The 72,089-nt window shown below is 45.6% G+C and overlaps 1 long non-coding RNA gene across 1 annotated transcript; it reads left to right on the plus strand.

Moving 5' to 3' along the window:
- The first annotated feature begins 9,593 nt into the window (after nt 1–9,593).
- Nucleotides 9,594–26,628, plus strand: LOC139274708 (uncharacterized). The gene is made up of 3 exons (XR_011595573.1): nt 9,594–9,844; nt 12,914–13,095; nt 26,544–26,628. It is a non-coding gene; the product is annotated as an uncharacterized lncRNA (long non-coding RNA).
- Nucleotides 26,629–72,089: the final 45,461 nt, after the last annotated feature.

The following is a 72,089-nucleotide window of genomic DNA, read 5'->3' on the forward strand; positions in this document are numbered from 1 at the left end:
CCATTTACACCTCTTCTAGATTCATATTTTGTTTCTTTACTTGATCTTACCATCTCCTTTTGCCTCGCACCATCATACCTTTTGTCTTTTAATCTCTCCTGCCTTCCAACCTATCACAAAACTTCCCTTTTGTTCTTTCCAACTCTCCTCTTTCCCTGGCCCTGCACTTGTTTAAAATCTGTTACATCTCTAACTTTTTCCAGTTTGGATGAAAGGCCATCGACCTGAAACGTTAACTCTATTATTCTCTCCACAGATGCTGCCTGACCTGCTGAGTATTTCCAGCATTTTCTGTTTTTATCTCTGGATTACTAATCCAATAACATAACCACTATGCTACCGTCCCAAATATGCCACAGGGTTAACTGTGGCAGCTTGAATGGTTAAATATGCACATTCAGTGATGCAGATGTATACGAACATGGTGATGACTTATCTCATTCTCATTTCTATAATGCTCTTTCCCGTGAAGTAGCTGACCTCTCAATCATTCTGTCAATTTTAGTCACTACTGTATCTTCACTCTCAGCCACTGTGGCACTCTGCCTCTCTGATTCCAAAGACTACTCATTAATAACCTTTCAGTTCCTCTCTCTCTGAAAATGAAAGTAAAGGTGAGTAAAAATGGGTGTATTGCTGGTAGAACTAGTTGTGTCCAAGGACGGGTTTACAAACCTGCATGAAAATCAAGTTTCTCAAAGCGTTTTACAGTCAATGAAGTACATTTGGGATGTAGTCACTGTTGTAATGTGGGAAACGCTCCAGTGCAGTGCTAAGGGAGCGTTGCACTGTCGAAGGTGCCATCTTTCAGATGAGTCGTTAAACCGAGGCCCCGTCTGCTCTTGCAGGTGGACATAAAAGATCCCATGGCACTATTTTGAAGAAGAGCAGGCGAGTTATCCCCAGTGTCCTGGGCAATATGTATTCCTCAATCATCATCATAATCATCCTCATCATAGACAGTTCCTCGAAATCGAGAAAGACTTGCTTCCACTCTAAAAGTGAGTTCTTAGGTGACTGAACAGTCCAATATGGGAATTACTGTCTCTGTCACAGGTGGGACAGACAATCGTTGAAGGAAAGGGTGAGTGAGGAGTCTGGTTTGCCACACGCTCCTTCCGCTGCCTGCGCTCGCTTTCTGCATGCTCTTGGCGATGAGACTCAAGGTGCTTAGCGCCCTCCCAGATGTTCTTCCTCCACGTAGGGCGGTCTTTGGCCAGAGACTCCCAGTTGTTGGTGGGGATGTTGAATTTTTTCAAGGAGGCTTTGAGGGTGCCCTCAATAAACATAACAAAAACAGATTATCAGGTCATTATCACATTGCTGTTTGTGGGAGTTTGCTGTGCACGAGTTGGCTGCTGTGTTTCCCACATTATAACAGTGATTACATTCTAAAAGTAGTTCATTGGCTGTAAAGTGCTTTTGAGACATCCGGTGATCATGATAGGTGCTATATAAATGAAAGTCTTTCTTTCTTACTTTATAAATCTTTCCAGGTATCCACAACACATCTCAAGATGCCCTCCAGAAGTGGCATATGTGGAGTAGCACAGGAACACAATTTAAAAGCACAGTATCACCACACAAGCTAAATAATTGTTTTAGTATTGTTCTGTAGCTTGTTGCAGCTTGTTGCAGAAATAGCTAAAAACCTTACCACATTTCTGGCTTCCCCAGGTTTCAGAGCACCTTGACTAGGCACATGTAACCATTCACAAGCTTCCTATCAATGCTATGCCAAGTGATATAGGATCCACGCAAACAAACACCACTTATAGTATATGGATTAAATATGGTTACTAGCATGTGTTTGTCTTCTGTGTGTGAACCTTTCTACTTTGGTTGTTCACATGCTTCCCGAGTTGAAGCAAAACCGCTGAAAAATGACTGTATGGCTAGGAGCCCAGCTCAAGGATGGAGAAGTCCCCAAACCTACATTTACAACTACCCTTTGTTGTGTATCTGTAAAGCATGCACTCCCATGTTCCGCCACCAGGAAGCTCATCCCCTGAAGTCCCAAGGGTTCGCAGCAACCCTTGGGAGCACTGTATATAAGCCGGCCCCTAAGGCTTGTTCCTCACTCTGGAGTGTCTTATTAAAGACTGAGGTCACTGTTACTTTAACCTTCCTGTGTGCAGTCTCAACTGTGTTAGGAACACAATGCCCTTGATGTACATGTGCCAGTCTTGGTGGCTCCTTTTTCTGGAGACAGAGGTGATAGCTCATGTTATGTGTGTCGGTCCATGTGATGGCATAGAACTGCTGTAAACATGTGTGTCAACCACTAGCTCACAACATATGCCAGTGCTGGAGGGCATCGCCACACAATGCTCTATTTGTGCTTGGAACAGTGGGCCTTTCCCTTATGTAGGGTTTGATTAGGGCAGGGAAAATAGAATAGGAGAGGAAGCTTGCAGGGGACATTAAAATGGACTGCAAAAGCTTCTATAAATATGTAAATAGAAAAAGGTTAGTAAAGACCAACGTAGGACCCCTGCAGTCAGAATCAGGGGAAGTCATAACTGGGAACAAAGAAATGGCAGAACAAGTACTTTGGTTCGGTATTCACTAAGGAGGACAAAAACAACCTTCCGATTATAAAAGGGGTCAGAGGGTCTAGTAAGAAGGAGGAACTGAGGGAAATCCTTATTAGTCGGGAAATTATGTTGGGGAAATTGATGGGATTGAAGGCCAATAAATCCCCAGGACCTGATGGTCTGCATCCCAGAGTACTTAAGAAGGTGGCCTTGGAAATAGCGGATGCATTGAGTCATTTTCCAACATTCCATACACTCTGGATCAGTTCCTATGGAGTGGAGGGTAGCCAATGTAACCCCACTTTCTAAAAAAGGAGGGAGAGAGAAAACAGGGAATTATAGACTGGTCAGCCTGACATCGGTAGTGGGTAAAATGATGGAATCAATTATTAAGGATGTCATAGCAGCACATTTGGAAAGAGGTGACATGATAGGTCCAAGTCAGCCTGGATTTGTGAAAGGGAAATCACGCTTGACAAATCTTCTGGAATTTTTTGAGGATGTAACTAGTAGGATGGACAAGGGGGAACCAGTTGATGCGGTGTATTTGGACTTTCAGAAGGCTTTCGACAAGGTCCCACACAAGAGATTAATGTGCAAAGTTAAAGCACATGGGATTGGGGGTAGTGTGCTGACGTGGAGTGAGAACCGGTTGGCAGACAGGAAGCAAAGAGTAGGAGTAAATGGGTACTTTTCAGAATGGCAGGCAGTGACTAGTGGGGTACCGCAAGGTTCTGTGCTGGGGCCCCAGCTGTTTACATTGTACATTAATGATTTAGACAATGGGATTAAATGTAGTATCTCCAAATTTGCAGATGACACCAAGTTGGGTGGCAGTGTGAGCTGCGAGGAGGATGCTATGAGGCTGCAGAGTGACTTGGATAGGTTAGGTGAGTGGGCAAATGCATGGCAGATAAAGTATAATGTGGATAAATGTGAGGTTATCCACTTTGCTGGTAAAAACAGAGAGGCAGACTATTATCTGAATGGTGATAGATTAGGTAAAGGGGAGGTGCAACGAGACCTGGGTGTCATGGTACATCAGTCATTGAAGATTGGCATGCAGGTATAGCAGGCAGTTAAGTAAGCAAATGGCATGTTGGCCTTCATAGCGAGGGGATTTGAGTACAGGGGCAGGGAGGTGTTACTACTGTTGTACAGGGCCTTGGTGAGGTCACACCTGGGGAGTATTGTGTACAGCTTTGGTCTCCTAACTTGAGGAAGGACATTCTTGCTATTGAGGGAGTGCAGCGAAGGTTCACCAGATTGATTCCAGGCATGGCGGGACTGACATATCCAGAAAGACTGGATCAACTGGGCTTGTATTCACTGGAGTTCAGAAGAATGAGAGGGGATCTCATAGAAACGTTTATAATTCTGGCTGGTTTCGACAGGTTCGATGCAGGAAGAATGTTCCCAATGTTGGGGAAGTCCAGAACCAGGGGTCACAGTGTAAGGATAATGGGTAAGCCATTTAGGACCGAGATGAGGAGAAACGTCTTCACCCAGAGAGTGGTGAACCTGTGGAATTCTTTACCACAGAAAGTTGTTGAGGCTAATTCACTAAATATATTCAAAAAAGGAGTTAGATATAGTCCTTACTACTAGGGGGATCAAGGGGTATGGCGAGAAAGCAGGAATAGGGTACTGAAGTTGTATGTTTAGCCATGAACTCATTAAATGGCGGTGCAGGCTCGAAGGGTCAAATGGCCTACTCCTGCACCTATTTTCTATGTTTCTATATTTCTATGTAACCATTCTCTGAGGTGATGCTAGCAATAATTGCTTCCTGGCCTTTGGATCTTAAAGTCATATCAGCAAGATATGAAGATCCTACTGAGTTGCTCCTAGTGAGCCTATGGTTCATCTTCGAGACTCCCACTGCAGATTCAGTATTTCCCCCGTGCACAATGGCGTAATAGAGTGCAATATATTCCCCCTATCTATTGCTGCGTATAGATTCATAGAATCATAGAATGGTTACTGAAATATATATAGCTCCTCCCAGTGGACTATTGTGGTAATGCAGCCATTGCTGTCTATCAGAAATAAAAAGGGAACAGGTCACCTGACAGGTTCCTGAAGTTATCAGCCATCTTAGAGCCTGTTTATTTGTGAGATCATACCGAATTTCGAACATTGGCGATGAAGGATAGGATCTCTGGATAAAGTAGCTAAAATTTTTGTTAGTGAATGATTCAGCCAACTGACAGAGAGACTTTGATAGCTTCTTGTTTTGAAAAATCCAAGGTAAATTATAAACACACTTGGCTGAGCTGCCAGAGTCCAGATGGCCATGCCTAAGGGAATAATAAGGCACTTGGGGGAGTTTCAATGTGACCGTGAGACTTTCGGAGTGTATGTGGAGCATCTAGAAATGTTTTTCACTGCAATTTGTATAATTGAAGTCACGGATGATGAAAACCGTAACCGGGTGGTTTTGGAAAGAAAATGGTCCATTTTCTGAACTGAAGCAGGCCCCGAGGTGTATGAAACCCTGAAAAATTTGCTTGTGCCTGTCAAACCAAAGGACACATCACTTAATCAGCTAAGTTAGCACAGCACTATAGTCCTGAGCCCCTGGAAATTGCTGAAAGTTATTGTTTCGGAATACGAGATCAGTTAACCGATGAAAGTATCAGTGAGTACATTGTAGTATTAAAAAAGCTATCTATTCACTGTCATTTTGGAAACTTTCAGGACAGAGCATTGCATGACCGCTTTGTTTATGGAATGGAAAATGAAGTGATCAGAAAAAAGTTGTTGGACAGTTCCTAACTTGAATTTTGATTCAGCTTGGCAAACAGCTATATCAATGGAATTGGCCGACAAATATTCCCGAGAATTTTGTACCATTTCGAGTCATCAGACAACCGAGGTGAATTGCCTACAGGTTAAAAGTAAAAGGCAATTGGACCCCAAGGCTTTAGAAACTAGTCAAGGTAACAATACATTGAAGTCATGCTATCATGCAACACATTGCTCAAAGTTGTCCTTTATGAAGGCAGAGTGTTTCTTCTGCAGGAAAACTAGGCATCTTGTGAAGGCATGCCGACTGAAGAGTAAACCAACTTTCAAGGCTATAAGTAAAAGTCCCCAGAGTCTATAGCATGAAAGAAAAGCAACAGGATGAAGAGATAGACATCATCAGGAGCACGAGGGTATCTAACAGCGATTCGAAAAGTATCATCATCCAAGTTGTAGGAAACAAGATACCTATGGAAATCAACACTGGTGCATCTGTGAGCGTAGTACCAGAATCACCATATCTCGACAAATTGCGTGATTTCCCATTGGAGAAATCCAAGATAGAGCTGCGAGGCTACTCAGGAGAGAACATTCCTGTGGTAGGTTGTATCACCATACCGGTGAAATACAAGGATCTCTTAGTGGTGGCAGGAGACAAGCCTGAATTACTGGGTAGAAATTGGTTGGGATCACTGAAGCTGGATTGGAGTGAGATTTTTCGTGTTGAAACAAGATTTGCATTGAAGGATGATGTCATCGCGAAATATCCGAAGGTGTTCTGCAAAACAGGCAGTCCGATCCAAGGCAAGAAGAACGCTCGACCAGTTTACTGCAAGCCACGTCCCGTACCATATGTACTCAAGGAGAAGGTTGAGCAAGAACTCAAAAGACTAGAAATGTTATGTTTTGGTCTCCATATTTAAGGAAGGATATACTTACATTAGAGACTGTTCAGAGAAGGTTCACTAGGTTGATTCCGGAGATGAGGGGGTTGACTTATGAGGATAGGTTGAGCAGGTTGGGCCTATACACATTGGAGTTCAGAAGAATGAGAGGTGATCTTATTGAAACATATAAGAAAATGAGGAGGCTTGACAAGGTGGATACAGACTCATAGGGGAAACTAAAACTAGGGGACATGGTCTCAGAATAAGGGGCCGCCCATTTTAAACTGAGATGATGAGGAATTTCTTCTCTCAGAAGGTTGTAAATCTATGGAATTCTCTACCCCAGAGAGCTGTGGAGGCTGCGTCAATGAATATATTTAAGGCGGAGATGGATAGATTTTTGAGCGATAAGGGAATAAAGGGTTATGGGGAGAGGGTAGGGAAGTGGAGCTGAGTTCATGATCAGATCAGCCATGATATTAAATGGCGGAGCAGGCTCGAGGGGCCAAATGGCCCACTCCTGCTCCTATTTCTTATGTTATATATTTGGTATGACCTCACAAACACACAGGTTCTAAGATGGCTGATAACTTCAGGATCCTGTTAGGTGACCTGTTCTCTCTTTATTTCTGGTAAAGAGCAATGGCAGCATTACCACAGTAGTCCACTGGGTGGAGCTATATATATATATTACAGTTATGGCACGGAAGAAAGCTATTCAGCCCATCGAGCCCCTGCCGGCAACTCAGCTAGTCTCACTCCCCTGCCGTTTCCCTGTAGCCCTGCAATTTTTTTCCTTCAGATATTTATCCAACTCCCTTTTGAAAGATAAGATTAGGTCTGCCTCCACCACCCTTTCAGGCAGTGCATTCCAGATTTTAACTGTGAACAAGTTTTTTCTTATGTCGCCTTTGGTTCTTTTTCCAATCACCTGAAATCTGTGTCTTCTGGTTCTCAACCCTTCTGCCAATGGGAACAGTTTCTCTCTATCTACTCTGTCCAGTCCATCTGATATTTCCAGCACACAGAAACTAAGATCATGATATCTCTGAAATGCATGCACGCAGCTTGCTCCACTTCTGAAGGTAATTAACAGGATAAATGAGAAGAATAGGTAGAACAGCAACAATAACATGAATTTGTACAGTACCTTTAGCAGAGCAAAATATCCCACGTTGCTTCAAAAATGCTCGACCTAAACTTCAACCAGTGAGATGATGTATAAGAAAGCTCTTAATGGATGGGAGGAAGGTGGAGAAGTAGAGGGTTGAGGGAAGCAATTGCAGGCAATGTGAGCCCTAGAAAGCTGAAGACGTAGGCACAAGGGTGGGCTGGAAGGAGGCCAGTGCCAAAAAAAAGGAGAGTTCTGCTGAAGGGAATATTGTAGGGGTGGAGAAGGTTAAACAGATAAGGAGGGGCGAGGACAATGTTAACAACAAATACAGATATTGTCCTGTGTTCACTGAATGCAATCACTTTTAAGAAAAATTTTAAAATATTAAATGAATGAAGGTGTGGTGTATGTAGCACACAAATCACTGACTCCACACGGTCTGGTGTAAGTCTAACTGCTGTGACCTTCGTCCTTTATTGTTCAGCTCCAGAGTGCCTCCCAGGTGTGGTGGTCACCCTTATATAGTCCTTGTTACAGGTACTACCAGGGTTTCCCACCGCAGCGCCCTCTGTGTTGTGGCATAGTACTTACATTACATTTAAGGTACTGGGACGATACACACATCATTACATAACATCACACTTGTCCAACGGAAGGCAGGTGGGCATAGACAGTGCGTTAGTATGGTACATATTATCTGGTACATTAACTGGTTATTGACTGGTAGCGGAACCTTGATTTCCTTGTTAACCGTTATCATTAATTGTACTTCATCCATTATTTTACACAAATACAGTGGCCATTCAGCATAAAAAAAGTAATTCTTATTATAAATTCACTATCTCACATTAACATAGCTCATTTTAGACTCGCTCTGCCAAACAGAAGTCATTTGTGGGGACCACCTCTTTGTAAGGCCCTTTCAAGACTCCCGGGTGCATTTCCTTTTTAAGGCGCCATCTTTGATGCAGGAGGATTCCACGAGGCTTCTCCTTGGGCGCTGCCATCTTTGATGCTCTGCAGCTCCGACACGATGCCGCCGCCATCTTCTTCTCCACCGCTCCGAATGCCCTCCGCCGCCGCAGCCTCTGCTCCCCTCCGCTGCCACCTGACTTGCCGCCTCTCCTGCGGCCGTCGTGGCCTCTCCAGCGGCCGCACTTGCCACGTCCCCCGTGGCCTCTGTAGCGGCCTCCCCTGCGGCTGCCATGGCAATCCGACGCTAACAGCTACACTGCGGGGCCCGCCCAACGGCCTCGTCCTCTGCGGGGCTCTTCCGAACCGCCGGCCCCTGGATCCCTCAGCGCCCCGCCGGCTCACCCCCCCCAGCCCCCCCACTAGGCCCCTCTGTGCAGGGCTGCTTGCCTGTGGAGGCTGGGGCTGCAGGGTCTCTGTGTGAGATCCGGGTCTGAGACTTGCCTGTGGGGATTAAGGCTGCAGGGTCTCTGTGTGAGGTCCGGGCCTGGGACTTGCCTGTGGGGGCTGGGGCTGCAGGGTCTCTGTGTGAGGTCCGGGCCTGGGGCTTGCCTGTGGGTGGATTGAGACTGCAGCTCCAGCTCGGTCGGCACTGCTCTCTGGGGACCCGGGGCACGGCAGCGGATTGAATCTGTTTGGTGCAGTGGTACAATGCAGGGTGCAGACATCCTGTATTGTACCACTGCACCAAACAGATTCAATCCCGAATACAAAAGCAAAATACTGTGGATGCTGGAAATCTGAAATAGAAGCAGAAAATGCTGGAAACACTCAGCAGGTCAGGCAGCATCTGTGGAGAGAGAAACAGAGTTAACGTTTCAGGTCGATGGCCTTTCATCAGAGCTGGAAAACATTGGAGATGTAACAGGTTTTAAGCAAGTGCAGGGGCAGGGAAAGGGGGACAGGGAAGAAAGAACAAAAGGGAAGGTCTGTGATAGGATGGAAGGCAGGAGGGATTGAATAACGTAAGGTATGATTGCACAAAGCAAAAAGAGATGGTAGTGGGACATAAATAAACAAAGGTTGCGTCTAGAAGAGGTGTAAATGAGAATGGTAGATTCATCAACAGCTCGTATCTGAAAAAATAGGGGAGAGGACAATTAAAGTGACAGGCAACCGGAATCTCGGGGTCACGTTTACAGACTGAAAGGAGGTGTTCTGCAAAGCGGTCACCCAATCTGCGATGGTCTCCCCGATGTAGAGAGAGCAAATGTAGCATACTAAATTGCAAGAAGTACAAGTAAGTCGCTAGTTTCAATCCCTAATCGATGCTAAGTTGGCGGATAAAGGGGGCACTTCATTTAGCCTCAGCATCCATAGGTTTTTGGAAGGGTATCACGAGCCATGTTTCTGCTCCTAATCTCCAACTGTGATTTGTATTAGAAATGTACGTGGCTGGATTCCAGGTGAGGTAAGGATTCAATTCAACGGCGAAGGTCTCTGCATAAAGCTGAATAATGTATTTCCACCCGGGAGATATGAGATCACTCCCACCCAGCGTGAACAAGTGCCTTCAGGGAAGAAGGAGTAAGGCAAGAAAATCAGAGGAAAAACTATAGCAAGCACGAGACCGTGAATGCAATAAGGTAAGAAATGGGACATACCATGTAAATGTCCAACCAGCCCAATACTGAAGCATACTGCTCCTTGTGTGGTTTCCCTGACATTGGGATAATAGTTAATAAAAGCACTCAGGCATGAACTAGATCAATATCCTTCAGCCACTTGAGTAACATGGTTAATATAAAATGCCAATATAAAATACAAAACTTTAACAGCATTTTCAGTTCCTTAAATTGTACCATTTGCCTTTTTTATTACATAACTGTTTTAATTTAGAACGGTGGTTTCTTGTGTGATATTATTCATTCATTTTCTTGCAGTTCTTGTAGAACCCAGGACTGCTGAGAAATATTAAAATTAAAAATGTTCTTTCATGAATGAGGGACTAAGGCAGTAAAGATATAATTAGATTACATGGTTCTATAAAGAAAGCATTGAGTATCATTCACAGTAAACATAGATTTTTTTACTGTTCTGTCTCAGATACAGTACAAACAACAGCGCAGTGTGCCCATCAAACAAGCTGAATCATATATTCAGATAAGCATCGATGAAGACATTGTTTTAGCAGCAAAGGATAAATTTTGCATCGGACAAGACAGCACTCCTGGTGCATAATCTTGCTCAGCAAGCATGCAGGTTGCAAAACTCGGTACAGAAATTAGAGTACCCAATTTGTGGTGTTGATAATTTCCCAGTCATTTAAAATCACCAGAAAATCGTGAGCTCGTGGGAACAGTTGGGTACGGTAGCATAGTGGTTATGTTACTGGGCTAGCAACCCATAGGCCTGGACTAATAATCCAGAGACGTGAGTTCAAATCCCACCGCAGCAGCTGGAGGAATTTAAATTCAGTTACTTAAATAAATCTGGAATTAAAAAGCTATTTTAACAGTAATGATGACAACGAAACTACCAGATTGTCGGAAAAAAAACCAACTGGTTCACTAATGCCCTTTAGGGAAGGAAATCTGCCGTCCTTACCTGGTCTGGCCTATATGTAACTCCAGCCCCACAGCAATGTGGTTGACTCTTAACTGCTCTCTGAGATGGGCTAGCAAGCCACTCAGTTGTACCAAACCGCTGTGACAAAGTCAGCACTGTGGGAGTACCTTCACCACACAGACACAAGAAGGCGACTCACCACCACCTTCTCAAGGGCAGTTAGGGATGGGCAATGCTGGACTTGCCAGGGAGGTGGGTGGGGTGGCTTGACCCATCCACCTCCACGGAGGTGTGTGGGGGACCTGACCCATCCACCTCCATGGCACGAACCTGGTATTGCAGTACTTCCAGGAACGGTGCAGTGGCTCTAGGCCTTTTGGCTAAGAGCATTGGCGCAGAGTGATCCTTGATGTGTGCAAGGTGACCTCTGGCGTTTGTGATTTGACAAAGAATTGGAACGATAGGCTACGAATTTCAAAAAAAAAAAAAAAAAATGCTGGACTTGCCAGCGACGCCCACATCCCGTGAACAAATAAATAAAAACAGTGACCTCCCTGAGGATTTATCTCGTTGTAAATAAGCAGTAGCTCTGCCAAGCTGATACTGTACAACTCATTTCACATTCATTTGTGATCCACTGATTGGTTCCACTGATAAATTCGTGGGGCCCTTTTTTTTAGGCATCACGGCGGATGCCAGAAACAGGTGGTCCCTTTAAACCTAAATATTAGGGGCCGAAAGGCTGCTGAAGGACCCCATTGAGAAATTTGTTGTGGATGAGCGGGAAAGGCAGCGGACCTGCCCCGCATAGGATTCCTCAGTGGCCCTCATCGGGGCTGCCAACTTCAAGTTTAAATATTTTTGGGTTTAAAAAAAAACATTCTGTGGAGTCAGGAGGAGGTGACGTGCTCTTCTGGCTCCGCAGCAGTTGTGATCACTCCCTCCTTGGACTGTTCCAATCGCCCTACTGGCGACTTACCCGAAGCCCCCTGCTGATGAGATAGGCCGCCCAACATTATGGGGGAGAAATTCGGTCGTGCCTCATTTGGTGCGGTAACCTAGGCGGAGCGGTAATTTTAGCGCCTTGAAAAAGTTTGCGGCCTCCGCCCAGAAATTCATCAGAATCAGTCGAAGGGAGCTGACAGGGGCGTTAAATCAGCCATTTTTGTATACTACAGCTGGGGAGGGGGGGGGCGGGCCATAACGAAAGTTTGATCGGTTAATTTGGCGGCCCATTGCGCATGCGCCGACCTCTGATTCAGATCCCGGCAAAAGCCGAGTCTTAAAGGCTCAGCATCGTAATGCACATATTAAAGTTTTCAAAATCACTTGTTTTCAAGCTGTACTGTTATGTCTGCCACTGCAAACACGGAGGCTCATGCACCGTGCTCTGTGTAAACTTTGCAGTGACTGTGACCTCCGAGGGAAGCCCTCCCTCATCCCTTTAAGTAGCCACTAGTTAAGGACTCTGCAAGCCTGTAGCAGCTGTTTTTCCAGATGTTGTTCTTGGTGTCCGCTAAATGAGGCGGCCGTATTTAATTTACCGACCGGGGTGCAAGCATGGGCATTGCACCAGGACTGACGTCAGGATCGCACTGATCGTCAGTAGCCAGGCGCTACTGGTTTGCACCCCTCTAATAAATTTTCTGTCAAATCGCCAAAAGCTGCTCTCCCGGTCGGTAATCTCTTACACTCCCATTAACGCCTCTCTAGCCGCTAACTGAGGCATTAGACAACCGAAAACCCAGCCCATAGTCTTCGCTCATGCGAGACACCGGCAGCATGCGGCGAGTATGTGAATGAGGCCCAAGGGACAAATTTCTGTCGATCTACGGGCCGACTGGTTTCCATCTGCACGGGAATATGCATGGTAAGGAACTCAAACTGGTAAAAAGAAAGAAAGACTTGGATTTATATCGCACCTTTCACAACCACCAGACATCTCAAAGCACTTTACAGACAATGAAGTACATTTGGAGTGCAGTCACTGTTTCAATTTAGGAAATGTGGCAGAAAATTTGCACACAGCAATTCCCACAAGCATCAATGTGATTATCATCAGATAATCTGTTTTTTTGTTATGTTGATTGAGGGATAAATATTGGTCAGGACACCAGGGATAACTGCCTTGCTCTTCTTCGAAATAGTGCCATGGGATCTTTTATGTCCACTTGAGAGAGCAGACAGGGCCTCGGTTTAACATCTCATCTGAGAGACAGCACCTCTGACAGTGCAACACTCCCTCAGTACCACACTGGAGTGGGATTTGAACCCACAACCCTCGGCCTCAGAGGAGAGAGTGCTACCCACTGAGCCACAGCTGACACAGGTAACAGAGAATTTGCACCACCTTTTAAATTTCTCCACTGGTATTAGAGGTCAAGATGTACGAATTGATTCATTTTTCGGATGCTGAAGCAACTCAGACAGTAGAACATGAACTAATTTCAGATGTTCATGTTGTGAGCTGAGAAATGTTTTGAAATTAAATCGTAGACAATATTTCTCATGTTATAAATATACATAGATTAAAGTCGCCTGCTAACTACACTAGTAGATTTCTCTGAAACACTGAAATAAAATACTTTGAGTAAATTAGTTTTCTCAGAATGTTTCAGATTGTGGATTGATGCTTCGATAGATTTGAACTAAAGTGATCCATAGATTCTCAGCCAATGAATTGACTGAGGATCTGTGGATCATTTCATTCCAGCTGAGATCTGTAGATCACTTGAGAATCTGTGGATCAGCTTACACTGAACCAATTAATTCCATTGGCCCACAAATGAGTAATTGACAATATACATGAATGACTGAGAAATTTGAGCAAAACTCGACAAATGTATCTTTGAGTAGCTCTGGGACATGCAATTTCTTTCGCCACTATTTCCATTAGCAATGCCTTTACTTCTGATGACAAAGCCAAATTCTTAATCTAGTTGTCTATTCTACATACTGATCTAGTTTGTCATTGTTCATTACATTTTCATTGTTGCAAATATATATATGTGTAGAATACTTCACAAAAACAGAATATGACTGCAATGCTTACTGGAGCATGGAACTAGTGGATATCAATAATTTGTTCGTATAATATGCTACAAATTGGATTTCCATGGTCATATGAAGATTTTAGAGTTCCTCACAAGGGAAAAGAAATAGGGGCGAAATTGCCCTGCGCCCTGATTGGAGGCGATAACCTGCTGGGGCCGGGACTTCCTACACTCGGCACGGATGTCCCGCCCCAGCCGCTGAATTGGGCTTACTGCTTTAAAAAGGAAGCGGAGCGCAATCTCGTGTGCTCCACTTCCTTTAGGGGCAGGTCCCAGGGCAATTCTGGGATGAGTAATGCTGCACTGCACGGATGCTCCACATAGCGTTAATGCGCTTCAACGCCCTTCCCCTTCGCTTAAGGAGAGGGCCGCTGCAAACTCTGCAAGGCCTCTGATGGTTTCCACTACACCACCAGGCCTGCAGCTGGGCACCCAAACAGATCACGCAAAAAAATCAAGTAGAGAAGCCGACCCGAGAGTCAGCAAAACAGTAAGATGGCGGTGCGGGGCGCGGGGCGCTGGCGGTGTCTCCTGTAACTTCTACCCCGTGAGCGGATGTCGGCCAGCTCTGCGACCCACAAAGCTGGCATTGACAACCGTTTGCGCCAGGCTGGTGGGCAGCAGGGCAATTCCCCCCGCAGGGCGGTAAAGGTTCAGCGTGCGATGATGAGGGGTTACGGTGCACAGCGATGACGTCATCGCCAGTTGCCTCCGCAATTTCTCGGGATCCGTTAGCGCCCACAGCTCCCGAGCGAAAAGTGTCTTGCGCCCTGTTAGCGCTCCTCAGAGGTGCTAATGGGCCTCTCAAAATGGGGCAATTTCACCCCCATAATACTGGCACTCTGACAAGTGAACAACAAAAATGACAATGCCTCTAGGGTTACACATGAGCTCAGAGCTGTCATATCTTTGAAACACTAAATATGAACTAAATGCATACTTGCCATTTTTTATGCAGTATTTGTTTCCTTTCCTTCACCTGACCCGATGCACATTTCCTCTAAATTATGGATAGGCTTGAAAAAATAACTGCACTCTTGTCTCCCAAGTATTTCCTTGGAAAGTGTGGATTTTAATGAAATGAGAATCGATTAATTAAAAATATGCGTCACATTAGATTGAGTTTGGATTTCTCGGTTTCAATCTGCACCTTCTATTCTGTTCATTCCGCTTGTTTGGCGAAATGAGATTCAACATATTGTCTTGCTAATTATGAAAATTGTACATGTGAAATGGGATCTACAATGCAAAACTGATCAGTTGTGTAATATTTATCGGGATTAGATTTCTACCCATTCATGCAGTAGGTCTCACCCCTTCAGCTCATACTTTGAACGTTAAACCCAGTTTCAGCTTTTCTTGACAAAATTTAACATAAGATCCAAAGTAACTTGGTTTTATACATTCTTCAGGGATTATTGCTGAATTATCGTAATCATATTTTATATTGAGTAATTGAAAGAAGATTGTAAAGTGAGTTAATCAATAATTCAACAAATCGTACATACAAGCCCATTCTTGCCATTCAATCAGTTATTAAATATTATGGACCATCATTTCCCGGTTCACACTTGTGCCGAGATTCCGCCAACAGTAACTCGCCTCTATGGCAATCAGAAACTTACGCCCTCATTTGGTGTGGTGTTCATTTGCCCATGGTGGAACGTCTAAACCGGCGGAAAACAAGTGCAAATGCAGCGCCACCAATAGGGGTAATAGTGGGAGAGGTGTTATGTTCTGCCAGCTACGTCGGGAGGGCGGGGATCTGACAAATATCAGCTGCAGTTGTTTAAGTATAGTGCAGGTATCAGTAAGAAAAATAAAAAATAAAATCGCTAAGAAAATCGCAATCGAATTCCAGGAATTTCAGTTACGCCGATATCAGGTGACTTTAGGTCAAGGTGTTCCTAAATGTTTGGGCATCAATCGATCCCAGCACACCATGGCATAAATACAACAAACCCACACGAGCTGGTCTTTTGCAAGGTGAGGGGCAAGGGGGGTTTGTAAGTGAGCAGTGGAGGCTTTTGCCGAACGCATCTCCCATTCACAAGAGGGTGAGGCAACTTTGTTAACCAAGACGCTCAAATGCACGTTCTACAGCTTTCCCACTGGCTACAAACTATAACCCATAATCTAAAGCTGACCGTCATAACAACCTGACTTTATTACACAGGGTTTCAGGCTGTGACCTTGCAGTCATCAGCTAAAGGTTAAAGAGGATGGAAGGATAGCTTCTGGGACACCAAAGCTACCTCCTCCATTTACTGCTCTTGCAGCTTGGTAATTGGTAGAAGAGAATTAATAAGAACAACCTAACACCAGTGGTGGGGAAGTTATTGGAAATAATTATCAGAGACAAAATAAACTTTCATTTGGAAAGGCATAGATTAATCAGAGATCCAGCATGGACATTAAAGTTAAATCATGTCTGACTAATGATTGAATTTTGTGATGAAGTAATAGAAAAAGTTGATCAAGGTAGTGCAGTAGATGTGGTGTACATGGACTCTCAGGAGGCATTCGACAAAGTGCCACACAGGAGGCTTATTAAGGGGATGGAAGCCGATGGAATTAAGGGAAAAGTGGATACAAAATTGGCTCAGTGACAGGAAGCAAAGGATGGTGGTGGATGGATGTTTTTCAGACTGGGAGGTGGTTTGCAGTGGTGTTCCCCAAGGGTCAGTTTTGGGTATAGTACTCCTTGCAATATTTATAAATGAACTAGACTTCAGTGTAAGGAGCAGCATTATAAAGTTTGCAGGTGATACGAAACTTCGCAAAGTAGCAGATCATAATGAGGATAGTTATAGGCTTCAGGATGCCATAGCCAGGATGGTAAAATGGGCAGAAGCATGTCAGATGGAATTCATTGCGGAGGACTATGAAGTAATGCACTTTGTGAGGACTAATATGGAAAGACTGTATACTATAAATGGCATGATTTTGAAAAGTGTAGATGAGCAGAGAGACCTTGGTGTCAATATACACAAATCCTAAAGGTGGCAAGTTGATAAGCAAGTTTAAAAAGTACATGGTTTACTTGGATTTATAAATAGAGGAATAGAAGAAAAAAGCAAAGTGACCATGCTAGAATTTTATTAATCACTGGTTAGGTCTCAGCTGGAGTATTGTTGATAATTCTGGGCACCACATCAGGAAAGATGTAAAGGTCTTAGAAAGGGCACAGAGGAGGCTTATTGGGATGTTTCCAGCAATGAGAGACTTCAGTTATGAAGAGTGGTTGGAAAAGTTAGGATTGTTCTCCTTGGAACAGAGAAGGTTAAGAGGTGACCATTAGAGGTTTTCAAGATGACGAGACATTTTGATAGAGCAAATAGAGAAAATCTATTCCCTCTGGCATGTGGGTCAATAACCAGAGGTCATAGATTGAAAATCATTGGAAAAAGGTCTAGAGGGGAGATGAGGCGAAATGTTTTCACTCAGACAGTTGTCAGGACCTGGAATGCTCTACCTGAAAAGGTGATGGAAGCTGATTCCATCAATCATTTTAAAAGGGAGTCACAGGTACTGGAGGATGAGCAACTTACAGGGTTATGGACCAAAAGCGGTGGGACTAAGCACGACTGCTCTTTCAAAGAGCCAGCACAGGCACGATGGGCTGAATGACCTCCTTCTGAGCTGTAAGTTTCAATGATTGTGTGAAGAATCAAGATGGTGTACAGTTAGTCCCACTGAAAAATGTGAAAATGCATTGCTCACTGTGATCCCATCCCATAGGGTCTGCACTTGAACTGGAGATTTCACACTTACACCTCTGTCCATGACTATGTTACATTGCCAATCAATAAATAAAAATGGCTCACTTTTTATATTCTTAAGTTGCTAATCAGATTGGTAAATAGAACTGTGGAATACTGTCCCCCACAAACGCTGTTGAGGCTAGGAGCAGAAACATCACATGTATAGCAAGATAAGAATTAGGAGCAGGAGTAGGCCATACGACCCCTTGAGCCTGCACTGCCATTCAACCTCAATTCCAGCTTCCCACCCGATCTCCATCTCCCTTGACTCCCCTAGACTCCAAAAATCTTTCTATCTCAGCCTTGAATATACTCAACGATTCAGCATCCATAGTCCTTTGGGGTAAGAATTCCAAATATTGGCAACACTCTCAGTGAAGAAATTCCTCCTCATCTCTTATCCTGAGACTATGACCCTGAGTTCCAGACTCTTCAGACAGTGGAAACAACCTCTCAGCAACTACCCTGTCAGAACCTTATATGTTTCAAAAAGATAATCTCTCATTCTTCTAAACTCCAGAGAGTATAGCCCCAATCTACTCAATCTCTCTTCATAGGACAACCCTCTAATCAGAGGAATCCATCTACTGAACCTTCGTTGCACCGCCTCTAAGGGCAAGTATATCCTTTCTCAGATAAGGATACCCAAACTATGTACAGTACTCCAGGTGTGGTCTCATCAATCCCTGTACAATTGTAGCAAGACTTTCTTAGTCTTGCACTCCAACCCCATTTGCAATAAAGGCCAACATGCAATTTGCCTTCCTAATTGCTTGCTGTACCTGGATGCTAACTCTCTATGTTTTCTGTACGAGGACACCTACATCATCATCATCGGCAGTCCCTCGAAATTGAAGAAGACTTGCTTTCACTCTAAAAGTGAGTTCTCAGGTGGCTGAACAGTCCAATACAGGAATTACAGTCTCTGTCACAGGTGGGACAGACAGTCGTCGAAGGAAAGGGTGGATGGGAAGACTAGTTTCCCGCACGTTCCTTCCACTGACTGCGCTTGCTTTCTGTATGCTCTCGGCAACGAGACTCGAGGTGCTCAGCGCCCTCCCGGATGCTCTTCCTCCACTTAGGGCGGTCTTTGGCCAGGGATTCCCAGGTGTCGGTGGGGATATTGCATTTTATCAAGGAGGCTTTGAGGGTGTCCTTGAAACGTTTCCTCTGCCCACCTGGGACTCACTTGCCATGTAGGAGTTCCGAGTAGAGCGCTTGCTTTGGGAGTCTTGTGTCAGGCATGTGAACAAAGTGGCCCACCCAGCGGAGCTGGTCGAGTGTGGTCAGTGCTTCGATGCTGGGGATGCCGGCCTGATCGAGGATGTTAACGTTGGTGCGTCTGTCCTCCCAAGGGATTTGCAGGATCTTGCGGAGACATCGCTGGTGGTATTTCTCCAGCGATTTGAGGTGTCTACTGTATATGGACATCTACATCTCTCTGAACACTTCATAGTTTCATAGTTTCATAGTTTCTCACTATTTAAAAAATATTCTGTTTTTTTATTCTTCCTACCAAAATGAATAACCTCACATTTTCCCATATTATAATCCATCTGCCACCTTATTTCCCTCTCACTGAACTAGCAGGCTTTTCATGCCCTCCTCACAGCTTACTTTCCCACCAAGCTTTGTATCATCAGCAAACTTGGATACATTGCACTCGGTCCCGTCATCTATGTCATTAATATAAACAGCTGAGGCCCAAGCACTGCTCCTTGCGGTACCCCATTAGTTACAATCTGCCAACCGGAAAATGACCTGTTTATCCCTACTCTCTGTTTTCTGTCCGTTAACCAATCCTCAATGCATGCTAATATATTACCCCATGAGCACTTACCTTGCGTTACAAGATTTAAGGTGATTGGCAAAAAAACAAAAGCGACATAAGAAAATACATTTTCACAGAGCGAGAGGTTAGGATCTCGAATGCGCTGCCTAAAAGGGTGCTGGAGGCAGACTCAATCAGGGCTTTTAAAAGGGAATTGGATAAGGAGCTGAAAGGAAAAAAAAATTACAGGACCACGGAGAAAGGGCAGGGGAGTGGGACTAGCTGAGGTGCTCTTACAGAGAACCAGCACAGGCTCGAAGGGCAGAATGGCTTTCTTCCATTCTGTAACCATTCTATTCTATTCTATAACCCTTTGCGTGAAAACATTTCTTCTCAATTCCCCTCCAGTTCTTTTGGCAAATATTTTAAAGTTATGTGGGCCGAAATTCAGCTCCTGAATAAGGCCCGTTACTGCCGGATTGCGACCGTCATGCGGCGGGGTCGAGTGGACGCCAATTTCTGGTCAAATGGCCACCACAAGCAAAATTCAGCAGGGGTCTTTTTCTGGCCGTCCCTATTTCCACCTCACTGCTGCCAAGTGGCCGTGAGTGTGTCATCAGTGCGCACACCATTAGCACCCCCCACCTCCCTCAAAATTCAGCCCCAAAAAATTTATATCCGCCAAGCGGTGCCCCAACAGCGTTTTCTGTCGATGCACCTTTCATTTCTTCTGTCAGGCTGCTCGGCAGACATTAAAGACAAGGGCCCAATACCGAGGCCACCGTTTTATTTTTTTTGCCAGCCGACTTCCATGTCAGCCGGATTATTGTGCCCCCTGGTTCGGCTGGGCCGCCAACAGGCAGCCTGGCACCCCTTCCGGCCAAAATCTTCCCTGGTGGCCCAGTGGCCAATCCTAAATAATCGCCGATTCTCTCCCCTTTAAAGGACGGGAGTTACGTGGTGACGCAGACGTGCAATGACATCACCACGTATCTCCACTCCCCTCATCCGTCCCGCCCCCACTTCCTCCCCTCACCAGCACTTACCGCCGCACTTCCACCCTCATTATGACCGACTTCCTGGCCGCTTAAACTAAAAGATAAAGAGCTGAATATCGAGCAAGAGTCGACCTCATCCTGCCCGACGGTGAAAACACTTAAAAAACGGTAAGTGCGCCAGTTTTCTGGTGGGCCTGAATTTCGGCCCCATGATCTCTGGTTATTGACCAAATTTCCAGAGGAAACAGTTGCTCCCTAGTATCAAACACCTCTTTATTAAAATTTCAAAACTGAGATTGATAGATTTTTGTTAGGCAAGGGTATTAAGGGTTACAGAACCAAGACTGCTAGATGGAGTTAAGATACAGATCAGCCATGATCTCATTGAATGTGGAACATGCTCAAGGGCATGAATGGTCTCCTCCTGTTCAGCACAGGCAGCGGAAAGAGTGTGTGGCAAACCTGTCCCCTCCCTCCCCTTTCCCTCAAGGACTATCTGACCCACCTGTGACAGGGACTTGGTTCCCATATTGGACTATTCAGCCACCTAAGGACTCATTTTAAGAGTGGAAGCAAGTTTTCCTCGATTCGAGGGACTGCCTATGATGATGAAACATCACATGTACAGACCTCGTGACAGACAACATCCAAGAGTAAAAAACTGTTTAGTATAATGAACATCCACTAATTTATTGTCAAACTTAAATATCTGAATCTCCATAGCACTATATCTTCCTCAGACTCACCTCTCATTTCACCTTCTTGTGTCAGCGGTGGCTCAGTTGGTAGCACTCTTGCCTCTGAGTTGGATGGTTGTGGCAGCAACTTTAGCACAAAAAAATAACCTAGGCTGTCATTCCAGTGCCATACTGAGGAAGTGCTGCTATGTCGGAGATGTCTTCTTACAGATGAGATAAAAAGAGAAAGACTTGCATTTATATAGCGCCTTTCACGACCACCGGATGTCTCAATGCACTTTACAGCCAATGAAGTACTGTTGGAGTGTAGTCACTGTTGCAATGTGGGAAACACGGCAGCCAACTCACAAACAGCAAACTCCCACAAACAGCAATGTGATTTTGTTATGTTGATTGAGGGATAAATATTGGCCAGGACACCGGGGATAACGCCCCTCTCTTCTTCAAAATAGTGCCATGCGATCTTTTACGTTCACCTGAGAGGGCAGACGAGACCTCGGTTTAATGTCTCATCCAAAATACAGCACCTCCGATAGTGCAGCGCTCCTTCAGCACTGCACTGATGTGTCAGCCAAGATTCATGTGCTCAAGTTCCTGGAGTGGGACTTGAATCCACAACCTTCTGACTCAGGGGTGAGTGTGCTACCCACTGAGCCACAGCTTGCATGCTGAGCTGAGATGTTAAAACCGAGGACTCGTCTACTCTCTCAGGTGGACGTAGACAATCCCATGACAATATTTCGAAGTAGAGCAGGGGAGTTATCCCTGGTGACCAAGCCAATATTTATCCCTCAATCAACATCAGTAAAATAGATTTTCTGGTCATTACCACATTGCTGTTTATGGGAGCTTGCTGTGCGCAAAATGGCCACCACATTTCCTACATCACAAAGTGACAACACTTCAAAAGTACTTCTTTGGCTGTGAAACACTTTGAGATGTCTGTTGGCGTGAAAGGCATTATATAAATGCAAGTCTTTCTTTCACTTCCTCGTCTTTTTTATTCCCAGGGCACTAATCCTAGTAAAGCTGTAAAACATTCTACAAGAATCTAAAGCTACAGGGTTGGAGTTCAGAATGTGTAGTGCTCGCTGACTTGTAGCATTGGCCGACCTCATGGGATTTTACTGAGGTCGGCCTCATCTTGTATTCATAACGTGCTCCAGGCCTGAATTTAGGCCACCAGTGAGATCTTGCTTTCAACACAGGGGATTGGAAATAGCTTCTGTAGTTGTGGCTCTTAAAGATTGCAGCTGCTGTTTAAAGGCCACTTGTTTGTTGTTGGGCAAAAGAAAAACAAATAATAGCTGGTCAATGTTGCAGAGCACAACCATTTTCTGACATTGCTTTAGAGGTGCTCTGCTAGAAGGGTTGCCCAGTTTGAAATCTCAAAACACCTACCCAACATGAAAACTACACAAGTTTCTTGGCAGAATGTAGCAGACACAGTAAAAGCAGTGTCAAAATTCCAAAAGACATGGGAGAAGCTGAACAAAAATGATTAAAAGCCTCAGGAAATTTGCCACAGGAAGGTTGGTTATCTTTTCACTTATATTAATTCATGGGCAAATACTTTTATCAAATCTTGGTTGGACCACACTTGGAGTACTTGGTACAATTCTGCTTTCCATATTATGCAAAGGATATAGAGGCACTGGAGAGGGTGCAAAAAATATTGACAAGCATGTTATCAGAAATGTGAAGGTATTCCTATCAGGTGTAAGACTTATCTTAATAAAACAGGTTTTTATCCTGTAGGATCTTGACTCTACACTTTACTGGGTTCGGACTCGTGCGACAGAACAATACTGACACAGGATATCTCGCTTTCCCTCATAGCACAACCTTTACTTAAAATTCAACATAAGAGTACAAGTAACAATTCATAGTATCAATACAGAACAGTTACTGTATAGACATACCCCATGAGACTTACTTTACTTACAGTTCATTTACTTTATACTTAAGCAATTTTAAGCAAAACTCACATGTAACTAATAGTACTGGTGGTCAAGTGTCTGGTAATTAGTCAGTGGCTCTTTGGTTGGCAACTGAGTAAGTTGCCCTCTCACCAACTATAGCTCCCGATGAGAGACTTTGCATTGTAATTATACTTAGAAAATTGGTTATCGGCTGACTGTGTGCGTGTTCCAAACTATCCAGACTACCAAAAAGTTTATGTTCCAGTCCAATGTGAGCTTGGTTGGTTTTCTTATCAAACTGTGGGACAGTTACTTCGGCAGAGATTGTTCCCTTACTGTCTTATCAACCCATGGGACAGTTAATTCACGTCTGCATTTCTTAAAGATCAACGAAAAGATGTCTTGACCTGTAAGGTATACTGGGTTATAAGAATTTAGCCAATTTGTCGGTTCAGCCATCCAAATGCTGTAGTTGTACACAGGAAAGGATGAACAGGCTGGGTCTCCTTTCTCTTGAAAAGAGAAGACTGAGGGGTGACATAATAGAGGTATTTAAAATTATGAAAGGTTTATGTTAGAGTAGACACAGAGAGAATGTTTCCACATGTAGGGAAGAGCAAAACTAGAAGCCATCAATATAAGATAGATACCAAGAAATCAAATAGGGAATTCAGAAGGAACTTCTTTACCCAGAGAGTGGTGAGAATGTGGAACAGGGAGTGGTTGAGGCAAATAGTATTGACGTATTGAAGGGGAGGCTAGGGAAAGCATATGAGGGAGAAGAGAACAGAGGGTTGTGCTGCTAGAGTTAGATAAGGAAAGACAGGGGGAGACTCGAGTGGAGCATAAATGCCTGCATGTACTGGTTGAGCCGAATGGCCTGTATCTGTGCTGTATATCCTATGTAATTAGATATGTTAGAAATAGTTTTCTTTCACAATGTTAACATAGAAACATAGAAATATAGAAAATAGGTGTAGGAGTAGGACATTCGGCCCTTCGAGCCTGCACCACCATTCAATAAGATCATGGCTGATCATTCACCTCTACCGCTTTCCTGCTTTCTCTCCATACCCCTTAATCCCTTTAGCCATCACGGTCATATCAAACTCCCTCTTGAATATATCTAATGAACTGGCATCAACAACTCTCTGCGATAGAGAATTCCACAGGTTGACAACTCTCTGAGTGAAGGAGTTTCTCCTCATCTCGGCCCTAAATGGCTTCCTTAGATTGTGACCCTGGTTCTGGACTTCCCCAACCTCAGAAACATTCTTCCTGCATCTAACCTGTCCAGTTTCATCAGAATTTTATATGTTTGTATGAGGTCCCCTCTCATCCTTCTAAACTCCAGTGAACACAGGCCCAGCCGATCCAGTCTCACCCCAAATGTCAGTCCCGCCAGCCCGGAAATCAGTCTAGTGAACCTTCGCTGCAGTCCCTCAATAGCAAGAACGTCCTTCCTCAGATTAGGAGACCAAAACTGAACACAGTATTCCAGGTGAGTCCTCACCAAGGCCCTGTACAACTGCATTAAGATCTCCTTGCTCTTATACTCAAATCCCCTAGCTATGAAGGCCAACATGCCATTTGTCTTCTTCACCGCCTGCTGTACCTGCATGCCAACTTTCAATGACTGATGTACCATAACACCTAGGTCCTTTTGCACCTCCCCTTTTCCTAATCAATGCCATTGATAATATTCTGCCTTTATGTTTTTGCCACCAAATTGGATAACCTCACATTTATCCACATTATTTTGAATCTGCCAGGCATTTGCCCGCTCACCTAATCTGTTCAAGTCACCCTGCAGCCTCTTAGCATCTTCCTCACAGTTCACACCGCCACCCAGCTTAGTGTCATCTTCAAACTTGGAGATATTACACTCAATTCCTTCATCCAAATCATTAATGTATATTGTAAAGAGCTGGGGTCCCAGCACTGAGCCGTGCAGCACACCACTAGTCACTGCCTGCCATTCTGAAAAGGACCCGTTTATCCTGACTCTCTGCTTCCTGTCTGCCAACCAGTTCTCTATCCACATCAATACATTACCCCCAATACAATGTGCTTTAATTTTACACACTAATCCCTTGTGTGGGACCTTGTCAAAAGCCTTTTGAAAGTCCAAATACACCACATCCACTGGTTCTCCCTTGTCCACTCTACTAGTTACATCCTCAAAAAATTCTGGAAGATTTGTCAAGCATGATTTCCCTTTCATAAATCCATGCTGACTTGGACCGATCCTGTCACTGCATTCCAAAAGCACTTCTATTTAATCTTTAACAATTGATTCCAACATTTTCCCCACTACTGATGTCAGGCTAACCGGTCGATAATTACCCGCTTTCTCTCTCCCTCCTTCCTTAAAAAGTGGTGTTACATTAGCTACTCTCCAGTCCATAGGAACTGATCCCGAGTCGATAGACTGTTGGAAAATTATCATCAATGCATCCACTATTTCTAGGGCCACTTTCTTAAGTACTCTAGGATGCAGACTATCAGGCCCTGGGGATTTATCGGCCTTCAATCCCACCAATTTCCCGAACACAATTTCCTGACTAATAAGGATTTCCTTCAGTTCCTCCTTCTCGCTAGACCCTCGGTCCCTTAGTATTTCCGGAAGATTATAGGTGTCTTCCTTTGTGAAGACAGAACCAAAGTATTGGTTCAATTGGTCTGCCATTTCTTTGTTCCCCATTATAAATTCACCTGATTCTGACTGCAAGGGACCTACGTTTGTCTTCACTAATCTTTTTCTCTTCACCCTATAGAAGCTTTTGCAGTCAGTTTTTATGTTCCCAGCAAGCATCCTCTCATACTCTATTTTCCCCCTCCTAATTAAACCCTTTGTCCTTCTCTGCTGAATTCTAAATTTCTCCCAGTCCTCAGGTTTGCTGCTTTTTCTGGCCAATTTGTATGTCTCTTCCTTGGATTTAACACTATCCCTAATTTCCCTTCTTAGCCACGGTTGAGCCACCTTCCCTATTTTGTTTTTACTCCAGACAACAGCTCCAGCCAAACTTCACATATACAACTGTATTGGAACATATTGTGTTACTGTTCATTAAAACTGGAGGTATTGTTGCATTACCATTTAGAAAGGTAAGCATACAAAGCAACCTTACAATACAAACCAGCTGCATGATGCAGGATCACTTACTCAAACAGAATCTGGGTGGACATTATTGTGTTGTTCCATCTGCTCTTCAAAAACATACATGTCAATAATACTTGATGCTGAGAGGATGTTTCTGCTGGCGGGAGAGTCTAGCACAAGGGGTCATAGTCTCAGGATAAGGGGTCGGCCATTTAGAAATTCTTGACCCCACACACCTGTGCATGCTCAGTTGTTGAGTATATTCAAGACTAGAGCGGCACATTTTTGGATACAAAGGGAATCAAGGGATATGGGGATTGAGTGGGAGGTGGAGTTGAGGTAGAAGATTAACTATGATTTTACTGAATGCCAGAGCAGGCTTAAGAGGCCATAATACCTATTTGTTATGATTTTATGTGTTAGCTTTCATGACCAGACAGTGTATAACAAAGGAGAAAAACTCAACAGATAGGAGCAGCAGCAGCATTGGTGAGACCTATAAAGGCCCAGCGGGAGTCTGGGGATTGGCGGCAGTCTGAGAGGCAGAGCAGCATCGTTGGTGAGGCCTATAAAGGCCCAGCGGGAGTCCGGGGATCGTCGGCAGTCGGAGAGATGGAGCAGCAGCATTGGTGAGGCCTACAAGGGGCCAGCTTGTGCAGCTGCAGCAGGTTGAGAAGGCAAAAAAGAAATAGAAAGAAATCGAAAGGTGACGTCACAGCCAAGGGGATAAGTGATTGGCTGGAGATTGGTAAGCAGTTTTTCTTTTCCTTTTCTATATCAGTAAGTAACCTTTAGCATTGTTGTTGCCAATTTAAGTTTATCTCGGGGTTAAGTTATGGCAGGACAGCTCGGACACATGTTATGTACCTCCTAGACTATGTGGGAAGTCAGAGACGCCTCCGGTGTCCCTGACGACAACGTGTGCGGGAAGTGTATCCGGCTGCAGCTCCTGACAGACCGCATTGCGGCACTGGAGCTGCGGGTGGATTCACTCTGGAGCATGCACGATGCTGAGAATGACGTGATTAGCATGTTCAGTGAGTTGGTCTTACCGCAGGAAAAGGTTACTCAGGCAAATAGGGAATGGATGACAAACAGGAAGAGCAGTGGAAGGAAAGTTGTGCAGGGGTCCCCTGCGGTCATCCCCCTGCAAAACAGATACACCGCTTTGGGTTATGTTGAGGGGGATGACTCACCAGGGGAGGGCAGCAGCAGTCAAGTTCAAGGCACCGTGGCTGGCTCTGCTGCACAGGAGGGCAGGAAAAAGAGTGGGAGAGCAATAGTAATAAGGGATTCAATTGAAAGGGGAATAGATAGACGTTTCTGCGGCTGCAACCGAGACTCCAGGATGGTATGTTGCCTTCCTGGTGCAAGGGTCAAGGATGTCTCTGAGCGGGTACAGTGCATTTTGAAAAGTGACAGCCAGTTGTCGTGGTGCATATATGTATAAACGATATAGGTTAAAAAAGGGATGAGGTCCGACAAGGCGAATTTATGGAGCTAGGTGCTAAATTAAAAAGGAGGACATCAAAAGTAGTAATCTCAGGATTGCTACCATTGCCACATGCTAGTCAGAGTAGGAATCGCAGGATAGCTCAGTTAAATACGTGGCTTGAGAAGTGGTGCAGCAGGGAGGGATTCAAATTCCTGGGACATTGGAACCGGTTCTGGGGGACGTGGGACCAGTACAAAACGGACAATCTGCACCTGGGCAGGACCGGAACCAATGTCCTAGAAACATAGAAATGTAGAAAATAGGTGCAGGAGTAGGCCATTCTGCCCTTCGAGCCTGCACCGCCATTCAATGAGTTCATGGCTGAGCATGCAACTTCAGTACCCCATTCCTGCTTTCTCGCCATACCCCTTGATCCCCTTAGTAGTAAGGACTACATCGAACTCCCTCTTGAATATATTTAGTAAATTGGCCTCAACAACTTTCTGTGGTAGAGAATTCCACAGGTTCACCACTCTCTGGGTGAAGAAGTTTCTCCTCATCTCGGTCCTAAATGGCTTACCCCTTTTCCTTAGACTGTGACCCCTGGTTCTGGACTTCCCCAACATTAGGAACATTCTTCCTGCATCTAACCTGTCTAAACCCATCGGAATTTTAAACATTTCTGTGAGACCCCCTCTCATTCTTCTGAATTCCAGTGAATACAAGCCCAGTTGATCCAATCTTTCTTGATATGTCAGTCCCGCCATCCCGGGAATCAGTCTGGTTAACCTTCGCTGCACTCTCTCAATAGCAAGAATGTCCTTCCTCAAGTTAGGAGACCAAAACTGTACACAATACTCGAGGTGTGGCCTCACCAAGAAACATTTAAAATTCTGACGGGTTTAGACAGGTTAGATGCAGGAAGAATTTTCCTAATGTACAACTGTAGCAACACCTCCCTGCCCCTGCACTCAAATCCCTCGCTATGAAGGCCAACATGCCATTTGCTTTCTTAACCGCCTGCTGTACCTGCATGCCAACCTTCAATGACTGATGTACCATGACACCCAGGTCTCGTTTTCCCTCCCCTTTTCCTAATCTGTCACCATTCAGATAATAGTCTGTCTCTCTGTTTTTACCACCAAAGTGGATAACTTCACATTTATCCACATTATACTTCATCTGCCATGCATTTGCCCACTCACCTAACCTATCCAAGTCACTCTGCAGCCTCATAGCATCCTCCTCGCAGCTCACACTGCCACCCAACTTAGTGTCATCCACAAATTTGGAGTTACTACATTTAATCCCCTCATCTAAATCATTAATGTACAATGTAAACAGCTGGGGCCCCAGCACAGAATCTTGCGGTACCCCACTAGCCACTACCTGCCATTCTGAAAAGTACTCATTTACTCCTGCTCTTTGCTTCCTGTCTGCCAACCAGGTCTCAATCCACGTCAGCACACTACCCCCAATTCCATGTGCTTTAACTTTGCACATTAATCTCTTATGTGGGACCTTGTCGAAAGCCTTCTGAAAGTCCAAATACACCACATCAACTGGTTCTCCTTGTCCACTCGACTGGAAACATCCTCAAAAAATTCCAGAAGATTTGTCAAGCATGATTTCCCTTTCACAAATCCATGCTGACTTGGACCTATCATGTCACTTCTTTCCAAATGCGCTGCCGTGACATCCTTAATAATTGATTCCATCATTTTACCCACGACCGATTTCAGGCTGACCGGTCAATAATTCACTGTTTTCTCTCTCCCTCCTTTTTTAAAAAGTGGGGTTACATTGGCTACCCTCCACTCCATATGAACTGATCCAGAGTCTATGGAATGTTGGAAAATGACTGTCAATGCATCTGCTATTTCCAAGGCCACCTCCTTAAGTACTCTGGGATGCAGTCCATCAGGCCCTGGGGGTTTATCGGCCTTCAATCCCATCAATTTCCCCAACACAATTTCACGACTAATAAGGATTTCCCTCAGTTCCTCCTTCTTACTAGATCCTCTGACCCCTTTTATATCCGGAAGGTTGTTTGTGTCCTCCTTAGTGAATACTGAACCAAAGTACTTGTTCAATTGGTCTGCCATTTCTTTGTTCATCGCTATGACTTCCCCTGATTCTGACTGCAGGGGACCTACATTTGTCTTTACAAACCTTTTTCTCTTTGCATATCTATAGAAGCTTTTGCAGTCCGTTTTAATGTTCCCTGCAAGCTTCCTCTTGTACTCTATTTTCCCTGCCCTAATCAAACCCTTTGTCCTCCTTTGCTGAGTTCGAAATTTCTCCCAGTCCCCGGGTTCACTGCTATTTCTGGCCAATTTGTATGCCACTTCCTTGGCTTTAATACTATCCCTGATTTCCCTTGATAGCCACGGTTGAGCCACCTTCCCTTTTTTTTTATGCCAGATAGGGATGTACAATTGTTGTAGTTCATCCATGCGGTCTCTAAATGTCTGCCATTGCCCATCCACAGTCAACCCCTTTAGTATCATTCGCCAATCTATCCTTGCCAATTCACACCTCATACCATCAAAGTTACCCTTCTTTAAGTTCTGGACCATGGTCTCTGAATTAACTGTTTCATTCTCCATCCTAATGCAAAATTCCACCATATTATGGTCACTCTTCCCCAAGGGGCCTCGCACAACGAGATTGCTAATTAATCCTCTTTCATTACACAACACCCAGTCTAAGATGGCCTCTCCCCCTAGTTGGTTCCTCGACATATTGGTCTAGAAAACCATCCCTTATGCACTCCAGGAAATCCTCCTCCACCGTATTGCTTCCAGTTTAGTTAGCCCAATCTATATGCATATTAAAGTCACCCATGATAACTGCTGCATCTTTATTGCATGCCCCCCTAATTTCCTGTTTGAGGCCCTCCCCAAAATAACTACTACTGCTTGTACACAACTCCCACTATCGCTTTTTGCCGTTTGGTGTTCTGCAGCTCTACCCATATAGATTCCACATCATCCAAGCTAATGTCCTTCCTAACTATTGCATTAACTTCCTCTTTAACCATCAGAGCTACCCCACCTCCTTTTCCTTTTATTCTATCCTTCATGAATGTTGAATACCCATGGATGTTGAGTTCCCAGCCCTGATCATCCTGGAGCCACGTCACTGTAATCCCAATCACATCATATCTGTTAACATCTATTTGCACAGTTAATTCATCCACCTTATTACGGATACTCCTTGTATTAAGACACAAAGCCTTCACGCTTATTTTTTTAACACGCTTTGTCCTTTTAGAATTATTATGTAGTGTGGCCCTTTTTGTTTCTTGCCTTTGTTTACTCAGCCTTCCACTATTGCGTTTTACCTTTCTACCATCTGTTTCTGACTCCCTGTCTTCGCCCTGTCTGGCTGCATAGGTTCCCATCCCCCTGTAATATTAGTTTAAACACTCCCAAACTGCATTAGCAAATGTTACACCTAGGACATCAGTTCCAGTCCTAGGGGGAGTGTTTGCTAGTGCTGTTGGGGAGGAGTTAAACTAATTCGGCAGTGGGATGGGAACCTATGCAGGGAGACAGAGGGAAGTAGAATGGGGGCAGAAGGAAAAGATATAAAGAGGAAAAGTAAATATGGAGGGCAGAGAAATGCAAGGCAAAAAGCAAAAAGGGGCACATTACAGCAAAATTCTAAAGGGGCAAAGTGTGTTCGAAAGACAAGCCTGAAGGCTCTGTGCCTCAATGCGAGGAGTATTCGGAATAAGGTGAACGAATTAATTGCGCAGATAGCAGTTAACGGATATGATGTAATTGGCATCACGGAGACATGGCTTCAGGGTGACCAAGGCTGGGAACTCAACATCCAGGGGTATTCAACATTTAGGAAGGATAGACAGAAAGGAAAAGGAGGCGGGGTGGCATTGCTGGTTAAAGAGGAAATTAATGCAATAGTAAGAAAGGACATTAACCTGGATGATCTGGAATCTGTATGAGTGGAGCTGCGGAATACCAAAGGGTAGGAAACGTGAGTGGGAATTGTGTACAGACCACCAAACTATAGTAGTAAGGTTAGGGACAGCATCATAAAAGAAATAAGGGATGCATGCAATAAAGGTACAGCAGTTATCATGGGTGACTTTAATCTACATATTGATTGGGCTAACCAAACTGGTAGCAATGCGGTGGGGGAGGATTTCCTGGAGTCTATTAGGGATGGTTTTCTAGACCAATATGTCGAGGAACCAACCAGGGAGCTGGCCATCCTAAACTGGATGATGTGTGATGAGAAAGGATTAATTAGAAATCTTGTTGTGCGAGATCCCTTGCGGAAGAGTGACGATAACATGGTAGCATTCTTTATTAGGATGGAGAGTGACACAGTTAATTCTGAAACTAGGGTCCTGAACTTAAGGAAAGATAACTTCGATGGTTTGAGGCGTGAATTGGCTCGAGTCGACTGGCGAATGATACTTAAAGGGTTGACGGTGGATAGGCAATGGCAAATATTTAAAGATCACATGGATGAACTTCAGCAATTGTACATCCCTGTCTGGAGTAAAAATAAAACGGGGAAGGTGGCTCAACCGTGGCTAACAAGGGAAATTAAGGATAGTGTTAAATCCAAACAAGAGGCATATAAATTGGCCAGAAAAAGCAGCAAACCTGAGGAACGGGAGAAATTTAGAATTCAGCAGAGGAGGACAAAGGGTTTAATTAAGAGGGGGAAAATAGAGTACAAGAAGAAGCTTGCTGGGAACATAAAAACTGACTGCAAAAGCTTCTATAGATATGTGAAGAGAAAAAGATTAGTGAAGTCCCTTGCAGTCGGATTCAGGTTGATTTATGATGGGGAACAAAGAGATGGCAGACCAATTGAACAAACACTTTGGTTCTGTCTTCACGAAGGAAGACACAAATAACCTTCTGAAAGTATTAGGGGACCGAGGGTCTAGTGAGAAGGAGGAAATTGTGTTCGGGAAATTGATGGGATTGAAGGTCGTTAAATCCCTGGGGCCTGATAGTCTGCATCCCAGAGTACTTAAGGAAGTGGCCCTAGAAATAGTGGATGCATTGGTGATCATTTTCCAACAATCTATCGACTCGCGATCAGTTCCTATGGACTGGAGGGTAGCTAATGTAACACCACTTTTTAAAAAGGGAGGGAGAAAGAAAGCGGGTAATTATAGACCGGTTAGCCTGACATCAGTGGTGGGGAAAATGTTGGAATCAATTATTAAGGATGAAATAGCAGCGCATTTGCAAAGTAGTGACAGGAGATCAGTCCAAGTCAACATGGATTTATGAAGGGGAAATCATGCTTGACAAGTCTTCTGGAATTTTTTGATGATGTTACTAGTAGAGTGGACAAGGGAGAATCAGTGGATGTGGTGTATTTGGACTTTCAAAAGGCTTTTGACAAGGTCCCACACAAGAGATGGGTGTGCAAAACCAAAGCACATGGTATTGGGGTAATATATTGACGTGGATAGAGAACTGGTTGGCAGACAGGAAGCAGAGAGTCGGGATAAATGGGTCCTTTTCAGAATGGCAGGCAGTGACTAGTGGAGTGACGCAGGGCTCAGTGCTGGGACCCCAGCTCTTTTCAATATATATCAATGATTTGGATGAAGGAATTGAGTGTAATATCTCCAAGTTTGCAGATGACACTAAACTGGGTGGCGGTGTGAGCTGTGAGGGGGACGGTAAGAGGCTGCAGAGTGACTTAGACAGGTTAGGTGAGTGGGCAAATGCATGGCAGATGCAGTATAATGTGGATAAATGTGAGGTTATCTACTTTGGGGGAAAAAACGCGAAGACAGAATATTATCTGAATGGTGGCAGATTAGGAAAAGGGGAGGTGCAACGAGACCTGAGTGTTATGGTTCATCGGTCTTTGAAAGTTGGCATATATGTGCAGCAGGCGGTGAAGAAGGCAAATGGTATGTTGGCCTTCATAGCTAGGGGATTTGAGTATAGGAGCAGGGAGGTCTTACTGCAGTTGTACAGAGCCTTGGTGAGGCCTCACCTGGAATATTGTGTTCAATTTTGGTCTCCTAATCTGAGGAAGGACGTTCTTGCTATTGAGGGAGTGCAGCGAAGGTTCACCAGATTGATTCCAGGGATGACCGGACTGACATATGAGGAGAGACTGGATCAACTGGGCCTTTATACATTGGAGTTTAGAAGGATGAGAGGGGATCTCGTAGAAACATAAAAGATTCTGACGGGACGGGACAGGTTAGATGCGGGTAGATTGTTCCCGATGTTGGGGAAGTCCAGAACCAGGGGACATAATCTTCGGATAAGGGGTAGGCCATTTAGGACTGAGCTGAGGAGAAACTTCTTCACTCAGAGAGTTGTTAACCTGTGGAATTCCCTGCCGCAGAGAGTTGTTGATGCCATTTCATTGGATATCTTCAAGAGGTAGTTAGATAAGGCCCTTATGGCTAAAGGGATCAAGGGGTATGGAGAGAAAGCAGGAAAGGGGTACTGAGGGAATGATCAGCCATGATCTTATCGAATGGTGGTGCAGGCTCGAAGGGCCGAATGGCCTACTCCTGCACCTATTTTCTATGATTCTATGAGAGACCTTTCATTTTAGGCCATTGGATCAATTTGAACGGGAATGGGAAAGAGTGGGCTAGTACTGTCTTTTCTCTGTATGTCCTCTTCCACTCACTCATTTATCCACTAAATAGAATGAAGATTCACCAGAAAATGGTTAGGATCAACTGGTCAATGCAGCAGATGTAGTGGCATCAGTTTCACAGCCATCTCATGATTCAACCCAACGAGGTATGAGGCAAACCAAACCCAAGACACTCCGACTGACACTTGGGGCTAGAAATTGCGTAACACCCCATTTGGGGCACTAATTTCTACTAGATTGCAAAAGTATCACCGGGCGCTGCACAATTCAATCGGGCACGAACTTCTGGTTTAGTGCTCCAGGAAAGAAGTAGAGCGCTAAATCAAGAGCTACCACTTGGAGCGCTAAACAGAGCAAGAGGGGCGGTAGTGGCAGAGCGCTGCACAATGTCCCGTGCAGCGCTGTCGGAATCACAGGTTCCTGCCCTCCTTTAAAGGGAAGGGCCAATGCTGAGGTGATTTCAAGGTCACGCTGGGAATGGTGGTCAACGACACCTGCGATTCGCACAGAGCAGCCCCAAGCACTCTAACAGAGTGCAGAGTTGTTCAATCGTAGCAGAGGAAAAAATCAAAACACAGCACAGTGGGGTGAAAATGACATTTTGGCCTACCTGACCACCACTGCCTTTAATTACCGCTTCCCAAGCAGTTGGCAGAGCTCACAACGGCTCCTGCAGCTATCGTTGTTGAGGCTCCGCGATGCTGTCGGGGCACAGAAGTGAATTTAAGATCCGGGGCAGTAACGGGACGCTGCGCACCGGATTACGTCACAATCTCCGGGGCGGCGGAGCTCGAGGCGATAAGGTTTACCGCCAGTGCTAACCTGCCCGGGAAGTTTGCGGGCGTCGGTACCTTTGGAGATGCTAATGAGAGGCGAAAAGGAGGCCAATTTCTCCTCCTTAGCAGCCTAAGTGACTTCATCCTCACCTGCCATCAGGGAAAGCACTTCAAAGGAGCCCACGTTTAGAATGGAGAGTGCAAAAAAATAGAAACCCTCACCTAAAATAAGCACTGGGTGAACAACAACAGCAACATCTCTTTAAGGGAGTTTGATTGCATAAGATATTGGCAAATAAAAGGACTGGCTTCCATGTAGTTGTGTTAGGCAGAGGCCAAAGTTGCTTCATATCTATTGGGCTGCTCTATTCTGCACATGTGGAGAGAACTGTAAGTGTACTGGGCAGATGTGATACATAGGGCTAACATCAGCATCTTGCTCTGCCTGTTGCTGTGTTTGAGGCTCCTCCTTCACCTCCTTCCATTGGTAGACCTTTTTCAATGGCAACATTTACAGTGTGCGGCAAATTACAAGTATCCTGCAGATGCTGATCGAGCTATAGTTCAAGGCAACACAATTCCTGATCTCTCCAGACATCTCAGGCACTGATTCACAATGTCCATAGTGTGGGGAATTTCAACTCCAATGAAGGATGGGTTGTCAGTGGGTGGGAAGATAAAAATAAAAAATGTTTAAAGCTAATCCCAACCCACCTCCAAATTGCCCAGTACTGGTTTTAATGGAGGCGAGTTGGGGAGGTGGGCGACCATGCCTCCTCTCAGGAGGCCGGTCAGATGCTAAAATCTTTTAATGAGGCTGCATGTCACTATTTTAAATAATGTTTTATTTTTAACTTCTACAGTCCTGGACGATGCAGGGAGGGAAGAAGGGCCGGCTCTATGAGATAAGTGTCTTAATTGTACTGCTTGTGGGGCAGGAGGAGTCAGAGCATGTCCTATCGGCCCAACAAGCTTACCTCCACGCAATACGAACTGCGCAATGGGCAGACCCGTCCCACGATGTCCGATTCACCCCCGCCCCCCTCCACATTGTCCAAACCCCCACCCACCCATGTGTCAGACTTACTGATATCCATTCCTCGGCTGACTTCCAGACCAACAGACAGGCAGCCTGTCAATCTGGCTGGCTGTCAGGCAAGAAACCAGTTCAAAACATTTAAAAGATGCCCTGCCATTAAATCTCGCAGGACGTGCGAGAAAGTACCAACTCTTCGTAAATATTGTGGCCAGTGTGCTTTATACTGATTCTGGTGGCTGCAAGGATCTTGCTGTATCTTCACTCGACTGCTGTTCATGGCTGTCTCCGCGATGTCAGGGCTACACGAGGGCAGCCTTGGTTTCCTCAAAGCACTTCTTCCAGTCTTCCGTCTCCTTTAAATTGTTAAAGCAAAGAAAGCCTTAAAATGAAGGGGTCATGAGTGCTGACTAGGAAGCGGGCACTGCTTTGCATGACTCTCCGTTCCTGGTCACTGGCCACCGGAAGTGAAGGGGAATACCTTGTGCTTATGAATGCTATGGGATTCGGTGCTTCAATAATGCCTTGGATTGTGTGGCATTATGCAAGGTAAAATTATCGCTGAACATTCTCATTCATCTGCCAAAATGTTGATAGATGGGTGGAGAGGTGGGGAAGCTATTATGAAATAGTGTTCCCTGGTGAAGAATTAATCCGTGACCTGCTTGATGCATCTGTGCACTGCAGATTTATTAATGTTGCTGATGACCCCTGTGGTTGATTGGAATGAGCCTGTGGCACAAAGGTTCAGGGATTTGCCCAGTTTGCCACTGGTCGTGTCATTCCTATGGTGCAGTTTTTCTAACAGTTATCTTCACGCAGATGTCACAACTCAGTCACTGCCTCCCTGGTGATGAGGAACATGTTGAAGGCAGGAACCCTCCGAAACTTGGCTTAATAGATACACATGGCATGGGTAAGAAAGGATGCAATCAAACCAGCCTCCTGTCCCATCTTTCATCCTCTCCTGTGTGTCAGCTGTGACTCAATGGGTAGCACACTTGCCTCTGTGGGTCCCACTCCAGGGACTTGAGCACATAAATCTAGGCTGACACTCCTGTGCAGTGCTGAGGGAGTGCTGCACTGTCGGAGGTGCCGTCTTTTGGATGAGATGTTAAACCGAGGCCTAGACTGCTCTCTCAGGTGGATGTAAAAGATCCCATGGCACTATTTGGAAGAAGAGCAGGGGCATTCTCCCCAGTGTCTTGGCCAATATTTATCCCTCAATCAACATAACAAAAACAGATTATCTGGTCATTATCACATTGCTGTTTGTGGGGGCTTGCTTGTGTGCAAATTGGCTGCTGTGTTTCCTACATTACAACAGTGACTACACTCCAAAAGTACTTCATTGGCTATAAAGCACTTTGAGACGTCTGCTGGTTGTGAAATGCTCTATATAAATCCAAGTCTTTCTTTCTTTCCTCCAAAAAAACACAAAAACAGAAGCAGACCTGTCAGAATTCCAATATCCATTTGATTGGAGCAATGAATGATCTTGCTGCCAGAAATCTAGGAGAACAATCTCCACAAATAAACAAATAATCAAAAATAAATCTGAAACATTCAGCTATCAGAAAATCAAAGTTAAAGGCAACTTTAATATACGCTCCAAATAAAAACACACTTGTTTGCCCTTTAAACACTGACTTTCCAGCAGTACAGTACGTGCCTGATCCTGAAATGGGCTCAATTTTCCTCAGTGATTTGCGCCATTTTTTTGGAGCAGGCCGCTTTTTTTGGCCTATGTTAAAAAACCATAGTTTCCCTGATCAATTTGCACCAGTGTAACTCAGTTAGTTACAATTTTTTCCGCTACTTTTTTTTTCCAGCCAAATGGGGCGTAACCTGCCACCCGCGCCAGTTCTGGCCATTTAAGGGAAGTTTGGCCAGCTGAGAGTTACTCCAGTTCTTCTTAGGCCAGCGTATGTGGCTTCTGCAGAAAAACCTTCTGGAGAATTAAGGAAATCGGGGCAGGTAAGGAAATCGGCGCAAGTATGTGCAGCAGATGTCTGGACAGCAGCAGCAGGAGAGGTAAGAGAGAGGGGGCGAGAGGGGGAGAAGCCTTTTGTGTATAGTTAGGTGCGGGGACCGGGAGGGAGGAGGCCATTCGGCTACGGCTAGGGACAGGGAAGCAGACCGGGAGAGCACTTGGCTCGGGCTAGGGGCGGGGAAGCGGACTGGGGGGCCACTCGGCCTGAGATCGGAGCGGGGCAGCAGACCGGGAGATCATTCAGCCAGGGCTAGGGGCAGGGGAGCGGACTGGGAGGCACTTTGACCGGGGCTAGGGGTGGGGGAGCGGACTGGGAGGCACTTTGGCCGGGGCTAGGGGCGGGGGAGCGGACTGGGAGGCACTTTGGCCGGGGCTAGGGGCGGGGGAGCGGACTGGGAGGCACTTTGGCCGGGGCTAGGAGAGGGGGAGCGGACCGGCAAACCACTCGGGGTTCGGGGCAGGTGGGGGGGTAAGCAGACCAGGAGGCCCTTCAGCCTGAGATAGGTGCAGGGATCGGCACCGGCATCGGGAGGGGCGGGACACTTTAATAATTGGAAGTAAGTTGCTGCAATGTATTTTAATGTGTTTTTAATTTGCTGCAGTGTATTTTAATGTGTTTTTAAGTTGTTGCAATGTATTTTAATGTGTTTTTAATTTGCTGCAATATATTTTAATGCGTTTTTAAGTTGCTGCAATATATTTTAATGCGTTTTTAAGTTGTTGCAATGTATTTTAATGTGTCGCAAGCTGGCTGTATGTTTCACTTTGCAGCCTCAGCCCGCATTGTGGCCTTGGTTACCATGGCAACCTGATCTTTTTGATGCAGATCAAGGCTCCATCCCCAAAACTAAAGGACCAGCATCTGCAGTATTTTGCTTTAGAACTAATTGCTTTCAATAATATGATTCTGTGCGAGAAAAGACACTTGGCCAAGGATTTCCTTGGGAACTGCTCCTGCTCCGTCTCCAGTACCTCACTTGAGGTGCGCCATAAACCACAATTACACGTGGACACAGGGGCCACGGTGCTTACTTTGCTGGGCTTTGTGAGACGGGGGGTCGCGGGAGGGCTGGGTGGTTGGGTCCTGGTTTTCCTGGAAGTTGACTCCACAATGTGTATCTTCTCTTTCCGTCCGGATCCCCGCTCGGAAGCCAGTCTGATTGACAGGCTTGGCACCCTGTCAGGCAGAGAACTTTCTGGAAGAAGCGGCAGGAACAGGTAAGGAGCTGCTGCATTAGTGGGAGCATGGGTGGGGAGAGGGGGACGGGTTTGGGATCTTGGGGCAGGGGGCGGTCGCCGATCCCAGAGGACGGCGGTGGGTAGGGTCCGATCTCTGAGCTCGGGGTGGGGGCGGTGGGTAAGATCACTGATCCTGGGGAGAGGGATCTCATCACCCATCTGGGAGCTGGGAGCTGCTGGCGGGAAGGGAGGAATCATCATCATCATCATAGGCAGTCCCTCGGAATCGAGGAAGACTTGCTTCCACTATTAGAATGAGTCCTTAGGTGGCTGAACAGTCCAATACGAGAGCCGCAGTCCCTGCCACAGGTGGGACAGACAGTCGTTGAGGGTAAGGGAGGGTGGGACAGGTTTGCCGCACATTCCTTCCACAGCCTGCGCTTGTCTTCCGCATGAACTTGCTGACGAGTCTCTAGACGCTTAGCACCCTTCCAGATCCAATTCCTCCACCCAGGGCGGTCTTTGGCCAGGGACTCCCAGGAGTTGGTGGGGATGCTGCATTTTACCAGGGAGGCTTTGAGGGTGTCCTTCTAACGTTTCCCCTGTCCACCTTTGGTTCGTTTGCCATGAAGGAGTTCCGAGTAGAGCGCTTGCTTTGGGAGTCTCGTGTCTGGCATGCGAACTATGTGGCCTGCCCAACGGAGCTGATCAAGTGTGGTCAGTGCTTCAATGCTAGGGGGATGTTGGCCTGGTCGAGGAAGCTGATGTTAATGTGTCTGTTCTGCCAGGGAATTTGTAGGATCTTGGGGAGACATCATTGGTGGTATTTCTCCAGCGACTTGAGGTGTCTATTATATATGGTCTATATCTCTGAGCCATACAGGAGGGCGGGTATTACTACAGCCCTGTAGACCATGAGCTTGGTAGTAAATTTGAGGGCTTCGTCTTCGAACACTCTTTTCCTCAGGCAGCCGAAGGCTGCACTGGCGCACTGGAGGCGATGTTGAAACTCCTCATCAATGTCTGCTTTTGTTGATAAGAGGCTCCCGAGCTATGGGAAATGATCCACGTTGTCCGGGGCCATGCCGTGGATATTGATGACTGGGGGGCAGTGCTGTGCGGCGAGGACAGGCTGGTGGAGGACCTTTGTCTTACGGATGTTTAGCGTAAGACCCATGCTTTCGTACGCCTCGGTAAATACGTTGACGATGAGCTGGAGTTCAGCCTCTGAGTGTGCGTAGACGCAGGCGTCGTCTGGTACTGTAGCTCGAAGACAGAGGTTGGGGTGGTCTTGGAACTGGTCCGGAGACAGCGAAGGTTGAACAGCTTCCCAGTGGTTTTGTAGTTTAGTTCCACTCCAGCAGGGAGTTTGTTGACTGTGAGGTGGAGCATGGCAGTGAGGAAGATTGAGAAGAGGGTTTCGGCGATGACACAGTCCTGTTTGACCCCGGTCCGGATGTGAATTGGGTCTGTAATAGATCCATTGGTAAGGATCACGGCCTGCATGTGGTCGTGGAGCAGGCGAAGGATGTTGATGAACTTTTGAGGGCATCCGAAATGGAGGAGGACGCTCCACAGACCCTCGCGGTTGACAGTGTCAAAGGCCTTTGTAAGAAGGCCATGTACAAGGGCTGGCGCTGTTCCCTACATTTTTCCTGCAGCTGTTGCGCTGCAAAAATCATGTCCGTTGTACCCCGAAGGGGACAGAATCCGTTCTGTGACTCCGGGAGGAGCACCACGGCCACAGGGAGAATGCGGTTGTGGAGGCTTCTAGTGACAACTTTCCCAGTGGCTGATAGCAGAGAGATTCCTCTGTAGTTGCTGCAGTCGGACTTGTCCCCTTTTTTGAAAATGGTCACAATCACTGCATCTCTGAGATCTCCCGACATTCTCTCCTCCCTCCAGATGAGAGAGTTGAGGTCATGTATCCGCTTCAACAGCGCCTCTCCGCCATATTTTAGTGCCTCAGCAGAGATTCCATCCGCTCCCGTAGCCTGGTTGTTTTTGAGCTGTCTTATGGCTTTTCTTACCTCGTACAACATTGGGGTTTCACTGAGGGTTGCATGCTGCAGGCTCGAGTTGAGAACACTCGATTCAAAGGCAGAGTCTCAATTGAGGAGATCTTCGAAGTGCTCTTTCCAGCGGGCCCTGACGGCCTCGGTGTCCTTGATGAGTGTTTCCCCATTCTTGGCCAGTAGTGGGGTGGGGCCTTGGGAGTTTGGACATAGGTGGCCTTGGCTGCAATAAAGAATATCATGGCTGTCAGCCAGCTGTTGTATCTCCTGCGCTTTCTCCGTCCACCACCTGTTCTTTAGATCCTGGGTTTTTTGTTGGACCTCAGCCTTGAGCCGCCTGTAATGTTGCTTTGCAGCTCCCGAGTTGGGTTGCTGCTTAAGGCTCAGAAATGCTCTGCGCTTGCGATCTATTAGTTCTTGGATCTCCTGATCATTCTCATCAAACCAGTCCTGGTAGTTTCTGGTTGAGTAACAAAGTGTCTCTTCACAGGCACTGGTTATGGAGACCTGGAGGGCGGACCTAGCCCTGTGGGCATTCGGCATCTCAGGTCATCAAGGCACGCCAAGTTAGCTGTGTGACGCTGGCTCTATAGGGCTCTCTTAGCTGGGTCTTTAAGTGCCCCGGCATTGACTTTTTTACGGAACTGCTTCTGCTGCCCTCTCCGCTTTGGGACTATGTTGATGTCGATGATGGATTGGATTCGGCGCTGGTCCGTCCAGCAGTCATCAGCTCTCGTCATGGCGCGGGTGATGCACATATCTTTGCGATCCCTGGCTCAGATGATGACATAGTTGAGCAGGTGCCATTGTTTGGAGCGAGGGTGTTGCCATGATGCCTTGTATTTGTCCCTCTGGTGGAACAGGATGTTGGTGATAAGAAGTTCATGTTCTTGGGATTTTGTCAGGAGTAGGGTACCACTGGAGTTGGCTTTCCCTACCCCCTCTCTGCCAAGCACGCCTCCCCAGAGGGCTGTGTCTTTGCCGACCCTGGCATTGAAATCATCTAGGAGGATCAGTTTGTCATCCGCGGGGATGCGGGACAGGAATTTTTCGAGGCTGGAGTAAAAACCCTCTTTGGTCTCGTCCGTTGCATCGAGTGTTGGGGCGTACGCACTGATGACTGTGGCGCACTGGTTCCAGGATAGGATGAGGCGTTCGTTAACCCCACAGGGGGAGTCTTTGAGGCGACCAACCAACTCGTTTTTGATGGCGAAGCCGACTCCACGAAAGCGGCGTTCTTCGTCTGGTTTCCCTTTCCAGAAAAAGGTGTAACCTCCATCTTGTTCCTTGAGCTGGCCTTCCCCTGCCCGCCGGTCTCGCTTAGGGCGGTGATGTCGATGTCAAAGTGTCTAAGTTCCTGGGAAACTATGGTGATGCGGTATTCCGGCCTGTCGCTGTTGGAGTTGTCTATGAGGGTCCTGATGTTCCAGGTCCCGAACTTCATGTTAGCGGAATGGAAAATGCCTGTGCGTGAGTTCTTTTACGTGGGGTGGCTTTGCACACGGGACTTAGCTGAGCAAGGTCTTGGTCCAGTGGCAAGGGGGTCCAAGACGACTGGAGACCAGGCACTGCTGTCGAGGACTAGTGCCTATGGCGAGGTGTTGGCCGCAAGCTCCGCGCCGAATAGCGCCCTTGATGATAGGTCGTCCGAGGCTTAATTGAGGTCCAGCCATCATCGAGGAGGAGAGGCCTGATCGTCGCTGGAGGGAAGAAGGCCCGCCACTTTAAAAAGTCTGTATTAAAATGATAAGTTTTAAAAAGTCCATATTAAAATATTAAAAGGAAACATTAAAACATTAAAAATGTTAGACTAAAATGAAAGACTAAAAGGCCTGGTGGGTTGGACTCCCGGTGTCTCTCGGGGGCTCCCGGTATTTGGTTCCCGGTGTCTCTCGGGGGCTCCCGGTGTGTCAGACTCCCGGTGTTTGGTTCCCGGTGTGTCGGACTCCCGGTGTCCGATTCTCGGTGCCTGTAGTGGCAGGAACGCTAATCAACCAATCTTCTCTACCTTGGATGATGTCCCGCTGCAGGACGCAAGCCCCAAACAGGAGCCGCAGGCCGGCGCAGGGGTCCCTCCGGCCCGAGACCAGGCACTGCTGCCTCGGATAGTCTGCACTCTCGCTGCAGCCAAGGGAGGAATATAAGCTTGGGGGTTGTTGCGGGGTGGGGAGGGGACGCAGCGGGTAAGCACTCCTGCTCCTCCTGGCCTAAAAGCAGTGCTGGAAAGGCATTTAACTTTTCCACAAAGCTATCCTCACCACCCTTTAGCTGCTGGGCTCCCAAGGCCAGGGAAACCCGACCGGCCAAGGTTAAACCTGGAAGACAGGTGAAGTGTGAGGCTCCCAGCCTCATTATAAAATATTTAAATGGAAAACCCATCTCCTGGGAAAAGGTTGGTTGCCCCCTTGCCCAGCCTCCATTAAAACCGGAAGTCGGCAGATTGGAGGCAGGTTGGAGATTTTTTTAAAAATCACATCTCACCCGACCCCCAACACAGCCGTTTTTGGGAGATTAAAATTCTCATCAGAGTTTTTACCTCACTTCCGTTGAAGTTATGACCCTCCTCTGAGGTTGTTGTCTGGTCTTTTCTTCCTGACAAAGAGAAGAGGCTGCGATGTGTGTTTTGGAAGCATTTATTGACCAGGTATTATTTATTTTCCGACATCATTTTCTCCAAACCCCTAATTCAGTACAAGACAAGGCAACACGTTGGGGCCGAGATTGTCTCTTTCGATAAGGTCTTTGACTGCCGGAAAATGGCAGCCACGAGGCGGCGCGGAATGTCCGCTGCCTCTCCGTGGAGGGGCCGCCATTTTGTAAATTGCCCTTCCTCAGGAGCGGAGTGGTGTCCAGGACCGTTCTGGTACCAATGGCTGCCACGGCATGCACACGCCGACCCCTTAATGTCTGTCGGGGACCCCCTCGCGAAATTGTCCCGCAGGAGAGGCCCCACTGCTGGCCGGTGCCCCCGACAGCATTTTCTGTCGGTGCATGCTCTGTGAAATGGTGGTGCGGCCACCCTTAAAGGGGAGGGCGCACTGCCGCGGCCGCCATGTTATTTTTTTTTCCCGGCTGATTGCCTGGTCGGCCTGACAATTATGTGATCAGGTTCGGCCGGGCCGCCAACAGGTAGCCTGGCACCCCCTCTTGGGTGCCAGGCCACTGGCCTGGCCGAAGCCCTCCCTGATGGCCCAGTGGACCTAACTAAAATGAATGCAGAGTTCGCAGCGGCTCTCCCCTTTAACTGAAGGGGAGAGACGTGGTGACACAGTCATCATTGCGGCCCGGATGACTGACAGCTGCGGGCACTCCGTCCCGCTCCCACATCCGCCCCTCCCCACCACAGGGGGCACTTGTTTTAATTATTTAATTGTCTTACAACAAAACAGTTGTAGAGGTGTTGAATTGTGAGTGGCTTAGCCAGTCACGTGATGTTCACAAGACTCAATAAAACCCCAGTCAATTGGGTATAGGGGATCCACGATGAGGCAGGTGGTTGTTAAACTTTTATTAATAAACCAACGAGTTCTTAATAGCAATATGGTGCTATGAATGCTTAAGCAAAGAACCCATTTCCGCCCCTGTGATGTTCCACTTCTGCCCTGCTAGAAAAAAACCACGAGGAGCTGAATTTCGCTGGATAGGCCATCACATCCATTGTGTCCTGTTTTCGGCGGAGGGCAATTTCTACCCCGTCACTTCCATTTGTAGCTCCAAATAATTTTGAGAACTAATTGCCTGTAAACAGAAACATGTGGGATGATTTGAACCAAACCCAGCCGTTAGAAAACTGAAGCGATCGGGTGCAATGCTAGATGTACCCCCCCACCCTGTATTCCTGCCACTGACTACAATGGAGATTAAAATCAACATTGCACCCGATCTTGTCAGTTTCCCAACGGGTTCACATTGCTTCCGCGCCTAGTCCTGACAACTAGTTTTCTTTCTAAGTTGATGAATGTTGCCTCAAAATAGAGTTTAACTAATGGAAAAATTTGTGCATTCATAAAATTTGGATAATTACACACCAACCCGGCAAGCTCGGTGAAAAAGTAAACTACACATTATGCATAAGATGGCACGTTCTTATCCATGCAAGAGGGAATTACAGTTTTATGTATTAGAAGCAACAGAATACAAAATCAGTAAAACAAAAAGCAATGTGGTGTGACATGTTTTCCCCATAGTCACTAAAACAATTCCAAAGGTCTAGCACAACTGACTTTTAAATGTAAAATAAAAGCATCTCAGCCACTTTGTTTCAACAATAAAATGAAAAATAAAGATTTGCATTTATATAGCGCCTTTCATAACCTCAGGATGTCCTAAGGCCCTTTACCACCAATAAAATACTTTTGAAGTGTAGTCACTGTTGTAATATGGGAAGCACGGCAGACAATTTGCGCACAGCAAGCCCCCACAAACAGCAATGTGATAATGACCTGATAATCTGTTTTTAGTGATGTTGGTTGAGGGATAAATATTGGCCAGGACATCAAGGAGAACTCCCCTGCTTTTCTTCAAAATAGTTACATTTGATATTTTACATATCCTAATATTGGCATTTATCTCGTGATTTTATCGTACATAATGTCCCAAGGTGCTTTACAGTTGCGTGGGGCTGGTGGAATAAACAGGAATTGATAAAGGAAATTAACCTTTAGCCACGGAGGCAGAGATTAGGAATGGATGACCAAAAGCTTAGCCAAAATGATTGAAAACATTTTTTAAAGTGGAGAGAGAAATGACAGAGGGCTTCAGAAAGGGAGACACAGGGTTCAATTTTCCATAGTATAGCGAATAAGGGTGGATGATCTAAGAGCACAGGTAGACACATAGGAGTATGACATTATAGCCATTACAGAAACATGGCTGAAAGAGGGGCAGGTTTGGCAGATCAATATTCTGGGCTATAGGATTTTTAGACAAGATAGAGAAGGAGGTAAAAAAGGGGGGGGGGTGGCGGCGTGGGGAGGGGGTGGGGGTCACGGGACTGATTAAAGAAAATATTATAGCGGTGAGGAGGGATGATATGTTAGAGGGATCATCAAATGAGGCCATGTGGGTCGAATTGAAAAATAAAAAAGGGGCGATCATACTGCTGGGCATGGATATAGTGGAAAGTAAGGGTCTCTTTCCATTGGTGGAGGAGTCTATTATGAGGGGGCATAGTTTTAAGGTGGTTGGTGGAAGGTTTAGAGGGAATTTGAGGGGGGGGCTTCATTACGCAGAGGGTTGTGGGGATCTGGAACTCGTTGCCTAGAAGAGTGGTGGATGCAGGAACCCTCACCACTTTTAAGAGATGGTTGGGTGGACACTTAAAGTGCAGTAACCTGCAGGGTTACGGACCTAGAGCTGCTAATTGGGATTAGACTGGACGACCTTATGTTGGATGGAGCACACATAATGGTAAGTACTGCAGGGAATAGAATACGGCCAGAGTGATCTCCTGGATTAGTTTTGATTGCCTGGATGGGTCGGAGAGGAATTTTCCCAGATTTTTTCTCCCTAAATTGGCCTGGGTTTTTAACTGGTTTTTGTCTCTCCCAGGAGATCACATGACTCCGGTTGGGGTGGAGTGTAGAATGTTTCAGTATAAGGGGTGTCGCGGTTGTGGTGAGGTGGACTGGTTGGGCTGGGTGCTCTTTGCCTTTCCGTCATTGTTCGTAGGTTTATATGTAACCTTTAGGGCTGCTGACCAAGCTGTGCGGCTCTTTGTCGACCGGCGCCGAAATGGTGGGCCTGAATGGCCTCCTTCTGCGCTATAAATTTCTATGTTTCCATGTTTCTACATGGTTGATTTTTGGCACAGTTGAAGAGGTACGTATGATTTCTTAATGGCCCAAATGCACCAAAAAAAAAATCCAAGTTTCGGCGGAATTAACTTTGAATTTGGAGTGGCGCAGATTGGCCTTAAGGTTTGTGGGTGGAGGTTAAGTCCTGCGCCAAAAACTGATGCTGCCAGGGTAACGAGGAATGCGCAAAAGTGCTGAGGTTAGAAACTGAAAAAGGGCTGAGGCTGGGCTGGAAACTGAAGCCACTGCCATCCCGGGCTAAAAGGACCCCGCATCGGCCCATTGCCATCCCAGGAAGGCAGTGGGCCAGTGTGGGGTCCTTTCAGCTTGGGAAGGCAGCGGGCCGGCCAGCAGCTATCCCAGGCCGAAATGACCCACCCCGCACATACCTGTCCTGTCTTCAGCCTCCCGGTCTGCTCCCCCGCCCCTAGCCCTGGCTGAAGGGCTTGCCAGTGCGTTCTCCCGCCCCAGCCCAGGCCGAGTGGTCTCCCCCCTCCTGGTCCCCAAACCTAACTACACCCAAAAGGCTTCCCCCCACCCCATCTCCCGCCCCCCTACCTCTTTCTTCCTCCCCCACCTCTCTCTCCCCCTCTCTCTTACCTTTCCTGCTGCTGCTGTCCGGGCATCTGCTGCACTTACCTGCGCCGATTTCCTTACCTGCGCCAATTTCTTTAACTCTCCGCAAGGGTTTTCTCAAGTGGCCATATACGCTGGCCTAAGTAGAAATGGAGTAACTATTAGCTGGCCAAAGTTGCCTAAATGGCCAGAATTGGCGTAGGTGGCTGGTAACGCCCCCTTTTGAGGAAAAAAAAACTTACCTAAAAAAAACATAACTAAGTCAATTACACTGGTGCAAATTGATTGGGAAAACTGGGGATTTTTAAGTTCGACCAGAAAAAGCAGCCTACTCAAAAAAAAAACAGAGCAAATACTGGGGAAAATTGAGCCCACAGAGAATAATCCCAAGCCAGCTGAAGCCTCTGGCACCAATGGTGCGGTAAAGGGAGGAAGATGCACAAAAGGCTAGAGTCGGAGTCCTGAAGAATGTGGGAGGGGATTTAACTGAACCCCTGCAGTATCTATTTAATTTACTGCTATTGAACATGAATGTATTTCCTCTCCAGTATAAGGTGTCCAGACAGTGAAGACAAGGTTATTGCAAGAGCTCATTCTTTCTACTGTTGGCTTGCTGTTGGGGGCCAAGTCTGATCGCCGCTGAAAATATCATCAACAAGTGTCTGTTGCACCACTCTCTGTTGTGGTAGTGCTTTCTGAGCTGCTGGTCGAACGAGCACCCTATCCCCATCCTCTTCATCTTCATATTTCTGCAGCTGCTCCTCCTACCTTCAGAGCTTTTATTGGGGGCCATATTTTGAAGCATGCCCCAGACCACCTTTATTTTGCCAAGTTTCTTTGTAAAATACTACAACCCCTTCGCCCCACAGAATGGTCCAGATACAGAAAATGCTGCTTTTGCATCCCAAATTATGACCTTCCTTATCTTCATTTGAGCATCGTCTTTAAGATTGCACCAGAGAGGGTACAGAGGAGATTTATGAGGATGTTGCCTCGAGTGGAGAATTTTACCTATGAAGAAAGATTGGATAGGCTGGGGTCGGTTTCTTTGGAACAGAGGAGACCTTATTGAGGTGTATAAAATTAAGAGGGGCCTAGATAGGGTGGATAGTATTGTGTTCCAAACACAGATGAGTCTTCACACGGGGAGGTTAAAGTAACTGTGACCTCAGTCTTTATTAAGACACTCCAGAGTGAGGAACAGGGCGTCGGGGCTGGCTTATATACAGTGCTCCCAAGGGATGCTGGGATCCCTTGGGACTTCAGGGGATGAGCTCCCTGGTGGCGGAACATGGGAGTGCATGCTTTAGAGATACACAACATCACTCTCCCCGCCCAATGTCAAAGTGAAAACTATTTACAAGGTGAGGCGGTCGGGAGCCTTTCTTTCCCTGGTGGACCGCCTCGGTACAAATGTCTGTTCTGGTGTGTTGGCTGTGCCCTCGCTGGGCTGGCGTATTGTTGGCCCTGCAGGGCTGCTAGGTGAGCTGTTGGGCGTGATGGGTTCAATTTCCTGGTCCAGGCTGGTGTTGTTGATCCTTTGGGTGTGTGTTGTGGGCTCGAAAAAAGTGGTGTCTGCTGTGGGTTGTTCAGGGCAGTCTGTAAACCGCAACCTCGTTTGGTCCAGGTGCTTTCTGAAAATTATCTACAAATTGACTACAAACACCCTACTCCCTTCTTTAGCTATCACTGTGCCCGCGATCCATTTAGGACCATGTTCATAGTTTAGCACATACACAGGGTCATTCACATCAATTTCCCATGACACAGTGACGCGACCATCATTTACATTTTGTTGCTGCCCCCTGCTCTCTACCTGATCATGCAGGTTGGGGTGAACTAGCGAGAGTCTGGTTTTAAGTGTCCTTTTCATGAGTAACTCAGCCGGGGGCACCCCTGTGAGCGAGTGGGGTCTCGTGCGGTAGCTGAGCAGTACTCGGTACAGGCGGATTTGGAGTGAGCCTTCTGTGACTCGTTTAAGGTTCTGTTTGATTGTTTGTACTGCCCGCTCTGCCTGCCCATTGGAGGCTGGTTTAAACGGGGCTGAGGTGACATGTTTGATCCCATTGCAGGTCATGAATTCTTTAATTTCGGCACTGGTGAAACATGGCCCGTTGTCACTGACCAGTATGTCAGGCAGGCCTTGGGTGGCAAACATGGCCCTCAGGCTTTCAATAGTGTCTGTGACGGTGCTTCCCGACATTATTTCACATTCAATCCATTTTGAAAAAGCATCCGCCACCACCAGGAACATTTTACCGAGAAACGGGCCCGCATAGTCGACATGGATCCTCGACCATGGTCTGGAGGGCCAGGACCACAAACTTAGTGGTGCCTCTCTGGGCGCGTTGCTCAACTGAGCACACACGCTGCATTGCCGTACACAGGACTCTAAGTCAGAGTCGATACCGGGCCACCACAGGTGGGATCTGGCTATCACTTTCATCATTACTATACCCGGGTGTGTGCAATGGAGATCCGAGATGAACGTCTCCCTGCCCTTTTTGGGTAGCACTACGCGGTTACCCCACAACAGGCAGTCTGCCTGAATGGACAGCTCATCCTTTCGCTGCTGGAACGGCTTGATTAGCTCTTGCATTTCAACGGGGATGCTGGCCCAGCTCCCATGCAGTACACAGTTTTTTACTAGGGACAGCAGAGGAACTTGGCTGGTCCAAGTCCTAATCTGGCAGGCCGTGACAGGTGACTTATCATTTTCAAACGCTTCCATGACCATCAACAAGTCTGCGGGCTACGCCACCATCAACAAGTTTGCAGGCTGCGCCATTTCCACCACTGTGGTGGGCAATGGTAGCCGACTGAGAGCATCTGTACAGTTCTCGGTGCCTGGCCTGTGGCAGATGGTATAGTTATACACTGATAGCGCGAGTGCCCACCTTTGTATGTGGGCTGAGGCATTAGTATTTATCCCCTTTGTTTTCAGCGAACAGGGATATGAGGGGCTTGTGATCGGTTTCCAGCTCAAATTTGAGGCCAAACAGCTACTGATGCATTTTCTTTACCCCGAACACACACGCTAATGACTCTTTCTCAATCATGCTGTAGGCTCTCTTGGCCTTAGACAAGCTCCTGGAAGCAGAGGCAAAAGGTTGCAACTTCCCCGCAACGTTAGCTTGTAATACACACCCGACTCCGTACGACGACGCATCACATGCTAACACAAGTCTTTTACACAGGTTATACAAGCAGCTTGTTGGAGCATAAAATGTTTCTGGCTTTCTCAAAAGCAATTACTTGTTTTTTTTCCCATACCCAGCTCTCACCTTTACACGATAACACATGTAGGGGCTCTAAGAGGGTGCTTAACCCCGGTAGGAAATTACCAAAATAGTTGAGGAGTCCCAGGAATGACCGCAGCTCCGTGACGTTCTGTGGCCTGGGCACGTTCCTGATCGCCTCTGTCTTGGTGTCTGTGGGCCGAATGCCATCCGCCACGATCTTTCTCCCCAAAAACTCCACTTCTGTTCCCATGAAGACGCATTTCGCCCTCTTCAGCCGCAGCCTTTTGCGATCCAGTCGCTGGAGGACCTCCTCCAGGTTTTGTAGGTGCTCGACCGTGTCCCGACCCGTGACCAATATGTTGTCCTGAAAAACCACCGTGCGTGGTACTGACTTGAGTAGGCTCTCCATGTTTCTGTGTAAAATCGCTGCAGCTGACCGAATTCCAAACGGGCATCTGTTGTAGATGAACAGTCCCTTTTGCGTGTTGATGCAGGTGAGGCCCTTTGAAGACTCCGCCAGCTCCTGCGTCATGTAGGCCGAAGTCAGATCGAGCTTGGTGAACATCTTGCCTCCTGCCAGCGCCGCAAATAGGTCGTCTGCCTTCGGTAGCGGGTATTGGTCCTGTAGTGAAAAACGATTAATAGTTACTTCATAATCGCCGCAAATCCTGACCGTGCCATCACTTTTGAGTACTGGAACAATCGGGCTGGCCCACTCTCTGAATTCCACTGGGGAGATGATGCCCTCACATTGCAGCCTGTCCAGCTCGATTTCCACTCTCTCCCTCATCATGTAAGGTACCGCTCGCGCCTTGTGGTGAATGGGTCATGCCTCTGGGACCAAGTGGATCCGCACCTTCGCCCCGGAAAAGTTTCCAATGCCTGGCTCAAAAAGGGAAGGAATTTTGTGAAGAACCTGGGTACATGAGGCCTCATCGACATGTGATAGCGCTCAGATGTCATCTCAGTTCCAGCAGATTTTGCCTAGCCAGCTCCTTCCAAGCAGTGTGGGGCCATCGCCCAGGACAATCCAGAGTGACAGTTCGTCCACCGTGTCCTCGTAGGTGACCTTTACCATGGCGCTGCCCACGACAGTGATAAGCTCTTTGGTGTACATTCTCAGTTTCGTGTGGATGGGGCTCAGGGCTGCTCTGAGTGCCTTGTTGCACCACAGTCTCTCAAACATCTTTTTACTTATGATGGATTGGCTAGCGCCAGTGTCCAGTTCCATGACTACGGGTAAGCCATTCAATTTTATGTTTAGCATTACAGGCGGACATTTCATCGAAAATGTGTGCACCCAGTGTACTTCAGCATCTGCCTCCTCTCTCTGAGGCTCAAAATTGCTTTGATCTACCATGGACCAATATTCCTCTGCCACATGGTGGTTAGCAGGTTTTGCAGCTCGTCTGCAAGCTCGTTGGAGGTGCCCCATTGTTCCACAGATCTGGAAAGCATACCCTTTGAAGCAGCATGAATAGGCTGAATGGAAGCCTCCACAACACCAACAAGTTGTGAATTGCTTTGCATTCATCCTTTGTTGCGGATTCTGAGTCATCTGGGTCACCTGAGGCCTGCTGGCAGTTGCAGACTCGTGTGTTCTGCCCTGTACATTTCTGCTCGCAAACACAGTTCCAGTTAATTTATGAACATTGCTAGCACTTGTTTACTGAGAGATTTGTTTGGTGTTATCACTGGTGGACATAAACGCCTGTGCTATCGCAATGGCCGTACTGAGGGTCGTGTCTCTACATTCAAAAGTTTTTGTAGGATGGTCTCGTGGCTAATGCCCAGTACAAAAAAGTCTCTGAGCATTTGCTCCAGGTAGCCATCAAACTCACATTGTCCTTCAAGTCGCCTTAGCTCGGCGACGTAGCTCGCCACTTAGAAACATAGAAACATAGAAACATAGAAAATAGGTGCAGGAGTAGGTCATTCGGCCCTTCTAGCCTGCACCGCCATTCAATGAGTTCATGGCTGAACATGCAACTTCAGTACCCCATTCCTGCTTTCTCGCCATACCCCTTGATCCCCCTAGTAGTGAGGACTTCATCTAACTCCTTTTTGAATATATTTAGTGAATTGGCCTCAACAACTTTCTGTGGTAGAGAATTCTACAGGTTCACCACTCTCTGGGGGAAGAAGTTTCTCCTCATCTCGGTCCTAAATGGCTTACCCCTTATCCTTACACTGTGACCCCTGGTTCTGGACTTCCCCAACATTTGGAACATTCTTCCTGCATCTAACCTGTCTAAACCCATCAGAATTTTAAACGTCTCTATGAGGTCCCCTCTCATTCTTCTGAACTCCAGTGAATACAAGCCCGGTTGATCCAATCTTTCTTGATAGGTCAATCCCGCCATCCCGGGAATCAGTCTGGTGAACCTTCGCTGCACTCCCTCGATAGCAAGAATGTCCTTCCTCAGGTTAGGCGACCAAAACGGTACACAATACTCCAGGTGTGGCCTCACCAAGGCCCTGTACAACTGTAGCAACACCTCCCTGCCCCTGTACTCAAATCCCCTCGCTATGAAGGCCAACATGCCATTTGCTTTCTTAACCGCCTGCTGTACCTGCATGCCAACCTTCAATGACTGATGTACCATGACACCCAGGTCTCGTTGCACCTCCCCTTTTCCTAATCTGTCACCATTCAGATAATAGTCTGTCTCTCTGTTTTTACCACCAAAGTGGATAATCTCACATTTATCCACATTATACTTCATCTGCCATGCATTTTCCCACTCACCTAACCTATCCAAGTCGCTCTGCAGCCTCATAGCATCCTCCTCGCAGCTCACACTGCCACCCAACTTAGTGTCATCCGCAAATTTGGACATACTACATTTAATCCCCTCGTCTAAATCATTAATGTACAGTGTAAACAGCTGGGGCCCCAGCACAGAACCTTGTGTTACCCCACTAGTCACTGCCTGCAATTCTGAAAAGTCCCCATTTACTCCTACTCTTTGCTTCCTGCCTGACAACCAGTTCTCCATCCATGTCAGCACACTACCCCCAATCCCATGTGCTTTAACTTTGCACATTAATCTCTTGTGTGAGACCTTGTCGAAAGCCTTCTGAAAGTCCAAATATACCACATCAACAGGTTCTTCCTTGTCCACTCTACTGGAAACATCCTCAAAAAATTCCAGAAGATTTGTCAAGCTTGATTTCCCTTTCACAAATCCATGCTGACTTGGAACTATCATGTCACCTCTTTCCAAATGCGCTGCTATGACATCCTTAATAATTGATTCCATATAACATCCTTAATAATTGATTTCATATGACATCCTTAATAATTGATTCCATTACTGTACTGTGCTGTAAATTTCTACGATTTTTTTCAAACTTCCTGACCTTCAGATCGCTGGCACATGTGGAACCGATACCTCGCCATCAGCACACTCTCCCCTGGGTTACGATGCTCCCGAACCAGTGCACACAACTCCTCATACGACTTAGCTGTGGGTTTTATCGGAGCCAGAAGATTCTTCATGAGGCTGTAGGCCGGTGCCCCGCAGACCGTGAGGAGGATCACTCTCCTTTTTGCAGTGCTTCCTTCTCCGTCCAGCTCGTTGGCTACAAAGTACTGGTCTAGCCGTTTGACATAGGCTTCCCAGTCCTCACCCTCCGAGAACTTCTCCAGGATGCCCACAGTTTGCTGCATCTTTGCGTTGGATTCGTATACTCGTCGCCAGTTATTGTGTTACTAACACAGATGAGACTGCACAAGGGGAGGTTAAAGTAACTGTGACCTCAGTCTTGAATAAGACACTCCAGAGTGAGGAACAGGCCTTAGAGGCCAGATGTTGGGATCCCTTGGGACTTCAGGCAATGAGCTCCCTGGTGGCGGATCATGGGAGTGCATACTTTACAGATACACAACACATAGGAAGGATCTATTTCCCTTAGCAGAGCAGTCAATAACCAGGGGGCACAGATTTAAAGTAATTGGAAAGGGGGTTTAGGGGGACCCGAGGAGAAGGTCGTTCACCCAGAGGGTGGTGGGGGGGTCTTGAACTCACTGCCTGAAAGAGTGTAGAGGCAGAAACTCTCATCACATTTAAAAAGTACTTGGATATGCACTTGAAGTGCCGTAACCTACAAAGTTACGGACTAAGAGCTGGAAAGTGGTATTAGGCTGATTAGCTCTTTGTCGGCCAACACGGACATGTAATTGTACTGTGCTGTAAATTTCTATGATTTTTTTCAAATGTTAGTTTCTGGGTTCAAAGGATTGTGAAAAGTGTGTGATGCAACTACTGCAGCAGACGAGCCAAATCTCCCAGGGACCACATATCCAACCTTTTATCTCTTGCACAGAGTATTAGCGCAAATAATCATCTGAGCCTGAAGACATGATGTGAATTTCTCAATTACCTTATGTTCACAGTTATGATTCTCCTATCCATGGATAACATATTCCTTTCTGATTGATTACGGCTCCTGCACAGTTATAGGTCTGCCATGGATATTGTGATGCAGTCGTACCTTGGATAAATCACCATTAAGGAAAAATTACCGTTGCCTTTCGTGTTGCTGTTGCTTTATAGAAGAATGTATGTAGGTGACTGCATGCATCTACAGATGTTACAAGTTACTGACAGTCCCTGAAGCCCTTGGAAAGGTGATCCTGTTTCTGTGGCTCCATAACGCTCTCATGAACCGCCTTGGGACTTTTTTTTCCAACTTTAAAGGATGAACTTTGAAATATAAATATAAGTTGTTGTGTTTTTTTTGGGGTAGTGGCCATTTCACAAGTATTTAAGAGAATCTAGAACTAGCAGTTTACAGCACAGAAGAAGGTCATTTGACCAATCCTGTCTGTGCTGGAAATATCAAAAACTTATTCCACTGTCCTGCTCTCTCCCAATCACCGTATATTCTACCTCACATAGTTATCCATATTTCTCTTAAAGGGTGCAATGGTTGGTGCAGACGACATTACTTTCCAGAACTCAGATAAAATGACTTTGGCAATTTCAATATGTATCAAAAAACTTTACTTTATTGCAAACTCCTAAGGTTACAAACCAGTAATACTGAAGTAAATAATCAGCACTGATGGCAACAGTAATTTCCAAAACATGTCACAAATGTGAACAAATAAGTCAGTCTATCTCTCTCTAGCTGTAAGAGTTAATTGGAACATGCATATTTAGTACCTGTAATATATTACTCTTTACTCCCTGTGCAAAATATATGTAAAGATTAAGGCAGGTGTACACTTTACAGTGCATCTTTGATTTAAAATAGTGAAGAAAGGCTTACATTTTCCTTTTCTCTGTTATTTAGATGGATTATGCTCTAAGAAAATCTTTGCCATGCAATGGCTTCCATATTTACATTTGACCTCTTTACACCTTCAGTTATATTTAGGATGAAACAATCGGTCTCCTGCCTGGAGTCCAGTACTATGGGATGCTTTGTTTCAGGAGAAAATGGAAGAGGCAGCAGGAATTGAAACATTGAAAGAAAGAGGAAAGACTTGCATTTATGTAACACATTTCACGACCTCAGCTTGTCCCAAAGTGCTTTACAGCCAATTAAGCGATTTTTCAATTGTAGTCACTGTTATGTACGAAAATTAGCATGGACAGCATCCAATTCCCTACGTAGTATATTATTTCTCTCTATCAATCTCCTGCTTATAATGTGCAACTTTTCATGCTTTCAATCTTCAGACTGTTTTGAAGTGATCTGAAAATTCATATTGTTACATCAATTCTATTGGAGGTGCGTCATATTTCATTTTCCGCTTGTTTAGATGCCGCTCTTGCATTTGATGAATTTTGCTCTTGACGGAGTCGTCTTGCTTCTGAAAGCTCGGGTCAACAGTAGATTCTACCTAATCTAAACGAGCAGAAACGGGCTTTTACATATGAAAGAAGCAATGGTTGGCCATTTTAATGCTTAAATGCTCAGACATCGCCAATAGCGTAAACTGTCGCAGACATCCTCAATATGGTGAAATCCTCTTATATTGAATCAGAGAGCATGAAACTCTATATCATGAACATATTGCAATATCCCAATTACTTTAACAACAAAACTAACTTGAATGACACTCTGTTATAAAATACCGCTGTCCACAATGAAAACCTGACTGAATTGTTCATGATTTTGCCCACAAGGTGCAATGGAATACAATTCACAGATCAGTGGCAACCGGTGGCAGTAGTCACAAAACAGAGAATCTCGGGAAAAGCACTAACAGACTCTTAATGACACTTTTGAGTTCAGGAGCAGGTTAAAAAAAAAGTAAATCTCATTTTACATTCCTTTCTTGTTTGCGAAGTGTACAGCTGGACTCAGATCAGCCACACAACCCGTAGAGAAAAAGAATGCATCTTCTGGGATCGCATTGGAGTCATTGAATGGCTTTTTGAAACAATAACAAGAATATAATCATTTCGAGTTGACTTGAATATAAATTGAATTTCTTTTTCATGTCATCGCTATCAACGAAGTGCAATCAGCTGGTTTCTGATATATTGCAGCGAAGCAGCACAATCTATATAGAAGTGCTTTGGCATGTATTATAGGTCACCCATAACCGAACACTGTTTAAGTCTGTAATTTGGTGAGTATGCTACGGTTTATTGTTAGCTGAACACGAGATGGCCCTCTGATGGGAGTAAGCACGTTGCAGCATTTACACTTTTCTTGTATTTTTCTGTTGTTCTTTGACAGAATGTTCTGTGGAATCTGTAAATAAAAGCAGTTAGTTGTTACCACAGAAAGTAGGTTGTTTCTTCACACAAAACAGTGGCGTCAAGATTAAATGGCAATGCATTGTTAAAAAGACTGAATATTGCACTTCTTTGTGAATTAGGCTGTTGATACGTATGGTAGTTGTATATTGTTCACAGAACACTACATGGACCCCTGATGGGATTAAGCATATTGTACATATTATAATTTTCTTGCATTCTTTTGTTATTCTTTTGTTATCTGTCTTTTGGATGAGATGTTAAACTGAGGCCCCGTCTGCTCTCTCAAGTAGATGTAAAAGATCCCATGGCACTATTTCAAAGAAGAGAAGGGGAGTTATCCCTCGTGTCCTGGCCAATATTTATCCCTCAATCAACATAATAAAAAAACAGATTATTTGGTCATTATCACATTGATGTTTGTGGGAGCTTGCTTGTGAGCAAGTTGGTTGCCGCGTTTCCTACATTACAACGGTGACTACACTCCAAAAGTACTTCATTGGCTGTAAAGCACTTTGAGACATCTGGTGGACATGAATGGAACTACAGAAATGCAAGGCTATCTTTCTTTCTTTGATGGAATGTAGCAAGAAAAAAGGAGGATGCAATGTTAAAAACATTGAATATTGAAAATTTTTTGTTAGTTTGGTTGTAGTCTACCATGTCATAAAAATATTTTTTAAATTATCAGCATTACTTAGGAGGTTTCATCACATTTGCTCCCTCCTCCAACTGCCCCACCCCTATACTCTTCACTTGCCTGGATGAGTGCAGCTCCAACAACACTCAAGAAGCTCGACACAATTCAGGACAAAATAGCCCACTTGACCGGCAACCCATTCACCACACAGAAACATAGAAAATAGGAGCAGTAGTAGGCCATTCGGCCCTTCGAGTCTGCACCGTCATTAAATATGATCATGGCTGATCCTCTATCTCAACACCATATTCCCGCTTTTTCCCCATACTCCTTGATGCCTTTTGTTTCGAGAAATCTATCTATCTCCCTCTTAAATATATTCAGTGACTTGGCCTCCACAGCCCTCTGTGGTAGAGAATTCCACAGGTTCACCACCCTCTGAGTGAAAAAATTTCTCCTCACCTTGGTCCTAAATTTCCTACCCCGTATCCTGAGACTATGACCCCTTGTTCTAGACTTTCCAGCCAGGGGAAACTTCCTTCCCACATCCAGTCTATCCAACCCAGTCAGAATTTTATACGTTTCAATGAGATTCCCTCTCATTTTTCTGAATTCTAGTGAATACAGGCCTAGTCAACCCAATCTCTCCTCATACGAGAGTCCTGCCATCCCAGGAATTAGTCTGGTGAACCTTCGCTGCAGTCCCTCTATGGCAAGTATTTCCTTTCTTAGGTAAGGAGACCAAAACTGCACACAGTACTCGATGTGCGGTCTCACCAAGGCCCGGTATAACTGTAGTAAGACATTTGTGCTGCTGTACTCAAATCCTCATGCAATGAAGGCCAACATACCATTTGCTTTACTAACTGCTTGCTGCACCTGAATGTTTGCTTTCAATGACTGGTGTACAAGGACACCCAGGTCCCTCTGTACATCGACACTTCTCAAGACATCACCATTTAAATAATACTTTGTCCTTATGTTTTTCCTACCAAAGTGGATAACTTCACATTTATCAACGTTATACTGCATCGTACATTTGATTCCCTCATCCAAATCATTTATACCTTAAACATTCACTCCCTCCACCACCGGCGCACCGTAGCTGCAGTGTGTATCATCTACAAGATGCACTGCAGTAACTCATCAAGGCTTCTTCGGCAGCACCTCCAAAACCCGTGACCTCTACCACCTAGAAGGACAAATACAGCACCACCTCCATGTTCCCCTGCAAGTCACACACCATCCTGACTTGGGAATATCTCACCCATCCTTCATCATCGCTGGGTCAAAACCCTGGAGCTCCCTCCCTAACGGCACTGTGGGAGTACCTTCATCACACGGACTGCAGCGGTTCAAGAAGTCGACCTTCTCAAGGGCAATTAGGGATAGGCAATAAATGCTGGACTTGCCAGCAACGCCCACATCCCAGGAATGAACATTAAAAAAACATGCGCCTCCCACCCCCCCCTCCATTAGTTGCTCAACATGTCCATTCTCACAGCACCAGTGGCATCCCAGCTATTTGGAAAGCGAACAATCTCTTCATTACCCGATTGGATGATTCTTAACTGCCAGGCAAACAGCGTTTTCTTTCGCAACTCGAACATTTTTATAACTAATAAACTAAAGAGTTGAAAGAAAATTATTTTTATTGCCCCTATGATTTTTCCCCTGGGGGTTACTCCCAGCTGTGTCTTGAACATTAATCTTCAATTCCTGGAGACTCCTGGACAATCCTGGAGGGATTGAAAGAAAAATTGAAGGTCAAGAAATTTGGTGCCGCCAGGGAGCGGAGGTGCCGCACGATGAGCAGCGTGCCGGACAGTGCAACCGCGGCACCAACTCCACAACCAAAGTGATACCGAAGCGGAAATGAAAACGTGAGATTTTTATTAGCAGCAGCCAGCCACCTCCCCTTTAAATTTAGCGTCGGTAGCGGCCAGCTACCCGGTACTCTTATCCTGAAACTGTCGCTGTCACTGTTATCACCCACAACAACTTCAGGAGGCGATACCCAATGTATTCTCTGGGGCGCTAACGGGGTGATGTGCACGGCGATGATGTCACAATCTCCAAGCGCAGGAGATCGGGGCGCAATGCCATAGTGCCGCCGCTCAACTCGGGAATCGTTAGCGGCACTGCGCCCAGTCGCAAAGTCATTTGTGCCCCATTAGCACCCCCGGGGGCACTAACGGGAGGTGCAAATGACCCCAATTTCTCCCCGAAGAGTCCCAAAAAGGGTTGAGCTGGAATGAGCTTATTTATTTTGAGGCAAATGAACTTGCAACAGAGGCCAAAATGAGAGCAGTTTTGCTTACTGTCGGTAGACCTGTGTACATACATTGATTAAGAACCTGATTGCTCCTGCCCAGCCGAAAGACAAAACGTACGGCGAGTTGGTCCAAGTGATCAAAGAACATCTGAGCTTGAAGCCACTGGTTTCTGCAGTATGGCTCAAGTTTATCCAAACGTGCCAAATGGATGATAAAAAATGTTTCTCAGTTTGTGGCAGGACTGAGGAAAGTCTGAAACACGTGACTTTGGGTTTCTCAACAATGCAATAAGTTGGTGGCTGTTTGAAACGAAATGCTGTGCAGAAGAAACTGTTGGTAGAAGACAGAAACACGTCTGCTAGAGCTCCCGAAATAGCACTTGGGATGGAGACTGATGTCAGGCATGCTAGCGAGTTGCAGGCTACAGGATCCAACAGCGCTGGGATAAATACATGTTGCTCAACCCCGATCGTCATCCAGATCCATGTCTTTGTAAGAAGGTTAAGTGTATTATTGGCACAAGATTGGCCCATTGACTGTGTTGCCAGAACATAAATCTAGAATCTAGGCTGGCACTCCACGACAGTGCTGAGGGAGTACCGCACTGTCAGAGGTGCCGTCTTTCAGATGAGAAGTTAAACCAACTCTTTATTCTGAGACTGTGGACTGGATTTTCAATTTGTTACTGCCTCGGTTTTCACCCCGGAGGGGCGGTAATGGCAACAGAAAGCATTTCCGGGCGGGTGGCCAGTTTCCAGCGCCTCGCTGGGACATTCGGTGCCGGGTTTGTGGGGGCGTGGAGCAGTACCGCCCCGGAGAGGCGAGCCAGTGTGCAATGCCCCTGGTTCCGACTCCGGCTCGAAATTTGAAACGCGCCCTATCCTAGCGCCCCTTAGCCCGCCCTAGTGGGACCGCCTGTGAAAGCTGGTGGTTCCAGCTGTAGCGGCCGCAGTGAGCGAAGGAATGTCTACTTGAGATAAGTGCGATTGTTTTTTCTTTTTTTTCTTTTTGCGAATCATGTGGATGAGGCGTCAGGGAAGTATTGGGAATGTAGTTGGTGGTCTTTTTTCAGATATTTCTTTTTTCATGGCAGCCTCTCTTCGGGTGCTCCGAGGCCGGCTGTTTTCATTTGCTCAGCCAGACTGGCGCCCTAAAAGAGGTGTAGAACACTTCCCTTAGATCTCTGCTCCACACGCAGGGCCCAGCTGGTGAATTTTGCGGCTGGAGACGCAAATCGTTTCCCGGCGCAAAATTTTACGTTCCACCCGGTTAGCGTTGCAATAGAAGAGCAACCAAATTTCCACCCCTGTGACTCCTAGTTCTAGACTCCCCAGCCAGGGGAAACATCGTCCCAGCATCTACCCTGTCAAGCTGCTTAAGAATTTTGTATGTTTCAATGAGATTACCTCTCATTCTTCTAAACTCTAGAGAATATAGGCCTAGTCTACTGAATCTCTCCTCATAGGACAATCCTCCCATCTCAGGAATCAGGATAGTGAACCTTCGTTGTACTCCCTCTAAGTTAAGTATATCCTTCCTTAAGTAAGGAGACCAAATCTGCACACAGTATTCCAGGTATGATCTCACCAAGGCCCTGTATAATTTCAGTAAGACTTCTTTACTCGAATACTTCAATTCCTTTGTAATAAAGGCTATTATACCATTTGTTTTCCCAATTGCTTGCTGTACATGCATGTTAACTTTCTGTGATTTATGTACAAGGACACCCAGGACCCTCTGAATAGCAACATTTCCCAATATCACACCATTTTAAAAAATATTCTGCTTTTCTATTTTTCATACCAAAGTTTACTTACTTCGCATTTCTCCACATTATATTCCATCTGCCATGTTCTTGCCCACTCACTTAACCTGTCTATATCTTTTTGCAGCCTTTGTGTCCTGCTCAGAACTTAATTTCCCACCTAGCTTTGTATCATCAGCAAACTTACATTTCACTCTGTCCCCTCATCTATTGTAAATAGCTGAGGCCCAAGCACTGATCCTTCCGGTACCCCAATAGTTATAGCCTGCCAACCCGAAAATGGCCCAGTTATTCTTGCTCTCTGTTTTCTCGACACAGAGATTGCAAGATCTTAGTGAGAAGCTTACTCCGGGGCCAGCGATGAATATCTTTGTTTCATCGCTGAATGCAAATTCGGGGCCATCCTCTTTATGTCTACCCTATCAAACTGGTTCATAATTTTAAAGACCTCTGTTCAGTCACACCGGACTCTGTCCTACAAGCACCATGGGATATTTCACCATGTTAAAGGCGCTATATAAAAAAAAAGAATTGAATTTATTTCGTGCCTTTCATGACCACTGGACGTCTCAAAGTACTTTTTGGAGTGTAGTCAGCCGGTCCAGGCAGCGGCCGGTCGAGGGGGTCGTTCAGCCTGACTGCCTGCCTCTCTTCCACGGTTACATCCGAGCCAAGGTGTCCCTGGAGGTGGAGCACGCGGTGTGCACCGGTACGCTCGCGGCCTTCCGCGAGGGACTGGAGTGCATCATCACCCCAGGCAACCAAATTTTGATTTGATTTAAGTTACTGCCAAAGTTTCATTTGTTTATTGTAGCGGTTTTAGCAAACTTTCTCCATTTAAATAATAACTTGCTCTTTGATTTTTTTCTGCCAAAGTGCATCACCTCACACTTTCCAACATAATAACCTATCTGCCAAATTTTTGCCCACTCACTTAGCCGGTCTTTGTCCTTTTGCAGGTTTTTTGTGTCCTCCTCACACATTGCTTTTCCTCCCACCTTTGTATCATCGGCAAACTTGGCTACGTTACACTCGGTCCCTTCATCCAAGTCGTTAATATCGATTGTAAATAGTTGAGGTCCCAGCACTGATCCCTGCGGCACCCCACTAGTTACTGATTGCCAACTCGAGAATGAACCATTTATCCCGGCTCCCTGTTTTCTGTTAGTTAGCCAATCCTCTATCCATGCTAATATATTACCCCCAACCTCATGAAATTTTATCTTGTGCAGTAACCTCTAATGTGGCACCTTGTCAAACGCCTTCTAGAAGTCCAAATACACCACATCCACTGGTTCCCCTTTATCCACCCTGTTCGGTACATCCTTAAAGAATTCCAGTAAATTTGTCAAATATGACTTCCCCTTCATAATTCCATGCTGACTCTGCCTGACTGAATTATGCTTTTCCAAATGTCCTGCTACTGCTTCTTTAATAATGGACTCCAACATTTTCCCAACCACAGATGTTAGGCTAACTGGTTTATAGTTTCCTACTTTCTGTCTGCCTCCTTTTTTAAATAGGGGCATTACATTTGCAGTTTTCCAATCTGCTGGGACCTCCCCAGAATCTAGGGAATTTTGGTAAATTACAACCAATGCATCCACTATCCCTGCCGTTACTTCTCTTAAGACCCTAGGATGCAAGTCATCAGGTGCAGGGGATTTATCTACCTTTAGTCCTATTATCTTACTGAGTGCCACCTACTTTCTGAATGTTATTTTTTCTTTTAAAAAGCTGAAACAAATCAACTACCATCCAAAATTAATTTCCAATTGTTTATCAGAATTAAAAGTATCACTAGAAACATAGAAACATAGAAATTTACAGTGCAGAAGGAGGCCATTTCAGACCATCGTGTGCGCGCCAGTTGACAAAGAGCCACATGGCTCTTGGTCAGCACCTCTGAAGGTTACATATAAACCAATGAACAGTGAACAATGGTGGAAAGGTAAAGAGCACCCGGTCCAACCAGTCCGCCCCCCACAACTGTGATACTCCATGTATCGCAACATTTTACACTCCACCCCACCCGGAGCCATACTATCTCCTGGGAGATTCTGCCCATAATCTACAGTCAGCGGCATAGCAAAGGCAGTCGCCACTGGCCCCGAATTAGCATCCCACAAAGATATCGTGATCTCTGTGATGAGAGGTTAGGCTTTTCCGACGTACAGTTGGTATCAACGGAGTGTAGTGGGAATCTCATAGCGCGAGCTGCTGTCCATGCTGTCCATGCACATTGCCAATCACATTGCAGCATCCTCACAGACAGGAAACCAGGAAATCGAAAGCACTAATAATCAATAACTTTAAAAAAAAATGATAGAGGGAGAAATAAAGATTGGGAGATACACATTGAGTTAAGCTGAAATATCATGAACAAACTTGTATGAAAATATGGGCCCAAAAATTGCGGTCGGAGGCTTCCGCAGATGTCTCCGACCTGAAGAATTTCTATGAATCTACCTGGTGGTCCGCGAAGTTTGGAAACTTTGGCCCTGGGCCTCTACACAAAGGCCTGCATAGAGGTCCATGTATTCCAGGGACGTAGGCACTTCATTCGCATCCCTGGGATCACGTGGCTGGCCCAACCAATCCAAGTAGAGTATTCCCATTCCTACCTGTGGTGAGTTACGTTTGTATGGAATCACCAGAAGTATGAATGTGTGTTTTGGGGGGTAACCCAAACAATTAAAAGAATTTTTTTTTTAAATCACATATTTAAAATTAATCAAAATGGAATTTAATTATTTACAACAAAAAATTATTTTTTTGAAAAATAAATGTACATGTTTTAAAGCATCTAAAAATGTACTTAGCTTATTTAACAGGATTTTAAATGTTTAAATTATTGAAAAAAGTATTTTTCTGTCCTTTAAAAATCTTACGCTTTATCAGTCGTAAGAATTTCACGGGCATTCGCTGGGCAGAATTTGGGCAAATAGCCCAACTCTCCACCCACAGAGGCCCTTTACTTCTGGATGCATGCAATCTGTTAAGCGGATTCTTGACAGATCATAAGTGCTGGATTTAGGCGCATGCCCTTTGTATACCTAAACCCGGAACCTGCGGGGACCCTACGGACACCTCATACGCACTTGTGGAGAGCACGAATTCAGAGCCATGCTTTTTAAAATTAATTTTTAAATCTAATATCGTTAACTTATTGGAGACATTTGACATCACAGCACTTTAAAATGAGTTTATCAGGGCCAGAACGGTTAGTTATTACTCAGATCACTTTTAAAAACCCAGTTACACCTCACTTGAATGAGTCTAAATTTTTATGGGGTTTCGAACAGCAATATTTGTTCGTAAAAGGGGAGATATTCAACAGATCAATGTTTTCACTGATTGCTGGCTCAGTAAGGTAGTGCTGGGGGGAATGGTTTGGGTGGGGATCTACAGTACAGCCTGTGGAGAAACAATGAATGGCAGACGGCAACTTGAGGATTCCCACGTTAGGCTGCTCAGGAGCTAAATCCTGACGGTGAATTCAAAGGTGAAATGATGGCAAACACTACCAGTTCACCATCATCGAGGCCACAAGTTCTGGACCTTTAATATTAAGGTTTAAAAATATGGAGAAAAATCTCTGTGTTGATGGAGCAAAATGAATTCTTGGCAAATTTGTTTGTAGCTTTTCTTCAAAGAAATGTCCATAAAAAAATTATAATTTCACAGAGTCTTATTACATCTCTGAGAAATGCCTTAGAGCCCTTCAGATATCATTCATTATCTTGAAGCACAGTGACTATTAGGTAAGACAGCAGCCATTTTGCACCCAGCTGAATCACACAAATAGCAATGGAATGAGTGTCCAGATAATTTGTTTTTGTTAGTGTTGGCTGGCAGAAGAACAAAAAAAACCAGTACTTATTTGATGCCTTTAATATAGAAAATGCCCCAAGGTGCTTTGCAAAATGAGGAGAAAAACAAATAAGGTATGCTGTGAGAGATTAGAAGGGATAATCAAAGGTCGGTTAAAAATAATTTTGTTTTAAAGGTTTTTAAAGATCTGGAGAGGTGGAATGGTTAAGGGAAGAAGTTCCAGAAGGCAAGGCTGAGGCAGAGAAAGGCTCTGCTATCAAAGCTGGGGTGAAGGATGTGGGGCATGCACGAAGGCCAACGTCCAAGGATTTGAAGTGTTTATGAAGGTATACAAGGCTGGAGGTGAGAGGATAAGGCAAGGCCATGGATGGATTTGAAGATGAGGGTGAGGATTTTAAATTGAAAATCACCAAAATAGACAGGCATCTCATCTGAATGATGGGCTTCGACAAGGAATAACTACCTCAACATTAGAGTTGAGAGTCCACCCTCAATTATGCGCTCAAGTTTTGGAGGGGTTGGGGCGCAGTTGGAGCGTTGATCTCATAATCTAGGAGCATTTTTCTGCAGTAAGGGCTGTCATTCCATCAATGCCCAACTAGTGGGTGATTGCCAGGAAAGGGTTATGCAAGTCTGTGCCAGTTTTGCAGGCAGCTGCCGCAAAGCTTTCATTCCGAGACACATCCATCCGCACCCCCTCCCCCTCCCCCCACACTGTTGCACCTCTTCAGGGAACATGTCTGCTAAGGGGGAAGGGATACATCCTCCATGCCTGGCTGATGTCACCCATCTGCAGCCCTGCCACCCCACCCAGCACAAATATAATGAGAATCATGAAACCAGCAGAAACATCACTGAACATGTCATTGGCACCTTGAAGTTAAAGTTACAGTACACTGATCAATCTGGAAGCTCCCTGCAATATGTCTCGACATGGTGGGTTGTACCATATGTTAGTGTATTGCATTCTGCACAACATGGAGTTGGAGCAGGCACAGCAACAGCAAAAGGCATCATACAATGAGGAAGAATTGAGTGAAGGTGCTGGAGAACCGGAATAACGACGGACAGCACCACATGGTCCAGGGAGCAGTGGATCTCAGCTGTCACTGACATATGCAATCCACTCATCTGAAAAGTGAAAAAAAGCCTCTCTGCATTAACAGTACTTTTTACCCCGATCACAACTCCATCCATTCTGCATAAACGACAAACCATTCAGCCAATCTCTCTATCAGTGACACGCTATCAACACAGACGAACTAGCTGCAATGAAAGCAAATCATACACCAAACTTGTAAATGTGAAAATGGTGATGAATTTATATGCAAACAGAAGATTGAACTAAAATCTTTTGGCACCCAAAGAGGTGAAGGTGGATGCTGCAGTGTGTTATTGTTCGAGAATAATAAATGGGGAGCTGTACTCACTCTTGCTACTCCAGTGAGGTAATTGAAACACTTTCTGCACTTTATCTGGAACCTGGGCATGACTATCCTGGAGCTGACGGCCCCTGCAATCTTTTTCCATGCCTGGCGGACAACATATATGGTGACCCTCCTGGCACTACTGGGAACATTAGTTCCTTGTGCTCATGGGCACCTCCAGGTGTAATATATATAGCTCCACCTGTGGACTACTGTGGCACTGCAGTCAGTGCTGTGTACAAATAAAGAGGGAATAGGTCACCTAACTAGAGTTCCGGAGTGTTCTGCCACCTTAAGGCTTGTGTGTGTTTGGGAGTTGTACTAAAGATATAACAATGGTGATGAGGATGGGATAATCATTAAAAAAAAGCTGCAATTTTTGTTGGTGGAGGATTCAGCCAACTGACAAAGAGACTTTGAGAGCTTCTCTGAAAGCGGCTAGAAATGTTTTTCACTGTAAGTAATATAATCAAAATCTCCAGTGAGGAAAACCATAACCGGGTGTTGTTGGAAAGACAACAGGCAATTTTCTTAACTGAAGCAGTGCTCAAGGTGTATGAAACCCTGAAAAATTTGCTTGTGCCTGTCAAGCCAAAGAACACAACTCTTAAGCAGATTCAGCCCTACAGTCCTGAGCCCCTGGAAATTGCTGAAAGTTATCGTTTCAGAATACGAGATCAGTTAACCGAAGAAAATATCAGTGAGCACATTGTAGCATTAAAAAAGCTATTTATTCACTGTCATTTCGGAAACTTTCATGAACGAGCATTGCGTGACCGCTTTGTTTGTGGGATGAAAAATTAGCGATCAAAAGAAAGTTATTGACAACACCTAACTTGACTTTTGATTCAGTGTGTCAGACAGCTATGTCAATGAACATGGCTGCCCAATATTCCCAAGAATTTCATAGTATTTCCAGTCGTCAGACAACCGAGGTGAATCGCCTGCAGGTTAAAAGTAAAAGGCAATTGGGCCCAAGGTCCCAGAAATTGGCAATGGCAACAGTGCACTGAAGTCCTGCTATCAGTGCCTAGGACAACACATTGCTCAAAGTTATCCATATGTGAAGGTAGAATGTTTCACCTGCAGGAAAACTGGGCATCTTGAGAAGCATGCCGACTGAAGCGTAAACAAGCTTTCAAAGTTATAAGTAGGAATCCCCAGAGACTACATAGCATTGAAGAAAAACAACAGGATGAGGCGGTTTTAGAGTTACACATCATCAGGAGCATGAGGTTAACTAACAGCGATTCAAAAAGTGTCATAATCCACATAGATGTAGCAGGAACCAAGATACCCATGGAAATTGACACTGGTGCATCCATGGGTGTAGTACTGTAGTCACTATATCTCGACAAATTGCGTGATTTCCCACTGGAGAAATCCAAGATAGAGCTGCGAGGCTACTCGGAAGAGAACATTCCTGTGGTAGTTCGTATCACCGTACCGGTAAAATACAAGGATCAATTTCAGAGCTTGCCTCTATTAATAGTGGCAGGAGACAAGCCTGCCTTACTAGGAAGAAATTGGTTGGGATCACTGAAGCTGGATTGGAGTGAGATTTTTCGTGTTGAAAGGAGATTTGCATCAAAGGATGATGTCATCAAGAATTATCCGAGGTGTTCTGCGAAACAGGCAGTCCGATCCAAGGCTTCAAGGTGAGTGTCAGGGTACAGAAGGATGCTAATCAGTTTACTGCAAGCCACATTCTGTACGATATGCATCAAGGAGAAAATTGAGCAAGAACTCAAAAGGCTAGAGACTGAGAATATTATATATGGCTTGAGGAGTGGTGCAGAAGGGAGGGATTCAAATTCCTGGGACATTGGAACCGGTTCTGGGGGAGAAGGGACCAGTACAAACTGGACAGTCTGGGCAGGACCGGAACCAATGTCCTATGAGGTGTGTTTGCTAGTGTTGTTGGGGAGGGGTTAAACTAATATGGCAGGGGGATGGAAATCTATGCAGGGAGACAGAGGGAAGTAGAATGGGGTCAGAAGCAAATGATAGAAAGAAGAAAAGTAAAAGTGGAGGGCAGAGAAATGCAAGGCAAAAAGCAAAAAGGGCCACATTACAGCAAAATTCTAAGGGGGTAAAGGGAGTTAAAAAGACAAGCCTGAAGGCTCTGAGCCTCAATGCGAGGAGTATTCGGAATAAGGTGGACGAATTAACTGCGCAGATAGCAGTTAACGGATATGATGTAATTGGCATCACGGAGACATGGCTCCAGGGTGACCAAGGCTGGGAACTCAACAGCCAGGGGTATTTAGGAAGGATAGAAAGGAAAAGAAGGTGGGGTGGCATTGCTGGTTAGACAGGAAATTAATGCAATAGTAAGAAAGGACATTAGCTTGGATGATGTGGAATCGGTATGGGTAGAGCTATGGAATACCAAAGGGCTGAAAACGTTAGTGGGAGTTGTGTACAGACCACCAAACAGTAGTAGTGAGGTTGGGGATAGCACCAAACAAGAAATAAGGGATGTGTGCAATAAAGGTACAGCAGTTATCATGGGCGACTTTAATCTACATATTGATTGGGCTAACCAAACTGGTAGCAATGTGGTAGAGGAGGATTTCCTGGAATGTATTAGGCATGGTTTTCTGGACCAATATGTCGAGGAACCAACTAGAGAGCTGGCCATCCTAGACTGGCTGATGTGTGTTGAGAAGGGACTAATTTGCAATCTTGTTGTGCAAGGCCCCTTGGGGAAGAGTGAACATAATATGGTAGAATTCTTTATTAAGATGGAGAGTGACACAGTTAATTCAGAGACTAGGGTCCTGAACTTAAGGAAAGGTAACTTTGATGGTATGAGATGTGAATTGGCTAGAATAGACTGGCGAGTGATACTTAAAGGGTTGATGGAGGATAGGCAATGGCAAACATTTAAAGATCTAATGGATGAACTTCAGCAATTGTACATCCCTGCCTGGAGTAAAAATAAAATGGAGAAGGTGGCTCAACCGTGGCTAACAAGCGAAGTTAAAGAGATTGTTAAATCCAAGGAAGAGGCATATAAATTGGTTAGAAAATGCAGCAAACCTGAGGACTGGGAGAATTTTGTAACACAGCAGAGGAGGACAAAGGGTTTAATTAGGAGGGGGAAAATAGAGTATGAGAGGAAGCTTGCTGGGAACATAAAAACTGACTGCAAAAGCTTCTGTAGATATGTGAAGAGAAAAAGATTAGTGAAAACAAATGTAGGTCCCTTGCAGTCCGATTCAGGTGAATTTATAATGGGGAACAAAGAAATAGCAGACCAGTTAAACAAATACTTTGGTTCTGTCTTCATGAAAGAAGACACAAATAACCTTCTGGAATTACTAGGGGACAGTGGGTCTGGTGAGAAGGAGGAAATGAAGGAAATCCTTATTAGGCGGGAAATTGTGTTGGGGAAATTGATGGGATTGAAGGCTGATAAATCCCCGGGGCCTGATAGTCTGCATCCCAGAGTACTTAAGGAAGTAGCCCTAGAAATAATGGATGCACTGGTGATCATTTTCCAACAGTCTATCGACTCTGGATTGGTTCCTATGGATGAAGGGTAGCTAATGTAACACCACTTTTTAAGAAAGGAGGGAGAGAGAAAATGGGTAATTATCGACCAGTTAGCCTGATATCAGTAGTGGGGAAAATGTTGGCATCAATTATTAAAGATGAAATAGCAGTACATTTGGAAAGCAGTGAAGGGATCGGTCCAAGTCAGCATGTATTTATGAAAAGGAAATCATGCTTGACAAATCTTCTAGAATTTTTTGAGGATATAACTGGTAGAGTGGACAAGGAAGAGCCAGTGGTTGTGGTGTATTTGGATTTTCAAAAGACTTTTGACAAGGTCCCACAAAAGAGATTGGTGTGAAAAATTAAAGCACATGGTATTGGGGGTAATGTACTGACATGGATAGAGAACTGGTTGGCAGACAGGAAGCAGAGAGTCGGGATAAATAGGTCCTTTTCAGAATGACAGGCAGTGACTAGTGGGGTGCCGCAGGGCTCAGTGCTGGGACCCCAGCTATTTACAATATACATTAATGATTTGAATGAGGGAATTGAGTGTAATATCTCCAAGTTTGCAGATGAAACTAAGCTGGGTGGTGGTGTGAGCTGTGAGGAGGAAGCTAAAAGGTGACTTGGACAGGTTAGATGAGTGGGCAAATGCGTGGCAGATGCAGTAAAATGTGGATAAATATGAGGTTATCCATTTTGGGGGCAAAAACACGAAGGCAGAATATTATCTGAATGGCGGCAGATTAGGAAAAGGGGAGGTGCAGCGAGACCTGGGTGTCATGGTACATCAGTCATTGTAAGTTGGCATGCAGGTTCAGCAGGCAGTGATGAAGGTAAATGGCATGTTGGCCTTCATAGCTAGGGGATTTGAGTATAGGAGCAGGGAGGTCTTACTGCAGTTTTACAGGGCCTCAGTGAGGCCTCACCTGGAATATTGTGTTCAGCTTTGGTCTACTAATCTGAGGAAGGACGTTCTTGTTATTGAGGGAGTGCAGCGAAGTTTCACCAGATTGATTCCCGGGATGCTAGGACTAACATATGAGGAGAGACTGGATCGACTGGGCCTGTATTCACTGGAGTTTAGAAGGATAAGAGGAGATCTCACAGAAACATATAAAATTCTGACGGGACTGGACAGGTTAGATGCTGGAAGAATATTCCCAATGTTG

Source organism: Pristiophorus japonicus, chromosome 10 (assembly GCF_044704955.1).
Source record: "Pristiophorus japonicus isolate sPriJap1 chromosome 10, sPriJap1.hap1, whole genome shotgun sequence".
NCBI lineage: Eukaryota > Metazoa > Chordata > Chondrichthyes > Pristiophoridae > Pristiophorus > Pristiophorus japonicus.